General features: G+C 45.3%; 1 long non-coding RNA gene across 7 annotated transcripts; it reads right to left on the minus strand.

The window, feature by feature from the left end:
- Window positions 1-23,508: 23,508 nt before the first annotated feature.
- On the minus strand, window positions 23,509-45,011 carry LOC308571359. Of its 7 annotated transcripts, none has more exons than XR_014001326.1 (9): window positions 44,845-45,011; window positions 35,368-35,556; window positions 34,880-34,938; window positions 27,505-27,581; window positions 26,811-26,865; window positions 25,984-26,083; window positions 25,721-25,794; window positions 25,228-25,389; window positions 23,509-23,644 (listed from the first exon to the last, which is right to left on the minus strand). It is a non-coding gene; the product is annotated as an uncharacterized lncRNA (long non-coding RNA). The 7 variants fall into 7 exon arrangements; XR_014001327.1 differs by lacking the exon at window positions 44,845-45,011 and adding an exon at window positions 44,756-44,818; XR_014001329.1 differs by lacking the exon at window positions 44,845-45,011 and adding an exon at window positions 41,874-42,226.
- Window positions 45,012-71,300: the final 26,289 nt, after the last annotated feature.

Consider the following 71,300-nt stretch of genomic DNA (forward strand, 5'->3'; position numbering starts at 1 on the left):
TCTGTTTCGAGTGCCAAACCTTTCAGGAGATCATTTTCAAGATTTTGGCACCATTTTTGAGTGAAGTGCCAAAAGTCAGATTTTTGCTGAAATTGTGACCCCGGGGCTTAGGGATTTTTTCAAAAAAATATTTTCTGCCGGTTAAGTTTTTGAGGGCTGATTTCTTGTCCTGGGATAAAAAGCCTTCTGTTTCCATCGCCAAAGCTTTCAGGAGAGCATTTTCAAGCTTTTGGCACCATTTTTGAGTGAATTGCCAAAAGTCAGATTTTTGCTGAAACTGTGACCCCGGGGCTTAGGGATTTTTTCAAAAAAATGTTTTCTGCCGGTTAAGTTTTTGAGGGCTGATTTCTTGTCCTGTGATAAAAAGCCTTCTTTTTCCATCGCCAAAGCTTTCAGGGGAGCATTTTCAACCGGTTGGCACCATTTTTGAGTGAATTGCCAAAAGTCAGATTTTTGCTGAAATTGTGACCCCGGGACTTAGGGATTTTTTCAAAAAAATATTTTCTGCCGGTTAAGTTTTTGAGGGCTGATTTCTTGTCCTGGGATAAAAAGCCTTCTGTTTCGAGTGCCAAACCTTTCAGGAGAGCATTTTCAAGCTTTTGGCACCATTTTTGAGTGAATTGCCAAAAGTCAGATTTTTGCTGAAATTGTGAACGCGGGGCTTAGGGATTTTTTCAAAAAAATATTTTCTGCCGGTTAAGTTTTTGAGGGCTGATTTCTTGTCCTGGGATAAGAAGCCTTCTGTTTCCATCGCCAAAGCTTTCAGGAGAGCATTTTCAAGCTTTTGGCAACATTTTTGAGTGAATTGCCAAAAGTCAGATTTTTGCTGAAATTGTGACCCCGGGGCTTAGGGATTTTTTCAAAAAAATATTTTCTGCCGGTTAAGTTTTTGAGGGCTGATTTCTTGTCCTGTGATAAAAAGCCTTCTTTTTTCCATCGCCAAAGCTTTCAGGAGAGCATTTTCAAGCTTTTGGCACCATTTTTGAGTGAATTGCCAAAAGTCAGATTTTTGCTGAAATTGTGACCCCGGGGCTTAGGGATTTTTTCAAAAAAATATTTTCTGCCGGTTAAGTTTTTGAGGGCTGATTTCTTGTCCTGGGATAAAAAGCCTTCTGTTTCGAGTGCCAAACCTTTCAGGAGATCATTTTCAAGCTTTTGGCACCATTTTTGAGTGAATTGCCAAAAGTCAGATTTTTGCTGAAATTGTGACCCCGGGGCTTAGGGATTTTTTCAAAAAAATATTTTCTGCCGGTTAAGTTTTTGAGGGCTGATTTCTTGTCCTGTGATAAAAAGCCTTCTTTTTTCCATCGCCAAAGCTTTCAGGGGAGCATTTTCAACCGGTTGGCACCATTTTTGAGTGAATTGCCAAAAGTCAGATTTTTGCTGAAATTGTGACCCCGGGGCTTAGGGATCTTTTCAAAAAAATATTTTCTGCCGGTTAAGTTTTTGAGGGCTGATTTCTTGTCCTGCGATAAAAAGCCTTCTGTTTCCATCGCCAAAGCTTTCAGGAGAGCATTTTCAAGCTTTTGGCACCATTTTTGAGTGAATTGCCAAAAGTCAGATTTTTGCTGAAATTGTGACCCCGGGGCTTAGGGATTTTTTCAAAAAAATATTTTCTGCCGGTTAAGTTTTTGAGGGCTGATTTCTTGTCCTGGGATAAAAAGCCTTCTGTTTCCATCGCCAAAGCTTTCAGGAGAGCATTTTCAAGCTTTTGGCACCATTTTTGAGTGAATTGCCAAAAGTCAGATTTTTGCTGAAATTGTGACCCCGGGGCTTAGGGATTTTTTCAAAAAAATATTTTCTGCCGGTTAAGTTTTTGAGGGCTGATTTCTTGTCCTGGGATAAAAAGCCTTCTGTTTCGAGTGCCAAACCTTTCAGGAGATCATTTTCAAGATTTTGGCACCATTTTTGAGTGAAGTGCCAAAAGTCAGATTTTTGCTGAAATTGTGACCCCGGGGCTTAGGGATTTTTTCAAAAAAATATTTTCTGCCGGTTAAGTTTTTGAGGGCTGATTTCTTGTCCTGGGATAAAAAGCCTTCTGTTTCCATCGCCAAAGCTTTCAGGAGAGCATTTTCAAGCTTTTGGCACCATTTTTGAGTGAATTGCCAAAAGTCAGATTTTTGCTGAAATTGTGACCCCGGGGCTTAGGGATTTTTTCAAAAAAATGTTTTCTGCCGGTTAAGTTTTTGAGGGCTGATTTCTTGTCCTGGGATAAAAAGCCTTCTTTTTCCATCGCCAAAGCTTTCAGGGGAGCATTTTCAACCGGTTGGCACCATTTTTGAGTGAATTGCCAAAAGTCAGATTTTTGCTGAAATTGTGACCCCGGGACTTAGGGATTTTTTCAAAAAAATATTTTCTGCCGGTTAAGTTTTTGAGGGCTGATTTTTTGTCCTGGGATAAAAAGCCTTCTGTTTCGAGTGCCAAACCTTTCAGGAGAGCATTTTCAAGCTTTTGGCACCATTTTTGAGTGAATTGCCAAAAGTCAGATTTTTGCTGAAATTGTGAACGCGGGGCTTAGGGATTTTTTCAAAAAAATATTTTCTGCCGGTTAAGTTTTTGAGGGCTGATTTCTTGTCCTGGGATAAGAAGCCTTCTGTTTCCATCGCCAAAGCTTTCAGGAGAGCATTTTCAAGCTTTTGGCACCATTTTTGAGTGAATTGCCAAAAGTCAGATTTTTGCTGAAATTGTGACCCCGGGGCTTAGGGATTTTTTCAAAAAAATATTTTCTGCCGGTTAAGTTTTTGAGGGCTGATTTTTTTTCCTGGGATAAAAAGCCTTCTGTTTCGAGTGCCAAACCTTTCAGGAGATCATTTTCAAGCTTTTGGCACCATTTTTGAGTGAAGTGCCAAAAGTCAGATTTTTGCTGAAATTGTGACCCCGGGGCTTAGGGATTTTTTCAAAAAAATATTTTCTGCCGGTTAAGTTTTTGAGGGCTGATTTCTTGTCCTGGGATAAAAAGCCTTCTGTTTCCATCGCCAAAGCTTTCAGGAGAGCATTTTCAAGCTTTTGGCACCATTTTTGAGTGAATTGCCAAAAGTCAGATTTTTGCTGAAATTGTGACCCCGGGGCTTAGGGATTTTTTCAAAAAAATATTTTCTGCCGGTTAAGTTTTTGAGGGCTGATTTCTTGTCCTGGGATAAGAAGCCTTCTGTTTCCATCGCCAAAGCTTTCAGGAGAGCATTTTCAAGCTTTTGGCACCATTTTTGAGTGAATTGCCAAAAGTCAGATTTTTGCTGAAATTGTGACCCTGGGGCTTAGGGATTTTTTCAAAAAAATATTTTCTGCCGGTTAAGTTTTTGAGGGCTGATTTTTTTTCCTGGGATAAAAAGCCTTCTGTTTCGAGTGCCAAACCTTTCAGGAGATCATTTTCAAGCTTTTGGCACCATTTTTGAGTGAAGTGCCAAAAGTCAGATTTTTGCTGAAATTGTGACCCCGGGGCTTAGGGATTTTTTCAAAAAAATATTTTCTGCCGGTTAAGTTTTTGAGGGCTGATTTCTTGTCCTGGGATAAAAAGCCTTCTGTTTCCATCGCCAAAGCTTTCAGGAGAGCATTTTCAAGCTTTTGGCACCATTTTTGAGTGAATTGCCAAAAGTCAGATTTTTGCTGAAATTGTGACCCCGGGGCTTAGGGATTTTTTCAAAAAAATGTTTTCTGCCGGTTAAGTTTTTGAGGGCTGATTTCTTGTCCTGTGATAAAAAGCCTTCTTTTTCCATCGCCAAAGCTTTCAGGGGAGCATTTTCAACCGGTTGGCACCATTTTTGAGTGAATTGCCAAAAGTCAGATTTTTGCTGAAATTGTGACCCCGGGGCTTAGGGATCTTTTCAAAAAAATATTTTCTGCCGGTTAAGTTTTTGAGGGCTGATTTCTTGTCCTGGGATAAAAGCCTTCTGTTTCCATCGCCAAAGCTTTCAGGAGAGCATTTTCAAGCTTTTGGCACCATTTTTGAGTGAATTGCCAAAAGTCAGATTTTTGCTGAAATTGTGATCCCCCGGGGCTTAGGGATTTTTTCAAAAAAATATTTTCTGCCGGTTAAGTTTTTGAGGGCTGATTTCTTGTCCTGGGATAAAAAGCCTTCTGTTTCCATCGCCAAAGCTTTCAGGAGAGCATTTTCAAGCTTTTGGCACCATTTTTGAGTGAATTGCCAAAAGTCAGATTTTTGCTGAAATTGTGACCCCGGGGCTTAGGGATTTTTTCAAAAAAATATTTTCTGCCGGTTAAGTTTTTGAGAGCTGATTTCTTGTCCTGGGATAAAAAGCCTTCTTTTTCGAGTGCCAAACCTTTCAGGAGATCATTTTCAAGATTTTGGCACCATTTTTGAGTGAAGTGCCAAAAGTCAGATTTTTGCTGAAATTGTGACCCCGGGGCTTAGGGATTTTTTCAAAAAAATATTTTCTGCCGGTTAAGTTTTTGAGGGCTGATTTCTTGTCCTGGGATAAAAAGCCTTCTGTTTCCATCGCCAAAGCTTTCAGGAGAGCATTTTCAAGCTTTTGGCACCATTTTTGAGTGAATTGCCAAAAGTCAGATTTTTGCTGAAATTGTGACCCCGGGGCTTAGGGATTTTTTCAAAAAAATGTTTTCTGCCGGTTAAGTTTTTGAGGGCTGATTTCTTGTCCTGTGATAAAAAGCCTTCTTTTTCCATCGCCAAAGCTTTCAGGGGAGCATTTTCAACCGGTTGGCACCATTTTTGAGTGAATTGCCAAAAGTCAGATTTTTGCTGAAATTGTGACCCCGGGACTTAGGGATTTTTTCAAAAAAATATTTTCTGCCGGTTAAGTTTTTGAGGGCTGATTTCTTGTCCTGGGATAAAAAGCCTTCTGTTTCGAGTGCCAAACCTTTCAGGAGAGCATTTTCAAGCTTTTGGCACCATTTTTGAGTGAATTGCCAAAAGTCAGATTTTTGCTGAAATTGTGAACGCGGGGCTTAGGGATTTTTTCAAAAAAATATTTTCTGCCGGTTAAGTTTTTGAGGGCTGATTTCTTGTCCTGGGATAAGAAGCCTTCTGTTTCCATCGCCAAAGCTTTCAGGAGAGCATTTTCAAGCTTTTGGCACCATTTTTGAGTGAATTGCCAAAAGTCAGATTTTTGCTGAAATTGTGACCCCGGGGCTTAGGGATTTTTTCAAAAAAATATTTTCTGCCGGTTAAGTTTTTGAGGGCTGATTTCTTGTCCTGGGATAAAAAGCCTTCTTTTTCCATCGCCAAAGCTTTCAGGGGAGCATTTTCAACCGGTTGGCACCATTTTTGAGTGAATTGCCAAAAGTCAGATTTTTGCTGAAATTGTGACCCCGGGGCTTAGGGATTTTTTCAAAAAAATATTTTCTGCCGGTTAAGTTTTTGAGGGCTGATTTCTTGTCCTGGGATAAAAAGACTTCTGTTTCCATCGCCAAAGCTTTCAGGAGAGCATTTTCAAGCTTTTGGCACCATTTTTGAGTGAATTGCCAAAAGTCAGATTTTTGCTGAAATTGTGACCCCGGGGCTTAGGGATTTTTTCAAAAAAATATTTTCTGCCGTTTAAGTTTTTGAGGGCTGATTTCTTGTCCTGGGATAAAAAGCCTTCTGTTTCGAGTGCCAAACCTTCCAGGAGAGCATTGTCAAGCTTTTGGCACCATTTTTGAGTGAATTGCCAAAAGTCAGATTTTTGCTGAAATTGTGACCCCGGGGCTTAGGGATTTTTTCAAAAAAATATTTTCTGCCGGTTAAGTTTTTGAGGGCTGATTTCTTGTCCTGGGATAAAAAGCCTTCTGTTTCGAGTGCCAAACCTTTCAGGAGATCATTTTCAAGCTTTTGGCACCATTTTTTAGTGAATTGCCAAAAGTCAGATTTTTGCTGAAATTGTGACCCCGGGGCTTAGGGATTTTTTCAACAAAATATTTTCTGCCGGTTAAGTTTTTGAGGGCTGATTTCTTGTCCTGGGATAAGAAGCCTTATGTTTCCATCGCCAAAGCTTTCAGGAGAGCATTTTCAAGCTTTTGGCACCATTTTTGAGTGAATTGCCAAAAGTCAGATTTTTGCTGAAATTGTGACCCCGGGGCTTAGGGATTTTTTCAAAAAAATATTTTCTGCCGGTTAAGTTTTTGAGGGCTGATTTCTTGTCCTGGGATAAAAAGCCTTCTGTTTCCATCGCCAAAGCTTTCAGGAGAGCATTTTCAAGCTTTTGGCACCATTTTTGAGTGAATTGCCAAAAGTCAGATTTTTGCTGAAATTGTGACCCCGGGGCTTAGGGATTTTTTCAAAAAAATATTTTCTGCCGGTTAAGTTTTTGAGGGCTGATTTCTTGTCCTGGGATAAAAAGCCTTCTGTTTCGAGTGCCAAAACTTTCAGGAGATCATTTTCAAGATTTTGGCACCATTTTTGAGTGAAGTGCCAAAAGTCAGATTTTTGCTGAAATTGTGACCCCGGGGCTTAGGGATTTTTTCAAAAAAATATTTTCTGCCGGTTAAGTTTTTGAGGGCTGATTTCTTGTCCTGGGATAAAAAGCCTTCTGTTTCCATCGCCAAAGCTTTCAGGAGAGCATTTTCAAGCTTTTGGCACCATTTTTGAGTGAATTGCCAAAAGTCAGATTTTTGCTGAAACTGTGACCCCGGGGCTTAGGGATTTTTTCAAAAAAATGTTTTCTGCCGGTTAAGTTTTTGAGGGCTGATTTCTTGTCCTGTGATAAAAAGCCTTCTTTTTCCATCGCCAAAGCTTTCAGGGGAGCATTTTCAACCGGTTGGCACCATTTTTGAGTGAATTGCCAAAAGTCAGATTTTTGATGAAATTGTGACCCCGGGGCTTAGGGATTTTTTCAAAAAAATATTTTCTGCCGGTTAAGTTTTTGAGGGCTGATTTCTTGTCCTGGGATAAAAAGCCTTCTATTTCGAGTGCCAAACCTTTCAGGAGATCATTTTCAAGCTTTTGGCACCATTTTTGAGTGAATTGCCAAAAGTCAGATTTTTGCTGAAATTGTGACCCCGGGGCTTAGGGATTTTTTCAAAAAAATATTTTCTGCCGGTTAAGTTTTTGAGGGCTGATTTCTTGTCCTGTGATAAAAAGCCTTCTTTTTTCCATCGCCAAAGCTTGCAGGGGAGCATTTTCAACCGGTTGGCACCATTTTTGAGTGAATTGCCAAAAGTCAGATTTTTGCTGAAATTGTGACCCCGGGGCTTAGGGATCTTTTCAAAAAAATATTTTCTGCCGGTTAAGTTTTTGAGGGCTGATTTCTTGTCCTGCGATAAAAAGCCTTCTGTTTCCATCGCCAAAGCTTTCAGGAGAGCATTTTCAAGCTTTTGGCACCATTTTTGAGTGAATTGCCAAAAGTCAGATTTTTGCTGAAATTGTGACCCCGGGGCTTAGGGATTTTTTCAAAAAAATATTTTCTGCCGGTTAAGTTTTTGAGGGCTGATTTCTTGTCCTGGGATAAAAAGCCTTCTGTTTCCATCGCCAAAGCTTTCAGGAGAGCATTTTCAAGCTTTTGGCACCATTTTTGAGTGAATTGCCAAAAGTCAGATTTTTGCTGAAATTGTGACCCCGGGGCTTAGGGATTTTTTCAAAAAAATATTTTCTGCCGGTTAAGTTTTTGAGGGCTGATTTCTTGTCCTGGGATAAAAAGCCTTCTGTTTCGAGTGCCAAACCTTTCAGGAGATCATTTTCAAGATTTTGGCACCATTTTTGAGTGAAGTGCCAAAAGTCAGATTTTTGCTGAAATTGTGACCCCGGGGCTTAGGGATTTTTTCAAAAAATATTTTCTGCCGGTTAAGTTTTTGAGGGCTGATTTCTTGTCCTGGGATAAAAAGCCTTCTGTTTCCATCGCCAAAGCTTTCAGGAGAGCATTTTCAAGCTTTTGGCACCATTTTTGAGTGAATTGCCAAAAGTCAGATTTTTGCTGAAATTGTGACCCCGGGGCTTAGGGATTTTTTCAAAAAATGTTTTCTGCCGGTTAAGTTTTTGAGGGCTGATTTCTTGTCCTGGGATAAAAAGCCTTCTTTTTCCATCGCCAAAGCTTTCAGGGGAGCATTTTCAACCGGTTGGCACCATTTTTGAGTGAATTGCCAAAAGTCAGATTTTTGCTGAAATTGTGACCCCGGGACTTAGGGATTTTTTCAAAAAAATATTTTCTGCCGGTTAAGTTTTTGAGGGCTGATTTTTTGTCCTGGGATAAAAAGCCTTCTGTTTCGAGTGCCAAACCTTTCAGGAGAGCATTTTCAAGCTTTTGGCACCATTTTTGAGTGAATTGCCAAAAGTCAGATTTTTGCTGAAATTGTGAACGCGGGGCTTAGGGATTTTTTCAAAAAAATATTTTCTGCCGGTTAAGTTTTTGAGGGCTGATTTCTTGTCCTGGGATAAGAAGCCTTCTGTTTCCATCGCCAAAGCTTTCAGGAGAGCATTTTCAAGCTTTTGGCACCATTTTTGAGTGAATTGCCAAAAGTCAGATTTTTGCTGAAATTGTGACCCCGGGGCTTAGGGATTTTTTCAAAAAAATATTTTCTGCCGGTTAAGTTTTTGAGGGCTGATTTCTTGTCCTGGGATAAAAAGCCTTCTGTTTCCATCGCCAAAGCTTTCAGGAGAGCATTTTCAAGCTTTTGGCACCATTTTTGAGTGAATTGCCAAAAGTCAGATTTTTGCTGAAATTGTGACCCCGGGGCTTAGGGATTTTTTCAAAAAAATATTTTCTGCCGGTTAAGTTTTTGAGGGCTGATTTCTTGTCCTGGGATAAAAAGCCTTCTGTTTCGAGTGCCAAACCTTTCAGGAGATCATTTTCAAGATTTTGGCACCATTTTTGAGTGAAGTGCCAAAAGTCAGATTTTTGCTGAAATTGTGACCCCGGGGCTTAGGGATTTTTTCAAAAAAATATTTTCTGCCGGTTAAGTTTTTGAGGGCTGATTTCTTGTCCTGGGATAAAAAGCCTTCTGTTTCCATCGCCAAAGCTTTCAGGAGAGCATTTTCAAGCTTTTGGCACCATTTTTGAGTGAATTGCCAAAAGTCAGATTTTTGCTGAAACTGTGACCCCGGGGCTTAGGGATTTTTTCAAAAAAATGTTTTCTGCCGGTTAAGTTTTTGAGGGCTGATTTCTTGTCCTGTGATAAAAAGCCTTCTTTTTCCATCGCCAAAGCTTTCAGGGGAGCATTTTCAACCGGTTGGCACCATTTTTGAGTGAATTGCCAAAAGTCAGATTTTTGCTGAAATTGTGACCCCGGGGCTTAGGGATTTTTTCAAAAAAATATTTTCTGCCGGTTAAGTTTTTGAGGGCTGATTTCTTGTCCTGGGATAAAAAGCCTTCTATTTCGAGTGCCAAACCTTTCAGGAGATCATTTTCAAGCTTTTGGCACCATTTTTGAGTGAATTGCCAAAAGTCAGATTTTTGCTGAAATTGTGACCCCGGGGCTTAGGGATTTTTTCAAAAAAATATTTTCTGCCGGTTAAGTTTTTGAGGGCTGATTTCTTGTCCTGTGATAAAAAGCCTTCTTTTTTCCATCGCCAAAGCTTGCAGGGGAGCATTTTCAACCGGTTGGCACCATTTTTGAGTGAATTGCCAAAAGTCAGATTTTTGCTGAAATTGTGACCCCGGGGCTTAGGTATCTTTTCAAAAAAATATTTTCTGCCGGTTAAGTTTTTGAGGGCTGATTTCTTGTCCTGCGATAAAAAGCCTTCTGTTTCCATCGCCAAAGCTTTCAGGAGAGCATTTTCAAGCTTTTGGCACAATTTTTGAGTGAATTGCCAAAAGTCAGATTTTTGCTGAAATTGTGACCCCGGGGCTTAGGGATTTTTTCAAAAAAATATTTTCTGCCGGTTAAGTTTTTGAGGGCTGATTTCTTGTCCTGGGATAAAAAGCCTTCTGTTTCCATCGCCAAAGCTTTCAGGAGAGCATTTTCAAGCTTTTGGCACCATTTTTGAGTGAATTGCCAAAAGTCAGATTTTTGCTGAAATTGTGACCCCGGGGCTTAGGGATTTTTTCAAAAAAATATTTTCTGCCGGTTAAGTTTTTGAGGGCTGATTTCTTGTCCTGGGATAAAAAGCCTTCTTTTTCCATCGCCAAACCTTTCAGGGGAGCATTTGCAACCGGTTGGCACCATTTTTGAGTGAATTGCCAAAAGTCAGATTTTTGCTGAAATTGTGACCCCGGGGCTTAGGGATTTTTTCAAAAAAATATTTTCTGCCGGTTAAGTTTTTGAGGGCTGATTTCTTGTCCTGGGATAAAAAGCCTTCTGTTTCCATCGCCAAAGCTTTCAGGAGAGCATTTTCAAGCTTTTGGCACCATTTTTGAGTGAATTGCCAAAAGTCAGATTTTTGCTGAAATTGTGACCCCGGGGCTTAGGGATTTTTTCAAAAAAATGTTTTCTGCCGGTTAAGTTTTTGAGGGCTGATTTCTTGTCCTGGGATAAAAAGCCTTCTTTTTCCATCGCCAAAGCTTTCAGGGGAGCATTTTCAACCGGTTGGCACCATTTTTGAGTGAATTGCCAAAAGTCAGATTTTTGCTGAAATTGTGACCCCGGGACTTAGGGATTTTTTCAAAAAAATATTTTCTGCCGGTTAAGTTTTTGAGGGCTGATTTTTTGTCCTGGGATAAAAAGCCTTCTGTTTCGAGTGCCAAACCTTTCAGGAGAGCATTTTCAAGCTTTTGGCACCATTTTTGAGTGAATTGCCAAAAGTCAGATTTTTGCTGAAATTGTGAACGCGGGGCTTAGGGATTTTTTCAAAAAAATATTTTCTGCCGGTTAAGTTTTTGAGGGCTGATTTCTTGTCCTGGGATAAGAAGCCTTCTGTTTCCATCGCCAAAGCTTTCAGGAGAGCATTTTCAAGCTTTTGGCACCATTTTTGAGTGAATTGCCAAAAGTCAGATTTTTGCTGAAATTGTGACCCCGGGGCTTAGGGATTTTTTCAAAAAAATATTTTCTGCCGGTTAAGTTTTTGAGGGCTGATTTTTTGTCCTGGGATAAAAAGCCTTCTGTTTCGAGTGCCAAACCTTTCAGGAGATCATTTTCAAGCTTTTGGCACCATTTTTGAGTGAAGTGCCAAAAGTCAGATTTTTGCTGAAATTGTGACCCCGGGGCTTAGGGATTTTTTCAAAAAAATATTTTCTGCCGGTTAAGTTTTTGAGGGCTGATTTCTTGTCCTGGGATAAAAAGCCTTCTGTTTCCATCGCCAAAGCTTTCAGGAGAGCATTTTCAAGCTTTTGGCACCATTTTTGAGTGAATTGCCAAAAGTCAGATTTTTGCTGAAATTGTGACCCCGGGGCTTAGGGATTTTTTCAAAAAAATGTTTTCTGCCGGTTAAGTTTTTGAGGGCTGATTTCTTGTCCTGTGATAAAAAGCCTTCTTTTTCCATCGCCAAAGCTTTCAGGGGAGCATTTTCAACCGGTTGGCACCATTTTTGAGTGAATTGCCAAAAGTCAGATTTTTGCTGAAATTGTGACCCCGGGGCTTAGGGATCTTTTCAAAAAAATATTTTCTGCCGGTTAAGTTTTTGAGGGCTGATTTCTTGTCCTGGGATAAAAGCCTTCTGTTTCCATCGCCAAAGCTTTCAGGAGAGCATTTTCAAGCTTTTGGCACCATTTTTGAGTGAATTGCCAAAAGTCAGATTTTTGCTGAAATTGTGACCCCGGGGCTTAGGGATTTTTTCAAAAAAATATTTTCTGCCGGTTAAGTTTTTGAGGGCTGATTTCTTGTCCTGGGATAAAAAGCCTTCTGTTTCCATCGCCAAAGCTTTCAGGAGAGCATTTTCAAGCTTTTGGCACCATTTTTGAGTGAATTGCCAAAAGTCAGATTTTTGCTGAAATTGTGACCCCGGGGCTTAGGGATTTTTTCAAAAAAATATTTTCTGCCGGTTAAGTTTTTGAGAGCTGATTTCTTGTCCTGGGATAAAAAGCCTTCTGTTTCGAGTGCCAAACCTTTCAGGAGATCATTTTCAAGATTTTGGCACCATTTTTGAGTGAAGTGCCAAAAGTCAGATTTTTGCTGAAATTGTGACCCCGGGGCTTAGGGATTTTTTCAAAAAAATATTTTCTGCCGGTTAAGTTTTTGAGGGCTGATTTCTTGTCCTGGGATAAAAAGCCTTCTGTTTCCATCGCCAAAGCTTTCAGGAGAGCATTTTCAAGCTTTTGGCACCATTTTTGAGTGAATTGCCAAAAGTCAGATTTTTGCTGAAATTGTGACCCCGGGGCTTAGGGATTTTTTCAAAAAAATGTTTTCTGCCGGTTAAGTTTTTGAGGGCTGATTTCTTGTCCTGTGATAAAAAGCCTTCTTTTTCCATCGCCAAAGCTTTCAGGGGAGCATTTTCAACCGGTTGGCACCATTTTTGAGTGAATTGCCAAAAGTCAGATTTTTGCTGAAATTGTGACCCCGGGGCTTAGGGATTTTTTCAAAAAAATATTTTCTGCCGGTTAAGTTTTTGAGGGCTGATTTCTTGTCCTGGGATAAAAAGCCTTCTGTTTCGAGTGCCAAACCTTTCAGGAGAGCATTTTCAAGCTTTTGGCACCATTTTTGAGTGAATTGCCAAAAGTCAGATTTTTGCTGAAATTGTGACCCCGGGGCTTAGGGATTTTTTCAAAAAAATATTTTCTGCCGGTTAAGTTTTTGAGGGCTGATTTCTTGTCCTGGGATAAAAAGCCTTCTTTTTCCATCGCCAAAGCTTTCAGGGGAGCATTTTCAACCGGTTGGCACCATTTTTGAGTGAATTGCCAAAAGTCAGATTTTTGCTGAAATTGTGACCCCCGGGGCTTAGGGATTTTTTCAAAAAAATATTTTCTGCCGGTTAAGTTTTTGAGGGCTGATTTCTTGTCCTGGGATAAAAAGCCTTCTGTTTCCATCGCCAAAGCTTTCAGGAGAGCATTTTCAAGCTTTTGGCACCATTTTTGAGTGAATTGCCAAAAGTCAGATTTTTGCTGAAATTGTGACCCCGGGGCTTAGGGATTTTTTCAAAAAAATATTTTCTGCCGTTTAAGTTTTTGAGGGCTGATTTCTTGTCCTGGGATAAAAAGCCTTCTGTTTCGAGTGCCAAACCTTTCAGGAGATCATTTTCAAGCTTTTGGCACCATTTTTGAGTGAATTGCCAAAAGTCAGATTTTTGCTGAAATTGTGACCCCGGGGCTTAGGGATTTTTTCAAAAAAATATTTTCTGCCGGTTAAGTTTTGGAGGGCTGATTTCTTGTCCTGTGATAAAAAGCCTTCTTTTTCCATCGCCAAAGCTTTCAGGAGAGCATTTTCAAGCTTTTGGCACCATTTTTGAGTGAATTGCCAAAAGTCAGATTTTTGCTGAAATTGTGACCCCGGGGCTTAGGGATTTTTTCAAAAAAATATTTTCTGCCGGTTAAGTTTTTGAGGGCTGATTTCTTGTCCTGGGATAAGAAGCCTTATGTTTCCATCGCCAAAGCTTTCAGGAGAGCATTTTCAAGCTTTTGGCACCATTTTTGAGTGAATTGCCAAAAGTCAGATTTTTGCTGAAATTGTGACCCCGGGGCTTAGGGATTTTTTCAAAAAAATATTTTCTGCCGGTTAAGTTTTTGAGGGCTGATTTCTTGTCCTGGGATAAAAAGCCTTCTGTTTCCATCGCCAAAGCTTTCAGGAGAGCATTTTCAAGCTTTTGGCACCATTTTTGAGTGAATTGCCAAAAGTCAGATTTTTACTGAAATTGTGACCCCGGGGCTTAGGGATTTTTTCAAAAAAATATTTTCTGCCGGTTAAGTTTTTGAGGGCTTATTTCTTTTCCTGTGATAAAAAGCCTTCTGTTTCCATCGCCAAACCTTTCAGGAGAGCATTTTCAAGCTTTTGGCACCATTTTTGAGTGAATTGCCAAAAGTCAGATTTTTGCTGAAATTGTGAACGCGGGGCTTAGGGATTTTTTCAAAAAAATATTTTCTGCCGGTTAAGTTTTTGAGGGCTGATTTCTTGTCCTGGGATAAGAAGCCTTCTGTTTCCATCGCCAAAGCTTTCAGGAGAGCATTTCCAAGCTTTTGGCACCATTTTTGAGTGAATTGCCAAAAGTCAGATTTTTGCTGAAATTTTGACCCCAGGGCTTAGGGATTTTTTCAAAAAAATGTTTTCTGCCGGTTAAGTTTTTGAGGGCTGATTTCTTGTCCTGGGATAAAAAGCCTTCTGTTTCCATCACCAAAGCTTTCAGGAGAGCATTTTCAAGCTTTTGGCACCATTTTTGAGTGAATTGCCAAAAGTCAGATTTTTGCTGAAATTGTGACCCCGGGGCTTAGGGATTTTTTCAAAAAAATATTTTCTGCCGGTTAAGTTTTTGAGGGCTGATTTCTTGTCCTGGGATAAAAAGCCTTCTGTTTCCATCGCCAAAGCTTTCAGGAGAGCATTTTCAAGCTTTTGGCACCATTTTTGAGTGAATTGCCAAAAGTCAGATTTTTGCTGAAATTGTGACCCCGGGGCTTAGGGATTTTTTCAAAAAAATATTTTCTGCCGGTTAAGTTTTTGAGGGCTGATTTCTTGTCCTGGGATAAAAAGCCTTCTGTTTCCATCGCCAAAGCTTTCAGGAGAGCATTTTCAAGCTTTTGGCACCATTTTTGAGTGAATTGCCAAAAGTCAGATTTTTGCTGAAATTGTGACCCCGGGGCTTAGGGATTTTTTCAAAAAAATATTTTCTGCCGGTTAAGTTTTTGAGAGCTGATTTCTTGTCCTGGGATAAAAAGCCTTCTGTTTCGAGTGCCAAACCTTTCAGGAGATCATTTTCAAGATTTTGGCACCATTTTTGAGTGAAGTGCCAAAAGTCAGATTTTTGCTGAAATTGTGACCCCGGGGCTTAGGGATTTTTTCAAAAAAATATTTTCTGCCGGTTAAGTTTTTGAGGGCTGATTTCTTGTCCTGGGATAAAAAGCCTTCTGTTTCCATCGCCAAAGCTTTCAGGAGAGCATTTTCAAGCTTTTGGCACCATTTTTGAGTGAATTGCCAAAAGTCAGATTTTTGCTGAAATTGTGACCCCGGGGCTTAGGGATTTTTTCAAAAAAATGTTTTCTGCCGGTTAAGTTTTTGAGGGCTGATTTCTTGTCCTGTGATAAAAAGCCTTCTTTTTCCATCGCCAAAGCTTTCAGGGGAGCATTTTCAACCGGTTGGCACCATTTTTGAGTGAATTGCCAAAAGTCAGATTTTTGCTGAAATTGTGACCCCGGGGCTTAGGGATTTTTTCAAAAAAATATTTTCTGCCGGTTAAGTTTTTGAGGGCTGATTTCTTGTCCTGGGATAAAAAGCCTTCTGTTTCGAGTGCCAAACCTTTCAGGAGAGCATTTTCAAGCTTTTGGCACCATTTTTGAGTGAATTGCCAAAAGTCAGATTTTTGCTGAAATTGTGAACGCGGGGCTTAGGGATTTTTTCAAAAAAATATTTTCTGCCGGTTAAGTTTTTGAGGGCTGATTTCTTGTCCTGGGATAAGAAGCCTTCTGTTTCCATCGCCAAAGCTTTCAGGAGAGCATTTTCAAGCTTTTGGCACCATTTTTGAGTGAATTGCCAAAAGTCAGATTTTTGCTGAAATTGTGACCCCGGGGCTTAGGGATTTTTTCAAAAAAATATTTTCTGCCGGTTAAGTTTTTGAGGGCTGATTTCTTGTCCTGGGATAAAAAGCCTTCTTTTTCCATCGCCAAAGCTTTCAGGGGAGCATTTTCAACCGGTTGGCACCATTTTTGAGTGAATTGCCAAAAGTCAGATTTTTGCTGAAATTGTGACCCCGGGGCTTAGGGATTTTTTCAAAAAAATATTTTCTGCCGGTTAAGTTTTTGAGGGCTGATTTCTTGTCCTGGGATAAAAAGCCTTCTGTTTCCATCGCCAAAGCTTTCAGGAGAGCATTTTCAAGCTTTTGGCACCATTTTTGAGTGAATTGCCAAAAGTCAGATTTTTGCTGAAATTGTGACCCCGGGGCTTAGGGATTTTTTCAAAAAAATATTTTCTGCCGGTTAAGTTTTTGAGGGCTGATTTCTTGTCCTGGGATAAAAAGCCTTCTGTTTCCATCGCCAAAGCTTTCAGGAGAGCATTTTCAAGCTTTTGGCACCATTTTTGAGTGAATTGCCAAAAGTCAGATTTTTACTGAAATTGTGACCCCGGGGCTTAGGGATTTTTTCAAAAAAATATTTTCTGCCGGTTAAGTTTTTGAGGGCTTATTTCTTTTCCTGTGATAAAAAGCCTTCTGTTTCCATCGCCAAACCTTTCAGGAGAGCATTTTCAAGCTTTTGGCACCATTTTTGAGTGAATTGCCAAAAGTCAGATTTTTGCTGAAATTGTGAACGCGGGGCTTAGGGATTTTTTCAAAAAAATATTTTCTGCCGGTTAAGTTTTTGAGGGCTGATTTCTTGTCCTGGGATAAGAAGCCTTCTGTTTCCATCGCCAAAGCTTTCAGGAGAGCATTTCCAAGCTTTTGGCACCATTTTTGAGTGAATTGCCAAAAGTCAGATTTTTGCTGAAATTTTGACCCCAGGGCTTAGGGATTTTTTCAAAAAAATATTTTCTGCCGGTTAAGTTTTTGAGGGCTGATTTCTTGTCCTGGGATAAGAAGCCTTCTGTTTCCATCGCCAAAGCTTTCAGGAGAGCATTTCCAAGCTTTTGGCACCATTTTTGAGTGAATTGCCAAAAGTCAGATTTTTGCTGAAATTTTGACCCCAGGGCTTAGGGATTTTTTCAAAAAAATATTTTCTGCCGGTTAAGTTTTTGAGGGCTGATTTCTTGTCCTGGGATAAAAAGCCTTCTGTTTCCATCACCAAAGCTTTCAGGAGAGCATTTTCAAGCTTTTGGCACCATTTTTGAGTGAATTGCCAAAAGTCAGATTTTTGCTGAAATTGTGACCCCGGGGCTTAGGGATTTTTTCAAAAAAATATTTTCTGCCGGTTAAGTTTTTGAGGGCTGATTTCTTGTCCTGGGATAAAAAGCCTTCTGTTTCCATCACCAAAGCTTTCAGGAGAGCATTTTCAAGCTTTTGGCACCATTTTTGAGTGAATTGCCAAAAGTCAGATTTTTGCTGAAATTGTGACCCCGGGGCTTAGGGATTTTTTCAAAAAAATATTTTCTGCCGGTTAAGTTTTTGAGGGCTGATTTCTTTTCCTGTGATAAAAAGCCTTCTGTTTCCATCGCCAAAGCTTTCAGGAGAGCATTTTCAAGCTTTTGGCACCATTTTTGAGTGAATTGCCAAAAGTCAGATTTTTGCTGAAATTGTGACCCCGGGGCTTAGGGATTTTTTCAAAAAAATATTTTCTGCCGGTTAAGTTTTTGAGGGCTGATTTCTTGTCCTGGGATAAAAAGCCTTCTGTTTCGAGTGCCAAAGCTTTCAGGAGAGCATTTTCAAGCTTTTGGCACCATTTTTGAGTGAATTGCCAAAAGTCAGATTTTTGCTGAAATTGTGACCCCGGGGCTTAGGGATTTTTTCAAAAAAATATTTTCTGCCGGTTAAGTTGTTGAGGGCTTATTTCTTGTCCTGTGATAAAAAGCCTTCCGTTTCGACTGCCAAACCTTTCAGAAGAGCAGTTTCAAGCTTTTGGCACCATTTTTGCGTGAATTGTCAAAAGTCAGAATTTTGCTGAAATTGTGACCCCAGGGCTTAGGGATTTTTTCAAAAAAATGTTTTCTGCCGGTTAAGTTTTTGAGGGCTGATTTCTTGTCCTGTGATAAAAAGCCTTCTTTTTCCATCGCCAAAGCTTTCAGGGGAGCATTTTAAACCGGTTGGCACCATTTTTGAGTGAATTGCCAAAAGTCAGATTTTTGCTGAAATTGTGACCCCGGGGCTTAGGGATCTTTTCAAAAAAATGTTTTCTGTTTTTTTCACAAAAATCTCCCCCCCCCCCCCGGTTAAGTTGTTGAGGGCTGATTTCTTGTCCTGTGAAAGAAAGCCTTCTGTTTCCATCGTTGGTAAAATCAAAGACGTCTCAGGAGATAATCTGCTAGGTCCCCTCAAGATTTTGATTGCCTAGGGGCCTCCACAGGTTTTAATCTGGAACTCTGCCCAACCAAGGACTAACTTTGGGTTCTCAAATCTCAATGGCGCCGTGTGCAATGCTAAAATCCGGCACCCTTCCCTTCAGCATGGTTTTGGCACCCTCTGCAGCATGGTATCCAGTGTGAGTGCACTGGTCGTGCCATCCTAAAACTGCCCTGACCCAACCTTGGGATGTGCTTTTGGCATGGGAGAGAATATCACACCCCTTGTCCTGCCCAGGTGGACCGAAGAGAAACCCTCCCCATAAAACTATTGTTGTTGTTGTTGTTTAGTCGTTTAGTCGTGTCCGACTCTTCGTGACCCCCTGGACCAGAGCACGCCAGGCACTCCTGTCTTCCACTGCCTCCCGCAGTTTGGTCAAACTCATGCTGGAGGGATAAATTTCAACTAATGTATACTCTCCTACCTATTAAAACCCACCCCACACAGTGGCAGGATCTTGAAACTTTGGGAAATTCTCTTGAAAATGATCTAGAACATGTTTAGGAACAGTGAGTCTGTAGGTTGACATTTTAATGGAATGATCCCGTGACTTCAGGGTGTGATGTGTATGCAGCCTTAGAGTTCAGAAAATAGAGGCATGGAAAGGCCATATGGTTCAACCTGGAAACCAGCCAGATATTCACAACACAAAATATAATCTGGGGACCACAGCTGAAGACCTGCCAAGCTATCAATAGCTGTGGACAAGTCAAGCCAGGGAGCCCAGCCACATGTACCACTGACGCTACTACTACTACTACTACTACTACTACTACTACTACTACTAATAATTCTATGCCACTCATCTCCTCTGAGCCTCAGGCTCCTCCTACCGTCACAGTTCCCTCTCATCATCGCTGATGGGCACAACTGTCTTGCCAAGTCTCTCACCATCATCTGCCAGGCATCCCTCCTGCAGGGCAATATAAGGCTTGCTTGCAAAGTGGCACTTTGTGACATCAGATGACAAACAGGGGCCAGGCTGCTGGGTTGTCAGGCAGCTCAGTTAAGAAGAATAAAATAAGGAGGGTCAAAGTGTGTTGGGATGAGGCCACCGTGGGTCAGGCCAGAGGGGGCTGTTGGGGTGTGTGGTTGTGTCTCCCCGTGTTGGGCATCTTGCTCCCCTGCCCGTTCCGTTAGCTGCTTGATAGAATCATAGCATGGCAGAGTTGGAAGGGATCCCAAGGGTCATCTAGTCCAACCCCAGGTAATGCCAGGATCCTGCCCACAGCCAGCCCTAGCTGGGCTCCAAACTCTGACCATCTTCTTACCATCCAGATGCACTGACCCCTTGCAATTCTGGTTCGATAGATACCTCTTCATCTCTTTTTGATCTATTTGGGGTTTTTAAAAAATAATTTCATCTTGTTTCTGCATCTTCACTTTGACTTCCTGGACTTTTGTTTCTAAGTCTTTTGTGTTTAATTGTCATTTGGTTAACTTGGTTAGAAAGTTCCATTATTAAATTCGAATTTTTTGCCAATCTTACTTCCCATATTTTCCACTTTCCCATCTAATATCCTGATATTTCCATCCAATATTGTCATTTTTTTCACCTAGATTTTTCCCCATTCTTTCCATTGCTGCTATAAGTTCTTTCAAGTCCATGTTGCTTTCACTTTCTATAATTGAGATTCTTCGTTGGTGAATCAAGGATGTCGCAAAACCGCTTGTTGGTTGGGCTTTCTTTGATCCCATTCGATTTCTGTCTCCTCCGTTCTTCCTTTTCAGTTGTCTCCCGGTATTTTATAATTTCTAGGGAACTCCCCTAAAATAAATAATTATAAGTCCATTCCCTTCTGGATTATTTGATATTTTGAACCCCTTCTTTCTAGGGTGGTATTAGAAAGGAGCTGAAGGAAAAAAGAGGAGGGAAACTCCTATTTCTGTGTTATATGTTCTCCCCTCTGTATTTTAAAATTTCCTTAATATTATTCCTGTAGTTATATTTTTGCTGTTCTTCGAGATGTTTATTTTCCTGTCACTGTCTATTCCAGTACTGGCCACATGGGGTCACTGTTTATTTTCCTGTCAATGTCTATTCCAGTAACCTCTTTTTAAAGGGTCACACACGGTGATGGTGCAAACCAATAATACAAAATTAATCTCACTACACTCCTGCCCTGTGTGAGATAAAGCCTGCTAGAGACCTTTCCCTTGAAGCCATAGGCTGTGTACCCACCATACATTTGGGGCTCATCCCCAGTTCCCCTTGAGTTGTGTGCATAGCTGTCAACTTACAGATTTGAAAATAAGGGACCAGCAGCCTCGAAAATAAGGGATCAGCAGCCAAAATAAGGGATTTTTCTGAGCACAGGTATGTTCAACTTCTGAGCCCCTCCAAGCCAAAGGCAGAAAGCCCAGCCAGCAGTCAAACGAAGCCTCAAGCGGTGGTTTCCACAGCGCAGCAACCTGGCAAAGGGGATGCAGCAAGGAAAACCACCGTCACCTCTCCGCTGGGAAGCGCTGAGCAAAGGTGAGTCCCCAGGCAACGCGGCCGATTTGATTGGTACAAGGCATGCAAGCTCCACCCCCCGGTCGTTCTTAGACTCCTTATTGGGTGAGCAACGCAGCCAAGCAACACAGTTGGAGCCTCCCTCCTCCCTGGCCGGCAGGGAGGGAGGGAGAGGAGCTGCTTCCTTTGAAACCCGGGAAATTTAAGGGACATCATCAATAAGGGACAGCAGCTGGACATGGCTCTGGGATAAGGGATTTTCCCGCCAAATAAGGGACGGTTGACAGCTATGGTTGTGTGCCCAGCAAGCTCAGGTGTGTTAACAGATTTGCTCTTTCCTAGACCGGCCAGCCTGGTTTGCAAAAGTCAGCCCAGGGATTCCTTGTCCAGCACAGTCCTGTAGCTTCTCCTTTCATTGATATCCAAATTAATCAAAATCCTACCACTGATCAATTTCTAGTGTTTAGGGTCTCCTGCAAATGTACAACAGTATTTTTCCTGCATAGTTTTTAATACTACTATTGTTATGAGCAATGAAAAACCTAGGCAGCATCTTAAAAAGCAGAGACGTCACCTTGCCAATAAAGGTCCGTCTAGTTAAAGCTATGGTTTTCCCAGTAGTGATGTATGGCAGGGAGAGCTGGACCATAAAGAAGGTTGATCGCCGAAGAATGGATGCTTTTGACTTATGGTGCTGGAGGAGACTCTTGAGAGTCCCATGGACTGCAAGAAGATCAAACCTATCCATTCTGAAGGAAATCAGCCCTGGGTGCTCACTGGAAGGACAGATCCTGAAGCTGAGGCTCCAATACTTTGGCCACCTCATGAGAAGAGAAGACTCCCTGGAAAAGACCCTGATGTTGGGAAAGATGGAGGGCACAAGGAGAAGGGGACGACAGAGGAAGAGATGGTTGGCCAGTGTTCTTGAAGCTACCAGCATGAGTTTGACCAAACTGCGGGAGGCAGTGGAAGACAGGAGTGCCTGGTGTGCTCTGGTCCATGGGGTCACGAAGAGTCGGACACGACTAAACAACTAAACAACAACAAATTGTTGTGAACTGGTGCATGCTTATAAAGTAAGTAAAGTTTGTTTTTAAAGTTCCCCAGTTGATGCCTGATTCTTTCTTAAGTGGGACAAAGGGAGGGAAGGCAGCTAGCTTCATAGCTGGACTTGCTCAAAACAAGGTTTTCACAGCCTAATTCCTGTCCTCTTAAGTTTGCTGTCAAGGATGGGGTTTTAAAACTCTGTTTTTTAAGGACCAGGTGGCAATCCTACTTCAGGTATACAGGACTCACACTTTGAATGGTGTTCGCAAACTGTAGATCCTTTAGGTTTTATATGGTCTCAGCAGCTGCTCCCAGTTCCTGGTCCAGCTGTTGCTACATCTGCTAGCTCCTCTCAGATATGCATGAGCCAATCTGATCTAAGAGGAATCCCTTCCTGTCCTCCAATATATGGGACAACCTGTGCGAGCAGCTTAACCCTTTGGTTGAGAGGAAAACTCCCTTGGGCCCTTGGGCCCTAATGGTAGCTTTCTAATCCCAATGCCAATAGTAGTTTCAAAGTAGTTTCCTTGCGACTGAAACAGGGGAGACTTCCTTCCCATCTGCTGTGAGCCTGATAATTTTCTTGCATTTTTTGAAGCTACATTTTGCATTTAACATCATGTCTGCTTTGTTCCTGTATGTGATCTCTAAGCATTTCCCAACACCAATCTCTCCATCTTTTCCAAGTACAGCCGTACCAATGACAGGAAAAGATGGCTTGAGATGCAACGGAGCCCATCTGCATTAGTAGTAGTAGTAGTAGTAGTAGTAGTAGTAGTAGTAGTAATATTTATACCCTGCCCATCTGGCTGGGTTTCCCCAGCCACTCTGGGCAGCTTCCAACAAAACACTAAAATACAATAACCTATTAAACATTAAAAGCTTCGCTAAACAGGGCTGCCTTCAGATGTCTTCTAAAAGTTTGGTAATTATTTTTCTCTTTGACACCTGGTGGGAGGGCGTTCCACAGGGCGGGTGCCACTACCAAGAAGGCCCTCTGCCTGGTTCCCTGTAACTTGGCTTCTCACAGTGAGGGAACCGCCAGAAGGCCCTCGGCGCTGGACCTCAGTGTCCGGGCAGAACGATGGAGGTGGAGACGCTCCTTCAGGTATACTGGACCGAGGCCGTTTAGGGCTTTAAAGGTCAGCACCAACACTTTGAATTGTGCTCGGAAACATAGCCCCCCTTTTGCATAACTGTCAGAGCTGCCCAAGGTCCCAGCTCACAAAGGACCAACCCCAGTTCGTTGTTATATACAACAGTCTTTATTGAAGTTCAGTTTGTCTTTCACATCAGCAGCGTGCAGCTCTACGTCTGAGACTCTAGACCGCCGAAGCTCCGTCTGAGTCTCCTCCCCCCTGACACCAGTTTAAGATCCTAGCCTTGCTCCACCTCTTCCTCTGCTCTTTCCTCCTCTGGGTCCGCCTGTCCGCTGGGGTTTCGCCCTTCCTAGACTCTTCTGACGCTGAGTCCCCTGATTCTTCTCCCTGCCTCCGGCGGGCTTTAGGACCTGGTTCCCAATCCGGGCTTTCTGCTGTCCCGCGCGCCTGTACATTTGAACTTGGCGTGCGCACCCAGCCACCAACCTTTCTCCGGACCGTTACACTGCTCTGGTCACTGCTTCCCCCTTCGGGGAGGCTAGCTGGACTTGACCTCCCTTCCGTTCCCCCACTCTCCGATGGAGGCGTGGTCAGTCTCGACTCATATTCTCTCCCTGCTGGAGGCGATGCTGGCCCTGACACCTGGGACCCTTCCCCCCCACTATGCTCTGGTGGGGAAGCTGGTCCTGATCTCCAGCTGCTGCTTTGGGAGTCCCCGCTGGCCCCCCTTGCCCTGACCATCGGCGCCTCCTTCTGGGAATCTTCTGATTCACTGGAGAGGCTCATGGAATCTCTCGGGTCACTGCTATATCCCCCTACACTGCCCTCCGATTCTTCCCCTTCGCTCTCCATTTCCTCTCTCCCCTGTGCCTCTGTTCCTGAGGCCCTGACAATAACATTCTAATTCTGTTGAGATACATTGCAATTTTGTTCAGTCTGTGCGTGCCGAGGATGAAAGGCCCCACGCACAAACGCAGAACATCGATTTGTAGAAAACACGACCTGAAATAAAGAGACAATGAACATACTTTCGTAAACCAAGAAAACCTTTATTGAAAATGATTTCAAACAAAGAAACAAACAAAAGAAACTGGTTCTAAGACTAAGCTTTGGTTTTGAAAGTGCCAGAACTTCAGCCTGCAGCGTGGCCACCTGGTTGTTTGGCTGAAAAGCAGGAGAAAAAGGACAATGGTCAAGGACAATGGGAGTTGTAGCCGAACATCGCCTGTAGGAGGGCCCCAAGTTCCCAAAGCCGTGCTTGGGTGTAACCTTCGACGCCTCCCTTTCCACGGAGGCACAGGTTGCAGCCACAGCAAAGGTAGCATTTTTCCATCTCCGCCGTATTAAGCAGTTGGTCCCTTACCTTTCTCGCCCTTATCTGGCCACAGTGATCCATGAGTCAGTCACATCCAAGCTTGATTATTGTAACTTGCTCTATGTGGGGCTGCCCTTGAAGCTGACCCAGAAGCTCCAGCGGGTGCAGAAAGCCGCGGCGAGGCTCTTTACGGGGTCCTTGTCACGGGATCACATTCATCCAGTGCTTTACCAACTGCACTGGCCCCCGGTGGAGTACAGGGTCAGGTTTAAGGTGCTGGTTTTGACCTTTAAAGCCCTATGCGGCCTAGGACTCACGTACCTACGGAACCGCCTCTCCTGGTATGCCCCGCGGAGGACCTTAAGGTCCACAAATGACAACATTTTGGAGGTCCCAGGTTGCAAGGTGGTTAGATTGGTCTCAACTAGGGTCAGGGCCTTTTCAGTACTGGCCCCAACTTGGTGGAATGCTCTGTCACAAGAGACTAGGGCCCTGCGGGACTTGACATCTTTCCGCAGGGCCTGCAAGACAGAACTGTTCCGCCTGGCCTTTGGTTTGGACTCAGTCTGACCCTTATGTTTCCCTCCCCTTATGGTTTTGATCTATGGGCTACTTTTAAAACGAGGCTGCATTTTAAATTGCATTTTAACCTGTATTTTAAATTGGTCCCCCCTCATTATGTTTTTACTGTAATGTTACTGGTGTTAGCCACCCTGAGTCCGGCTCTGGCCAGGGAAGGTGGGGTATAAATAAATTATTATTATTATTATTATTATTATTATTATTGTTGTTGTTGTTGTTGTTGTTGTTGTTGTTGTTGTTGTTGTTGTTGTTGTCAGCCTTTTTCAGAAATGCCTCCATGGAATGAACACGTACGCTCAACTTGTAGGGTATTCTCCTCGCCCCATGCAAATTTTCTATTCCTCTTCGGGTCCGTAGCCCTCCCAGTCCAGCAGGGAATGAGGTGGCGCGGATGTTATGGCCCTTTTCTTGGCGACAGCATAACTTCTATGGTGGATGTGTTGGAAATAATTCTCCCCGCCCCATGCAAATCCTCCTCTTAAAGGTAAAGGTAAATGGACCCCTGACCATTAGGTCCAGTCGTGGCCGACTCTGGGGTTGCGGCGCTCATCTCGCTTTATTGGCCGAGGGAGCCGACGTACAGCTTCTGGGTCATGTGGCCAGCATGACTAAGCCACTTCTGGCGAACCGGAGCAGCGCACGGAAACGCCGTTCACCTTCCCGCCGGAGCGGTACCTATTTATCTACTTGCACTTTGAGGTGCTTTCGAACTGCTAGGTTGGCAGGAGCAGGGACCGAGCAACGGGAGCTCACCCCGTCGCGGGGATTCGAACCGCCAACCTTCTGATTGGCAAGACCTAGGCTCTGTGGTTTAGACCACAGCGCCATCCATGTCGCTTCCTCCTCTTACCTGTTCTTTTTACATGAGTGGCTTCAGCAGGAGGCTCCGGCACACATCTCGGCCCTCTTCCCTTTGCGACGAAAACCGGAAGTCCGCCTTGGTCTTCTGTATGTGCCTGACTCAGGGCCTTTTTTCTTTTGGCAGCAGCCACAGTGGTGCATATAGGAGATCCTGGAAGAAAGAAGGTATTCTTGAAGCATAGGAGAACTCTAAACTAGGGCCGGTTCGAGGGAAGAATCCCTGACCATGTGAATGGGCTGCCACAGACCGAACGCCAGGGACAGAACATCACCTGGGACACGTTCAGCTGTCACACCCACCCCAGGAACTTAAAGCAGATCCCGCTGCGGAGCTCACAAGAGCCGCCTTTTTGTAGGAATAATCTCAAAGGCATCTGGGTGACCCCTGGGAGAAGAGAATGCTGGAGAAGTTAGGCCCTTGGTCTGATCCAGCAGGGCGTTCTTAGGCGTTTCATAACACCTCCTTCCCCCTGCCCCTGTACCTGCGACTCATCTGTCCTTTTCCTGGGCTCCATTCCCTTCCGGGAGGTGGTTCCCAGGCTGCTGCTTTCTCTCACTGCAAAGCAAATGAAGATATCAGCAAGCATGAGGGCAAGGGACATGGAAGCAAGGCTACACATAAGTGTGCATGCACACAAAAGCTTATACCAAGAACAAACTTCGTTGGTCTCTAAGGTGCTACTGGACAATTTTTGAATTTTTTAAAAATATATTTTGACTGCATCAGACCAACACAATGACCTACCTGAATCGCACCTATATATCCAAAGGAGAGGGAAAACACCCCAAATCCTGTCTTCATTTCCTCTCTTATCGATCCGCCCCAGGCATCACTCAAAGCCTTCCTGCAAATTAGAAAACAAACAATACATAGCCATCAGTAAACATAGGAAAAAACAGGAATCTGCCTCAGTCCTTTTGTATACACTGCCTACAACATGACAATCTAAGTTTCGTCAAATGCACTTTGTACGGTGTTCCATTTCTCTAAAGGAACCAGACTATATTAAAGGGAATTTCCACTTTTAACACCACCCACCTGGGAGTCTGGCTGAAAAGCAGGAGAAAAAGGACAATGGTCAAGGACCATGGGAGTTGTAGTTCAGCATCACCTGTAGGAGGGCCCCAGTTACCAAACCCGTCCTATTAGTGTCCAACTTTTCCCAGAAACGCATCCACAGCATGAACACGTACGCTCAACTTCATGGGTAGGCAAACTAAGGCCCGGGGGCCGGATCCGGCCCAATTGCCTTCTCAATCCGGCCCACGGACGGTCCAGGAATGAGCGTGTTTTTACATGAGTAGAATGTGTGCTTTTATTTAAAATGCATCTCTAGGTTATTTGTGGGGCCTGCCTGGTGTTTTTACATGAGTAGAATGTGTGCTTTTATTTAAAATGCATCTCTGGGTTATTGGTGGGACATAGGAATTTGTTCATTTTTATTTTTTTTCAAAATCTAGTCCAGCCCCCCACAAGGTCTGAGGGACAGTGGACTGGCACCCTGCTGAAAAAGTTTGCTGACCCCTGTAGGGTGTTCTCCCCACCCCATGCAAAGCTTCCCTTCCTCTTACCTGTTCTTTTTGAGGGAGACTTCGGCAGCAGCCACAGCAGTGCACAAAGGAGATCCTGCAAGAAAGAAGGGATCTTTGAAGCAAGGGAGAACTCGATGCTAAGCGCTATTTTGAGGGGAAAATCCCTGAACGTGTGAAAGGTCTGTCACAGACTGAACGCCAGGGATAGAACGTCCCCTCAGCCCCCCATCCAGCTCTCACACCCACCCCAGGGACTGAAAGCAGATCCTACAGAGGAGCTCACAAGAGGCGCCTTTTGGCAGGAACCATCAGGTGACCAGGAGATGCAGCAGAAAAGCATCTCTGACCGCATGGCTTTAAAAGAGGATTAGGCGGTTGAACGGAGGAGGGGGCGGTCAAAGGCTACTAGTCCTGATGGAGGAAAGAATGCTTCAGAAAAACTGTTGCAGGACGTCCCAGGTGGGCAGAGGGCTCTTGGGCTCAGATCCTGTTTGTGGCTTTCCCAGTGGCATCTGGGTGGCCCCTGGCAAAAGAGGAGGCAGGGCCAGGTGAGCCCTTGGCCTGATCCTGCAGGCCTTCTTGTGGGTTTCCTAAGCCCCCCTTCCACTTGTCCCATTACCTCTGAGGTGAGAGGCCACCCATGCACCGCTGGGCAGTTTGCCCCACCCTCCCCAACACCAGGTGCCCGTTAGCCTTCCTTCGCCCCTGCCCCCTCCTTCCCCCATTCCATTACCTCTGAGGCAACAGTCCTTCATCTGGGCTCCAGTCCCTCCCAGGATGCAATGGCTTCCAGTCTGAATCTTTCCCTCACTGCAAAACAAACAGCAGGTGTCTGGCTCCCAGCCACGCTAGCCCCAGTCTGGGGCAGGAGGGTGGGGGACCTGGGAAGGGGACATTTCCTCCTACCTGATCTTACCAGCTCTTCCCACTTGGCCTCTGTAAGGGTGTCTCGCCTCTGTCCCGGCCGGCCTAGCTCAGAAGCAGCAGCCAAAGTCTCCTCTTTCTCAGAAATGAGCAGAGATGCTGTTCCCAGCATGAGAAGAAACTTTGGCTGCTGCTTCCGCGCCAAACAGGGCCGAGACTGAGCCATGCCCACACAGAGGAGGGGCAGTGGGGAAGAGGTGCGAGGGATGGCAACCAGAAACCACAGAGATGTCCTCTGGTCCTTTATCTCGGGAGCTGGAGTTGGAGCCTCATCCCTGGAGTCATGACTCTGTGAAGGAAACAGGATATTGTATGGGCTCTCATGTGAATGGGCTCTCACTGTCAGCAGATTCCCCAATTATCGTCCTGTCACACCATGCACCAAGGGACGCGGGTGGCGCTGTGGGTTAAACCACAGAGCCTAGGACTTGCCAATCAGAAGGTCGGCGGTTCAAATCCCCGTGACGGGGTGAGCTCCTGTTGCTCGGTCCCTGCTCCTGCCAACCTAGCAGTTTGAAAGCACTTCAAAGTGCAAGTAGATAAATAGGTACCACTCCCACACAGAGAAGGGGTGCTGGAGAAGAGGCATGAGGAGCAAGCTGTTTCTGCATGCCTTCCATCAGTGCCTTGGATGGGCTGCACTGGGATGCAGAAACAGCAGCCAGAAACCGCGCAGAGTGTTTCCTTCTGCTTTGTCCATCAACTTGGGAGATGGAAACCGAGAAGCGTCCCTGGAAGCGTGGCCCTGTGAAGGAAGGGGCAAGTTCGATGCACCAAAGTTGTTGACTTTCTGCAGTTGTCAAGTAATTGGGAACCAGATAGAACTTTGTAAGGTGAGAGACAGCTGATCTCACAAGAGCATCTTGGATGGGGTGGCTTTCAAAGAGGGTGAGACAATTGCATGGTGGAGAGGCCTATCCAAGGCAACCAGCAATGATGGCTATGCGCAGCATCCCTGGTTGGAGGGAGCAATAATAATAATAATAACAATAACAATAACAATTATACATATATATATATATATATATATATATATATATATATATATATATATTTGCTTTCGTAGATTTTCACGGGTACAGGAATGCAGGTTTTGGTGTCTTCGGGTGTCTTCCCGTGTAAGAGTTGGGGTGTCTAGGCGACGTTTCGACGAGGTCTCACTCGTCATCTTCAGGCTGGTGCTTTCGGCTTCTTGTTACTGGAACAGAGCAGGATCTCAGTGTTTGAGTTCCTATAAATACTGTTGAGGGGGTGTGGTGTATAGCCTCCAACGTTCTGGGCAGAGAGGAAGTTCCCAGGTTAGTGTGTCTTTTCTTCTTTTGTTCATTAATTACTTGAGGGATATCTTGAGTGATTTCTTGAGTGATATTCTGAGTACCACTTAGGAGGGTCATTAGGTGTGGATTAGTTGCTAAAGCTTTCGTGTCTTGACCTCTTGAGCTTGTGAAGAGTTTTTTCTGAGAAGATGGCTGTACTGCACTTAGTTGTGCTCTGGCTTGGCTTCGTGTATAGGGGCGAGCTGTGGTTTTGTGCCCTGTGCCAGCCAGATCTGTGTAGGGATTGCAGGGGGGGGTGCAGCATCCGGAGGTGCCACTATGGTTTGGCTACTGGATGGTGTCTGTAATTTATCTGTGGAGAGGGTCTGGGTTTGGGTCTGGTGTGGTTGATTGGAGATGGCGTTCTGTGTGCCTCTGGTTCTGGTGTCGGTTTTTGTGGGGAGGGCTATTTTCCAGATGTCTGGCAGGCGGGACGTATCGTCACGCTTGTTCATGTTGTGAGGGTGTTTCTCTATCTCGATGGCTTCCATGATTATTCTCTTGTGGTGGTGTTCCATGTTAAAGAGCAATTTGGAATCTGAAAAATTAATTTCGTGTCCTGTTTCTTTCATGTGTTGGTAAAGAGAGGAAGTTTTTTCTTCTTTTTTGACGGCATTCTTGTGTTCTGCGATACGTGCATTTATTCGTCTGTTTGTTTGTCCAATGTACGTGGCTGGGCAGACTTTGCAGGGTATTTCATAGACCCCTTGGTTTTCTAACTGGATTTTATCTTTGGGGTTTCTGAGGATATTGGCTATTTTTTGGTTGGTGCAAAAGGCTGTTTTGATATTGTGTTTATGGAGGATTTTGCTAATTTTATCTGTAGTGCCCTTGATATAAGGAAGGAGGGCCATGCCATTGTTTTCTTCTGTGTCTTGGTTTTTGGGGGGTGTTTCTTTTTGGATTAGCTTCGTAACCCTGTTTTGCTGGTATCCGTTGGCGATTAACACATTTGAAAGATTCTGTAACTCAGTTGTCAAGTGGTCTTTGTCAGCCAGGCGTTTGGTTCTGGAGATGAGAGTCTTGGCTACGGAGTTTATTTGTGCAGGGTGGTGGTGTGATTGTGCATGTAAGTAGCGGTTGGTGTGTGTTTTTTTCCGGTAGATAGTGTGTCCTAGGGAGCCATCAGGTTTTTTGTAGATTAGGACGTCAAGGAAGGGAAGTTGGTTGTTGGCTTCTATTTCCATAGTGAATTGTATTTTGGGGTGTAGGCTGTTGAGATGTGTGAGGAAGCTATCTAGTTTTTTCTTCCCGTGTGGCCAAATTACAAAGGTGTCGTCAACATACCTGAGCCAAAGTTTGGGTTTGTGTTCTGACTTGTCTAAAGCATTGGTTTCAAAGTGTTCCATGTACAGATTTGCGATGACCGGTGAGAGGGGTGATCCCATAGGTGCTCCTTCTATCTGTTTGTATCTTTGTCCATTGTGGATGAAGTACGTGTTGGTTAGGCAGTGGTTGGTCAGGTCCAGGATGTATTCGGGGGGATTGTATTTGTTTTGAATGGCTGTCAAGGCTTCATTAATGGGCACTTGTGTGAAGAGAGATACAACATCGAAGCTCACAAGTAGGTCGTCGGGATGTAGGTTTTGCTTCTTTATTGTTTCTATGAACTGGAAGGAGTTTGTAACGTGTGAAGCGATAGATTCTGCATAGGGCTGAAGTTGCTTAGCGAGAAATTTAGCGAGATTTTGTAGAGGTGAGCCTATGGAGCTGACTATTGGTCTGAGTGGTGTTCCTTCTTTGTGTATCTTGGGGAGACCGTAGAGTTTGGGGCATCTGGATGATTTTTCTCTGGGGATGATTCTTAGCTGGATTTCTTCACTGATAGGAGAGGCTTTTATCCACAAACTAGAGAAACGCCAGAAGCCCAGCCACCCTCCACAACAACCCATGAAACAAACAGTACATAACATATCAGACAGGATCCTCACCTCAACTGAAACCAAAGTACTCTCCAAAGGTTTCAACTTTGCAGTCGCCCCGAGACGCATCCCCACGGAAAACATCATATGCGGAGTCGAAGCTAGCCTAACCAAAATCAACCCAGATGAAGCCAATAAAATCAGACTTGAAGTCACCAACATCCTCTGCTCCAGCAAACCACCCAGAAGCAACTTACACAAAGAAGAACAGAAAGCACTCACCAACCTGAGGAAAGACAACAACATAATCATTCTCCCAGCAGACAAAGGTAATGCCACTGTTGTGATGAACACATCGGACTACCAAGCAAAACTATCAAATCTACTCCAAGACCCTACCTACCAACCTATAAAAACAGATCCCACCACCTATCTGGAAAAAACCACCAAATCCAAAATAAAAGCCTCTCCTATCAGTGAAGAAATCCAGCTAAGAATCATCCCCAGAGAAAAATCATCCAGATGCCCCAAACTCTACGGTCTCCCCAAGATACACAAAGAAGGAACACCACTCAGACCAATAGTCAGCTCCATAGGCTCACCTCTACAAAATCTCGCTAAATTTCTCGCTAAGCAACTTCAGCCCTATGCAGAATCTATCGCTTCACACGTTACAAACTCCTTCCAGTTCATAGAAACAATAAAGAAGCAAAACCTACATCCCGACGACCTACTTGTGAGCTTCGATGTTGTATCTCTCTTCACACAAGTGCCCATTAATGAAGCCTTGACAGCCATTCAAAACAAATACAATCCCCCCGAATACATCCTGGACCTGACCAACCACTGCCTAACCAACACGTACTTCATCCACAATGGACAAAGATACAAACAGATAGAAGGAGCACCTATGGGATCACCCCTCTCACCGGTCATCGCAAATCTGTACATGGAACACTTTGAAACCAATGCTTTAGACAAGTCAGAACACAAACCCAAACTTTGGCTCAGGTATGTTGACGACACCTTTGTAATTTGGCCACACGGGAAGAAAAAACTAGATAGCTTCCTCACACATCTCAACAGCCTACACCCCAAAATACAATTCACTATGGAAATAGAAGCCAACAACCAACTTCCCTTCCTTGACGTCCTAATCTACAAAAAACCTGATGGCTCCCTAGGACACACTATCTACCGGAAAAAAACACACACCAACCGCTACTTACATGCACAATCACACCACCACCCTGCACAAATAAACTCCGTAGCCAAGACTCTCATCTCCAGAACCAAACGCCTGGCTGACAAAGACCACTTGACAACTGAGTTACAGAATCTTTCAAATGTGTTAATCGCCAACGGATACCAGCAAAACAGGGTTACGAAGCTAATCCAAAAAGAAACACCCCCCAAAAACCAAGACACAGAAGAAAACAATGGCATGGCCCTCCTTCCTTATATCAAGGGCACTACAGATAAAATTAGCAAAATCCTCCATAAACACAATATCAAAACAGCCTTTTGCACCAACCAAAAAATAGCCAATATCCTCAGAAACCCCAAAGATAAAATCCAGTTAGAAAACCAAGGGGTCTATGAAATACCCTGCAAAGTCTGCCCAGCCACGTACATTGGACAAACAAACAGACGAATAAATGCACGTATCGCAGAACACAAGAATGCCGTCAAAAAAGAAGAAAAAACTTCCTCTCTTTACCAACACATGAAAGAAACAGGACACGAAATTAATTTTTCAGATTCCAAATTGCTCTTTAACATGGAACACCACCACAAGAGAATAATCATGGAAGCCATCGAGATAGAGAAACACCCTCACAACATGAACAAGCGTGACGATACGTCCCGCCTGCCAGACATCTGGAAAATAGCCCTCCCCACAAAAACCGACACCAGAACCAGAGGCACACAGAACGCCATCTCCAATCAACCACACCAGACCCAAACCCAGACCCTCTCCACAGATAAATTACAGACACCATCCAGTAGCCAAACCATAGTGGCACCTCCGGATGCTGCACCCCCCCCCTGCAATCCCTACACAGATCTGGCTGGCACAGGGCACAAAACCACAGCTCGCCCCTATACACGAAGCCAAGCCAGAGCACAACTAAGTGCAGTACAGCCATCTTCTCAGAAAAAACTCTTCACAAGCTCAAGAGGTCAAGACACGAAAGCTTTAGCAACTAATCCACACCTAATGACCCTCCTAAGTGGTACTCAGAATATCACTCAAGAAATCACTCAAGATATCCCTCAAGTAATTAATGAACAAAAGAAGAAAAGACACACTAACCTGGGAACTTCCTCTCTGCCCAGAACGTTGGAGGCTATACACCACACCCCCTCAACAGTATTTATAGGAACTCAAACACTGAGATCCTGCTCTGTTCCAGTAACAAGAAGCCGAAAGCACCAGCCTGAAGATGACGAGTGAGACCTCGTCGAAACGTCGCCTAGACACCCCAACTCTTACACGGGAAGACACCCGAAGACACCAAAACCTGCATATATATATATATATATATACACACACACACACACACACACACATATATATATAATTCATTTATATATATATATATTATATATATATATATATATATATATATATATATATATATATATATATATATATATATATATATATATATATATATATATATTATATATATATATACATATATATATATATATATATATATATATATATATATATATATATATATAAAATTTATATCCCGCCCATCTGGCTGGGCTTCCCCAGCCACTCTGGGCAGCTTCCAACAAAACACTAAAATACAATAACCTATTAAACATTAAAAGCTTCCCTAAACAGGGCTGCCTTCAGATGTCTTCTAAAAGTTTGGTAGTTATTTTCTCTTTGACATCTGGTGGGAGGGCGTTCCACAGGGTGGGTGCCACTACCGAGAAGGCCCTCTGCCTGGTTCCCTGTAACTTGGTTTCTCGTAGTGAGGGAACCGCCAGAAGGCCCTCGGCGCTGGACCTCAGTGTCCGGGTAGAACAATGGAGGTGGAGACGCTCCTTCAGGTATACTGGGCCGAGGCCGTTTAGGGCTTTAAAGGTCAGCACCAACACTTTGAATTGTGCTCAGAAACGTACTGGGAGCCAGTGTAGGTCTTTCAAGACCAGTGTTATATGGTTTCGGCGGCTGCTCCAAGTCACCAGTCTAGCTGCTACATTCCGGACTAGTTGTAGTTTCTGGGTCACCTTCAAAGGTAGCCCCACATAGAGCGCGTTACAGTAGTCCAAGCGAGAGATAACCAGAGCATGCACCACTCTGGTGAGACAGTCTGCGGGCAGGTAGGGTCTCAGCCTGCATACCAGATGGAGCTGGTAAACAGCTGCCCTGGACACAGAATTGACCTGTGCCTCCATGGACAGCTGTCAGTCCAGAATGACTCCCAGGCTGCGCACCTGGTCCTTCAGGGGCACAGTTACCCCATTCAGGACCAGGGAGTCCTCCACACATGCTCCGGTCCCCCCAAAACAGTACTTCTGTTTTGTCAGGATTCAACCTCAATCTGTTAGCCGCCATCCATCCTCCAACTGCCTCTAGACACTCACACAGGACCTTCATCACCTTCACTGGTTCCGATTTGAAAGAGAGGTAGAGCTGGGTATCATCCGCATACTGATGAACACCCAGCCCAAACCCCCTGATGATCTATCCTAGCGGTTGCATGTAGATGTTGAAAAGCATGGGGGAGAGGACAGAACCCTGAGGCACCCCACAAGTGAGAACCCAGGGGTCTGAACACTCATCCCCCAACACCACTTTCTGGACACGGCCCAGGAGGAAGGAGCGGAACCACTGTATAACAGTGCCCCCAGCTCCCAGCCCCTCTAGACAGCCGAGAATGCTTCTGAAAAGCACTTCCTGGAAGCCACAGGTAGGGAAAGTGTTCCTATGAACCCCAAAAGGTATTTCACAAGGACCCCTTCCTTCCCTCTGCCCCAGTACCTGAGGGTCCTCACATCTCTCCAGAGATTTCACCAGAACAAAGGGGAAAGGTTCCCTCACTGCAAAGAAAATGAATAATAATAATAATAATAATAATAATAATAATAATAATAATAATAAATTTTATTTATATCCCGCCCTCCCCAGCCAAAGCCGGGCTCAGAGCGGCTAACATCAAATGTATAATACATTAACATAAAATCAGACAATCAATTAAAATACATCCTCAAATCATATCAGGATCAGAATAAAATCCAATCAGATGGCAACCCGCAGATTAGGGTTGGGGACCTTAAACGCTCACCAGGCCCAACTGTTTGTGCTGAACTTATATGGGCCTATGAGAAAAATTGGGTGGCCATTTTCATGAAGACATTAGCAGGTGCCTGGCTCCCAGCCATGCTACCAGCAGTCCGGCGCATGAGGGTGGGGACACGGGAAGGAAGCATTCCTCTAATATGGGGCACTCAATTGGCATTTCCACCTACCTGAACTGTGAGCCTTTCCCCCCTTGTTCTGGCCTGCCTCTCTCAAGGAAGATGCAAGCTCCTGGAAGCCACTGGTGGGGAGAGTGTTCCTACGACTCTCAAATGTTTCAGAAGGACGCCTTGCTTGCAAAACAACACTTTGTGACATCAGCTTGGAAACAGGGGCCAGGCTGCTGGGCTGTCAGGCAGCTGCATTAGGAAAAATAAAATCAGAGGGGTCAAAGTGTGCTGGGATGTGGCAGATGAAGGTGATGGACTACATGAAACTGGCGGAAATGACTGGCAGGATCCGAGACCAGGGAGAAGAGTCGGTGGAAGAAGACTGGAAGAAATTTAAAGATTATCTACAGAAATACTGCAAAATTAATGAATGTTAGAATGATGTTGGATTGAAGTTAAGTGGTTTTTAGCAGCATTATTATAAAGGAATATGTAAAAATGGACTGTTAACAGGTGATAACCTAAAGTTATAATATATTAAGATAAAAGATCAAGATAAAATCAAAGAGGGAAAGGATTTGCTGAATTAACTAATTGAACTGGAATACAAAAAAGGGAGGTGTGAGGAGGTCAGGGAAACAAGCAAATGAAAGATAAGATATGGAAAGACTGATTTGTTTTTAACTGTTTTTACTTTGTATTTTCATTTTTGTTTTTTTCCCTTTCCTTTTACTTTTTTCTCTTATTTTTGTAATATGTTGAAACTTTAATAAATATCTTTAAGAAAACAAAACAAAACAAAGTGTGCTGGGATGCGGCCACGGTGGGTCAGGCCAGAGGGTGCTGTTGGGGTGTGTGGTTGTGCCTTCCCTGGTTCTGCGTATCGCTCCTCTGCCCGTTCCTTTAGCTGCTTGATAGAATCATAGTAGGGTGGAGTTGGAAGGCACCCCAAGGGTCATCTAGTCCAACCCCGGGCAATGCCAATGAAGGAGGTGAGGACAGGTGCCCCACCTAGGCCCAAAGTCACCCTAGGCCTCAAAACCAAGTCTCCCCTTTCTCTCTTCTAAAAAACCACAGCTTTAGCTTTTCTCTGCTCTTCTCTGTTTTTTTTAAAAGAATATTTATTGAGATTATACAAAAAATTACACATAAAGAAAAAACAAACAAAAACTAACAAACACAAGCTAACAAGAAAGTTGACAAAAAGGCAACCTAGAAAGAAAGAAAAAAGGAAATAGAAAAAAGAAGAAAAAAAGATATTTTAAAAAAGGATAAATCCATTTTTCAGCATCTTTGATCTCATTTGCTTATTGCCTTGACCTCCTCACACCTCCCCTTTTGTATTCCCGTTTTCCAAGTCTTTTCAGCAAATCCTTACCCTCTTTCATTTGACTTTGCTCTATACTTAACCTAGTATAACTATACATTTTCATCCGTATAACTATCACTTCTTTTCAGTCCAACATCATTTTAACATTCATTAATTTTACAGTATTTCTGCTCTGCTCTGCTCTTCTCTGCTTTCTCACAAGATGCCGCTGCATAGGCAAAATGTGACTTTTATCAGTACGAGAGAGCTTCGAAAAGGCTAATGCCTCTATCAATGCCAAGAATAAGCAGGCCTGGGAACTGACTCTTATCTCATTCGGTTGCAACACATCTTGGACGCGCGGAAACACAAGGCTCCTCAACCCCCTTGGCTTCTCATCCCCCTTTCCTGGGAAGAGTCCCAAAGACAGGAGCTTTCTGTTCGTGCTCAGGAAACTCATCATGGGGCAGGGCTCCTGAGGAGGGAAAGGGGGGAGGGAACTGGAGGGGAATATATGCTCTGTGCAAATGGCTGTGCTTGTTTGTGAAATTGTCACACTAGCTCCTTCTACCAAGCCCGGATGGTAGAAATAAAGCTCTTTCTCTGAAATTATCCCTTGAGTGTCTGTTTGACTCCCATTTCCCTCTCCCCGGGTGCAATGCTCTTCCCACCCGAGGGCAAAGCCTGAAAAGGCTACACCAGGATCTTGCCCACAGCCAGCCCTGTCTGGGCTCCAAACCCCAACCATCTTCTTCCCAGCCAGATGCACTGACCCCTTGCAATTCTGCATGGGGTGGAGAAAGGGGAGAGAAAAACGTTTTGCTCTCTCTCTCTCAGGGCATGGATATGAGAGCCACACCATGAAGCCCTGTCAATATCTCAAGGGCTGTGACAGGGAGGAGGGAGCAAGGCTTTGAATAAACGGTTTGGATTCTTAGATCACGGACTGCAGTTTCTTGAAGAAGGACTTCTGGCAAGCGATGGGCTGCACCTCACAACGGTTGGGAGAAATGTTTTTGCCAAAAATCTCAGAAACCTCATCAGGAGGGCTTTAAACTGACTAATGTGGGGGAGGGAGACAGTGCTCCTGAAGGTAGGAGTCTATCAATTGATGAAGATGATCATCCAAATGTCATAGACCAAATGGAGCAAACAGCACGCAGACCTAGTGGTGGGAGGAAAAAATCCTTAAATAAGAGACATGGGGGAATGATTAATGGACTTCAATGTCTGTACACTAATGCGCAAAGCATGGGAAATAAACAAGATGAGCTTGAGCTCTTGGTACAGCAAACTAAATATTGTGGGAGTTTACTATAGATCCCCAAGCCAAACGGAGGACATAGATGATGCCTTCCTGGAACAGATGGACAAGCATGCAAAAGGAAGGGAGATAGTAGTAATGGGGGACTTCAATTACCCGGATATTTGTTGGATGTCAAACTCAGCCAAGAGCATAAGGTCAAACAGATTCCTCACTGGCCTTGCAGACAACTTCATTGTCCAGAAAGTGGGAGAAGCAACAAGAGGAACAGCCATTTTAGATCTGGTCCTAACCAATGTTGATGAGCTGGTTAGTGGGGTAGAAGTGGAAGGATCATTAGGTGCGAGTGATCATGCTCTTCTGAAGTTTACTATACAGCGGAAAGGAGCAGCCAAGCATACTAGGACTCAATTTCTTGACTTTAAGAAAGCTGACTTCATAAAACTTAGGGAAGTGCTGGGTGAGATCCCATGGACAGTAATACTAAAAGGAAAGGGAGTTCATGATGGCTGGGAGTTTGTTAAGAGGGAGATAGTAAAAGCACAACGTCAGGCAATACCAATGAGACGGAAACATGGAAGGTGCCTAAAGAAGCCAGGGTGGCTATCTAAAGAACTTTTAACTGAGTTAAGATTAAAAAAGGATGTGTACAAAAAAATGGAAAAGGGGGGAAACCACCAAAGAGGAATTCAAACAAATAGCCAGCACGTGTAGACACAAAGTCAGAAAAGCTAAAGCACAGAATGAACTCAGGCTTGCTAGAGAGGTTAAAAGCAACAAAAAAGGCTTTTATGGGTATGTTCGTAGCAAAAGGAAGAACAAAGAAACAGTGGGGTCACTCAGAGGAGAAGATGGTGAAATGCAAACAGGGGACACAGAAAGGGCTGAACTCCTCAATGCCTTCTTTGCCTCAGTCTTCTCTGATAAAGAAAACAATGCCCGACCTGAAGAATTTGGAGCAAATGATTCAGCAAAGGAAACACAGCCCAGAATAACTAAGGAGATAGTACAAGAATACTTGGCTAGTTTAGATGTATTCAAGTCTCCAGGGCCAGATGAACTGCATCCAAGAGTATTAAAAGAACTGGCAGATGTGATCTCAGAACCACTGGCAGTCATCTTTGAGAATTCCTGGAGAACAGGCGAAGTCCCGGCAGACTGGAGGAGGGCAAATGTTGTCCCTATTTTCAAAAAGGGGAAAAGAGAGGACCCAAATAATTACCGCCCAGTCAGTCTGACATCAATACCAGGGAAGATTCTGGAGCAGATCATTAAGAAAACAGTCTGTGAGCACCTAGAAAGGAATGCTGTGATCACCAATAGTCAGCATGGATTTCTGAAAAATAAGTCATGTCAGACTAACCTGATCTCGTTTTTTGACAGAATTACAAGCCTGGTAGATGAAGGGAACTCAGTGGATATAGCCTACCTTGATTTCAGTAAGGCATTTGACAAGGTGCCCCATGATATTCTTGTAAAGAAGCTGGTAAAATGCGGTCTTGACTATGCTACCACTCAGTGGATTTGTAACTGGCTGACTGACCGAACCCAAAGGGTGCTCATCAATGGTTCCTCTTCATCCTGGAGAAGAGTGACTAGTGGGGTGCCACAGGGTTCTGTCTTGGGCCCGGTCTTATTCAACATCTTTATCAACGACTTGGATGATGGACTCAAGGGCATCCTGATCAAATTTGCAGATGACACCAAACTGGGAGGGGTGGCTAACACCCCAGAGGACAGGATCACACTTCAAAACGACCTTGACAGATTAGAAAACTGGGCCAAAACAAACAAGATGAATTTTAACAGGGAGAAATGTAAAGTATTGCACTTGGGCAAAAAAAATGAGAGGCACAAATACAAGATGGGTGACACCTGGATTGAGAGCAGTACATGTGAAAAGGATCTAGGAGTCTTGGTTGACCACAAACTTGACATGAGCCAACAGTGTGACGCGGCAGCTAAAAAAGCCAATGCAATTCTGGGCCTCATCAATAGGAGTATAGCATCTAGATCAAGGGAAGTAATAGTGCCACTGTATTCTGCTCTGGTCAGACCTCACCTGGAGTACTGTGTCCAGTTCTGGGCACCACAGTTCAAGAAGGACACTGACAAACTGGAACATGTCCAGAGGAGGGCAACCAAAATGGTCAAAGGCCTGGAAACGATGCCTTATGAGGAATGGCTAAGGGAGCTGGGCATGTTTAGCCTGGAGAAGAGGAGGTTAAGGGGCGATATGATAGCCATGTTCAAATATATAAAAGGATGTCACATAGAGGAGGGAGAAAGGTTGTTTTCTGCTGCTCCAGAGAAGCGGACACGGAGCAATGGATCCAAACTACAAGAAAGAAGATTCCACCTAAACATTAGGAAGAACTTCCTGACAGTAAGAGCTGTTCGACAGTGGAATTTGCTGCCAAGGAGTGTGGTGGAGTCTCCTACTTTGGAGGTCTTTAAGCAGAGGCTTGACAACCATATGTCAGGAGTGCTCTGATGGTGTTTCCTGCTTGGCAGGGGGTTGGACTCGATGGCCCTTGTGGTCTCTTCCAACTCTATGATTCTATGATTCTATGATTCATTCACCAACGTTTTATTGATAATAATCAGCTAAATAGTTTGAGGGGCTATACCATTTTGTAACATGCAGAAAACAGCAGTCTCAGAGAAACCAAAGACTGGAACTGAGGGAAGTCGGGGAGGCTTTGTGGGGGGAGGAAGGAAAGATGGGGGGGAAACAAGGATGATATGTTTTGGGATAATATGTTTTGTTTTAATTTTGAATAAAAAAACTTATATAAAAAAGAATGTAATAGGGTTATTAAGGTAAGAGTATGAGAATTACTATGGGAATGTTAAGGAGGGAGGGGGGAAGAGAGAGTGTGGCATTCTGGTGGTGAGTGATGATTGGATGAGGATTTGAAAGGGCGTTTGAATGTAAGACAGTTGAGAGTCAGTTGAGAGCAGTGGGTTCTGGAGGGGGTGGTTGGGCAAATAACTATTCAGTTTAAGGATCAGAGGTCTAGTCATGATTTTTGTAATAAAGCAGCATATAAGATTAATAATAATAATAATAATAATAATAATAATAATAATAATTTTTATTTATACCCTGCCCTCCCCAGCCAAGGCCGGGCTCAGGGCGGCTAACATCAAATGTATAACACATTAACATAAAATCAGACAATCAATTAAAATACATCTTCAAATCAGATCAGGATCAGAATAAAATCCAATCAGATGGCAACCCGCAGATTAGGGTTGGGGACCTTAAATGCTCACCAGGCCCAACTGTTTGTGCTGAACTTATAACAAGCAATAATAAAAACAAGTTGAATGAATACAACTTAAAAACAACATTAAAATATTGAAACATTAAAATATTAAAATGCAGCCTCATCACAGGAGGAGAAAAGGAAAAAGGAAGAGGGGGAGGGCATCAAATTGGCTCCAAGCCAAAGGCCAGGCGGAACAACTCTGTCTTACAGAGAAAGAGAATTTGAGGCCATAAGCTCAGGTACACATGTCATCCAACAATCATTTAGTGAATCATCCATACAATCTCCTTTAGTACCTAGGTTCTGTACCAACCATTGATATTTTTGGCTTTTTTCTAGGAAGGATGTGGGTGGGGAGAATTCTGGGATTCAACTCCACAGAAGTATTCCCAACCAGGGTGGACATTGGGCTCTAAAATGTCAATGGCGTCCTGTGCAACGCTATAATCCCTCCCTCTTGTTCTTCAGCATGGTTTTGGCCCCCTCTGCAGCGGGGTGCCCAGTGTGAGCGCACGGGTCATGCCATTCTAAAACTGCCCTAACCCAACCTTGGGATGTGCTTTTGGCATGGGAGAGAATCAAACCCCTTGTCCTGCCCAGGGGGACCGAAGAGAAACCCTCCCCATAAAACTATAGGAAGATCTAAATCAGGCCTTCCTCCTCCAGCCGGCGAGAGGACTGGGAAACCCTTCCCCTGCCTCAGAAGGTCACAGCATACCTGCACATTTTGGTTTTCATCATGGCACCGCTGGGCTGCTGCTTGGCCAGAGCCTTTCCCAAACCATGGCCCTGCGAAGGAAGAAATATCTCAAAATCGTCGGGGTAGCCAGCCGCTCTAGGGGATTGGGCCCTGAGGATATTTTTTGTTCTTTTCTAGGTTGACAGGTTTATGTTCTGGTTCTAATGATGTAATAGGGGTGGAGCTCTTTAAATATATGGGGCTGCCACACACTCCTTTTCTTTTTTAAAATAAAATAATAATTTCCCCTCGTTTTCAAAAGCATAGGCATTGTCTCTGTCTTCAAGTTCTTCAGTTACATTTGTTGTAAGACACTGGTGTTATATGCCGTATAGCATTGGGAAGAAGGGGGGGGAAGGGGGATATAAAATTGGGGGGTCAAAGTGTGCTGGGATGAGGCCACGGTGGGTCAGGCCAGAGGGTGCTGTTGGGGTGTGTGGTTGTGCCTTCCCTGGTTCTGCGTATCGCTCCTCTGCCCGTTCCTTTAGCTGCTTGATAGAATCATAGTATGGTGGAGTTGGAAGGGATCCCAAGGGTGATCTAGTCCAACCCCCGGCAATGCAGGGATCCTGCCAACAGCCAAGCTTGGCTGGGCTCCAAACTCTCGCCTTCTGGTAACCATTGCGATTCTGCATGGGGTGAAGAAAGGGGAGAGGGAAATGTGTTGATTTCACTCTCATAACACTGATATGAGATCCGCACCATGCAACCCTTTGAATACCTTACTGGGCTGTCCCAGGGAGGAGGGAGCAACCTTAATATTTTCCAGCCCAGATAGATGCTAACCAAAGGAGCTCACAATAGTCATCTCCTTGCAGGAACAGGCATAGGAGACTTAGATACACCACAAGAGTGTCTTGGATGGGGTGGCTTTCAAAGAGGACTAGACAATTGCATGGATGAGAAGCCTATCAAAGGCAACCAGCCGTCTTGGAAGGAGCAATGCTTCTGGAAAGCACTTGTTGGAAGCCACAGGCTCCCCAAATGTGTTTCACAATGACCCCTTCCTTCCCTCTGCCCCAGTACCTGAGGGTCCTCACGTCTCTCCAGGGATTTGGCCAGAACAATGTAAACATTGGGGAAAGGCTCGCTCCATGCAAAGAAAACGGAGACACCAGCAGGCGCCTGTCTCCCAGCCATGTTAGCACCAGTCTGGTGCATGAGGGTGGGGGACACGGAAAAGACGCATTCCTATAATATCGGGCAGTCAAGTGGCATTTCCACCTACCTGAACTGTGAGCCTTTCCCTCCTTGTTCTGGCCTGCCTCTCTCCTAAAGAGGATGCAATCTCTTGCTGGAAGCCACTGGTGGGGAGAGTGTTCCTACGACTCCCAAATGGTGTTTTGGAAGGACCCCTTCCTTCCCTCTGCCCCAGCCATGCTAGCACCAAACTGGGGCCTGATGGTGGGGTGACATGGGAAGGCTACACCTGCTTGCTCCTCTCAGATATACATGAGCCAATCCGATTTGAGGAGAATCCGTTCTTGTCCTCCAAATGGCATAACCAGTTTGGCCATGTTAGTGCTTGAGCAAGAGCAAAGCCCATCTCCCAGGCGTTCCCCTTGACGGCAAGGCACAATCCTGGGACACTCGATGACTGCCTGGCTTCCCATTTCCCTCCCCAACTCTAGGTCCTGGCACCTGAACAGCTCCTACCTTCCTGGTCCCTCTTTATGGCTGAATTCCTAGGTCTGGAGGGGTCTCTGCTATTGGAAGCTATTTGGCAAGTCTCTGACAGGCATCCCTCTTGCAGGGCAATATAATGCTTGCTTGCAAGCCTGCACATTCACAACAGAAAAGATAATCTGGGGACCACAGCTGAGGACCTGCCAAGCTATCAACAGCTGTGGACCAGTCAAGCAAGGGAGCCAAGCCACATGCACCAGTGACAGGTGACGCTAACAACAACAAGAACAATAATAATAATGTTATTTCGATGCCACTCATCTCCTCTGCGCCTACCTTCACAGTTCCGTCTCATCATCGCTGATGGGCACACTTGTCTTGGCAAGTCTCTCACTATCATCTGACAGGCATCCCTCTTGCAGGGCATTATAGGGCTTGCTTGCAAAGCGGCACTTTGTGACATTAGCTGGCAAACAGGGGCCAGGCTGCTTGCTTTTTCAGGTAGCTGAATTAAGAAATATATAATCAGGGGGTCAAAGTGTGCTGGGATGCGGCCACGGTGGGTCAGGCCAGAGGGTGCTGTTGGGGTGTGTGCTTGTGCCTCCCCTGGTTCTGCGTATCGCTCCTCTGCCCGTTCCTTTAGCTGCTTGATAGAATCATAGTAGGGTGGAGTTGGAAGGGATCCCAAGGGTCATCTAGTCCAACCCCCAGAAATGAAAGGATCCTGCCAACAGCCAAGCTTGCTGGCCTTCAAACTCCAGCCTTCTGGCTACCATTGTATATGCATGTTTAAGCATGCTAACAGATCTGCCCCAGTACCTGAGGGTCATCACGTTTCTCTAGGGATTTCGCCAGAACGAAGTAAACGTTGGGGAAAGGCTTGCTCCATGCAAAGAAAGCGGAGACATCAGCAGGCGCCTGTCTCCCAGCCATGCTAGCACCAGTCTGGCGCATGAGGGCGGGGGACACGGAAAGGACGCATTCCTATAATATCGGGCAGTCAAGTGGCATTTCCACCTACCTGAACTTTGAGCCTTTCCCCCCTTGTTCTGGCCTGCCTCTCTCCTAAGGAGGATGCAATCTCTTGCTGGAAGCCACTGGTGGGGAGAGTGTTCAGGTGGACCGAAGAGAAACCCTCCCCATGAAACAATAGGAAGATCTAAATCAGGCCTTCCTCCTCCAGCCGGCAAGAGGACTGGGAAACCCTTCCCCTGCCTCAGAAGGTCACAGCATACCTGCACATTTTGGTTTTTATCATGGCACCGCTGGGCTGCTGCTTGGCCAGAGCCTTTCCCAAACCATGGCCCTGCGAAGGAAGAAATACCTCAAAATCGTCAGGGTAGCCAGCCGCTCTAGGGGATTGGGCCCTGAGGATATTTTTTGTTCTTTTCTAGGTTCACAGGTTTATGTTCTGGTTCTAATGATGTAATAGGGGTGGAGCTCCTTAAATATATGGGGCTGCCACACACTCCTTTTCTTTTTTAAAATAAAATAATAATTTCCCCTCGTTTTCAAAAGCACAGGCATTGTCTGTCTTCAAGTTCTTCAGTTACATTTGTTGTGAGACACTGGTGTTATATGCCGTATAGCATTGGGAAGAAGGGGGGGGAAGGGGAATAGCCAGCCGCTCTAGGGGATGGGGCCCTGAGGACCCTCCCTGGTGATTTTCTTCTGGGGCACAGCCCCCTCAATATCCCCCCCCCGTCTTCCTTCCCAACTCCGTCACATCCTCAGTCTGCTGCCGCTGCCCCCCAGCCACATCCCTCCTTTTTCTGCCCGACACAGAGCAGCCCAGCAGCAGTACAGGGGAAGGCAAGCCAGCGGAGGCAGGGCCCTCCTGCGGTGGGGACATAGGGCCAGCCCCAAATCTACGGCAGGGACATGGCCTGAGCACTAGAACAAGCACCCCTGCCATGCTGCCCATGCCCACGTCACCACTGGCTGCCAACGCTCGCTGCTCCTGCCTGGGCACATGACGGCCCGACCCCTGGCTCGTAAGGAGCGGGGCAAGGGGATGGGGGGAGACGGGCTGTTGCCCCCCAACCCAGCCCTGTTACATTCAGGTTGGCGCCAAGACCTCCTGGCACATGTGGAGAATGGATTCCCCATGGAAACTCGGAGACCCTGGCTTATGTCTTACAGCTGGGCAGGATCCACCCTGGACCTCAAGCTTTCCCTGTTTCCTCTCTGTGTCAAATTAAAGATTGTAAGCCCCTCGGGGCAGGGACCTCTTTTTCTTTTTTCTTTTATTTTAAAATGATATTTATTGAAACAAAAGAATTTTTTTTAAAGTACACAAAAAAAGACAAGATTACAAAAAAGGGAAAAAAAGAAAAACATGAGAAGAAAAATAAAAAACAAAACCATCCTTATCAAATTCTCCAATTTCCATTACCTTCTTTCCATGACCTCCTCCTCCCATCTCTTGTATCTTGATTAATAATTGTCACAGCAAATCCTTTTCATAATTCATATTTTATCATTACGTTACCTTACTCTATTCTCATTTTATCTTATCGAAATGACCTTAGAGCTTAAAACTTAAATCTTTTTTACCAGCTTCTCATAACCATTACCTTTTTGCCTAATTCTTTAAACAGGCCTGATTTAGATCTCTTTTTCAAGGGTCACACGCAGCGATGGTGCAAAGAAAGGATAGAAAAAGAAATCTCACTATGCTCCTACCCCATGCAAGCTGAAGCCCGCTAGAGGCCTTTCCCTTAAAACCAATGTCCCGTCTGCCTTCTCAACTCCCTGCCGTCCTCAGTCTGCTGCCACCCTCCAGCCACCCCCCTCCTTCTCCTGCGTGGCACAGAGCAGCCCAGCAGCAGCGTAGGGGAAGGCAAGTCAGTGGAGGCAGGGCCCTCCTGCAGTGGGGACATAGGGCCCCTGGGGGGCCAGCCCCAAAACTACTGCAGGGACATGGGCTGAGCACTGGCGAGGGTGCCTGGCCAGCTGTCCCAGGGAAGGAGGGAGGCAAAACAAGCATCCCTGCCATGCTGCCCATGCCCACGTCACCACTGGCTGCCAAGGCTCACTGTGGCGATCACACAGGGCCCCCGGACGTTTCACGGTCTATAGACCCTGCGCCACCACTGCGTTAGCTTTTTTCGCTGCCACCACCCCGCTTCTCTCAGGGACACACGGAGTCCAGACAGTTGTTAACATAAACAAATAATCAAGTTTATGTTTAAATGCAGGAACAAGCGTATGGTTTCCGTTTGTTTCTCTTGACAGTTTCTTAAATCTTCGTTCCTAACAACTTCAACCTGAATTATTCCCAACTATCTATCTGACTCAACCTAACAATTCCTCTCACTCTCTCACAATACAACTGTCAGGGGTTCAGGGACAGAGGCACAGGTGAGGGGGGAGACGGAGAGCGATGGGGAAGAATCCCAGGACTGTGAGGAAGAGGATGACAATGACTTGAGGTCTTCCATGAGTCTCTCAAGTGAATCGGAGGATTCCCAGAAGGGGGCGCCCCTAGTCAGGCCAAGGGGGGTCACAGGGGGGACCTGCCAGGAGCAGGGAAGCAGCAGGGAAACCCCGAGTGGGAGTGGGAGATCGGGGCCGGCTTCCCAGCAGGAACGAAGTGAAGAGAGTGGAGTTCCCAGTGTGACACACGGAGCGGAGCAGGCAGGAGACAGGGGAAGGAGATCGGGGCAGGACGTCCTGCCGGAAGAGGCGGAGAGTAGTACAGGGAGTAGTGTAAGTGTCAAGAGGAAGGTCAGGGGTAGTGAACGCGCGCCAAGTTCAAATGTGGAGGCGCGCGGAAATGGAGAGAGCTCGGAGGAGGAGCCTGGCCCCAAAGCACGAAGGAGGGGGGAACAGGCATCTGAGGAATCCGCTTCAGGAGAGAGCAGGAGGGAAGGAACCCAGGGGGGCAGAAAGACCCTGCGGAAAAGGAAAGACAGGAAGAGGTGGACTAGCACAAGCCTCTTAAGCTGGTGTAGGGGCGGGACCGATTCAGAGGGGACTTAAAACGTCTAGGCTAAGAGACGCGGGGCTGCGCGCCTCGGTTGTGGAACCAATAATGAACTCCAATAAACAGCCTTGTATATAAGAAGAACCTGGCGTTGGTCTTTTGTGAGCTGAGACCTGAGGCAGCCCTGACAACAACTCTTCCAACCCACTCCTAATCCACCCTCTTCCTTCTCCAACACCCAAGCCTCAACTCCCAACTCCCAAACCTCAACTGACTTTCAAAACCTCCCACTCTATCTTTCACTCCCCTCTTGCATTCTCACTGGCCAATCACATCACACCCATTTTAACCCTTTCCTTGACCCATCCTAGGAGGCAAATGCCACACTCACTGATCCTGCCTGGGCACATGTTGGCCCAACCCCTGGCTTGGAAGGAGTGGGGGAAGGGGCTGGGGAAAGAAGGGCTGTTGCCCCCCACCCCAGCCCTGTTACGCTCACGTTCGCGCCAAGACCTGGCACATGTGGGGAATGGATTCCCAACGTGATGAATGTCCCATATTTTCAAGGTCTGCATCACATTCCTTCCGGAGCCACAGCAGCCTCTGTGTGCGACCAGGCTTTGGACCTGGGAGACAGAAAGGAAAATAAAAACAGAGAAAGAGGTTACAGATGGGAATCCCAAAGTCTAAACTCAGAGACCCTGGCTTATGTCTCACAGCTGGACATGATCCACCCTGGACCTCAAGCTTTCACTGTTCTCTCTCTGGGTCAGATTAAAGATTGTAAGCCCCTCGGGACAGGAACCTCTTTCTCAAGGGTCACACGGAGTGATGGTGCAAAGAAAGAATACAAAAAAATCTCACTACGCTCCTACCCCATGCAAGCTGAAGCCCGCTAGAGGCCTTTCCCTTAAAAACACAATCTATTGGGGGCTCCTGCAGCGTGAAAAAGAGGCTACCTCCTGGCATATGTGGGGAATGGATTCCCCATGGAATTAACATACACAATTTCCAAGATGTCATTTTTATGGATGGCAGCCTCTCCTCTCCTTCTTTCATGTATTCTTGGCGCCTCAGCAGCTTCTTATGACCTAGGAGACAGAAAGGAAAATAAAAATAGAGAAAGAGGTTACAGATGGGAAATGTCTGGGAATCCCAAAGTCTAAACTCAGAGACCCTGCCTTATTTCTCACAGCAGGACTCAGGATCCACCCTGAACCTCAAGCTTTCCCTGTTCCCTCCCTGGGTCAAATTAAAGATTGTAAGCCCTTCGGGGCAGGGACCTCTTTCTCATGGGTCACACGCAGGCTTATTTTTAAACTTCTCGGTTTGCTTCCTGATTCTTTCTGAGGGAAGGCAGTTTACTTCATAGCTGGGATTGCTCAAAAGAAGGTTTCGCAGGTTAATTCCCAAATTTTTAGTTTGGCTGCCAAGAAGGGTTTTTAAAAACTCTGTTCATCTCACATCTGTGGGTATCTGGAGGGATCAATTTCAATTAACGTATACTCCCTGTTAAAACCCATCCCACACAGTGGCAAGATTGTGAAACTTTGGGAAATTCTCTTGAAAATGATCTAGAACATGTTTAGGAACAATGAGTCTGTAGGTTGACATGGTGCAAAGAAAGAATACAAAAGAAATCTTACTAGCCTGCTGCCCCGTGCAAGATGAAGCCCGCCAGACGCATTTCCCTTAAAACCAAAGGATGTGTACACATGATCCATTGTGGGCTCTTGCAGCATAAAAGGGGGCTTAGTCCGCACAACTGCATTGCTGAGAGGCAGGGGCTCGGACCTTAGAAATACAACTGGCAGAGAGGGCTATGTGTGAGGCCCTTTTCCCTGCTCTCCTGGAGAGAAAGGAGCATATTGCACTTCGCGTTCACCCATTTGCACTTTCCGTCTGCGTGGATGGAGCAGGGTCCTGTCAAGAAGGGCTTGTCCCCCACAGCAGGGCAGTCGAAGGTGTTATGTACTGAAGTTCTCACCCTGGGCCAGCAGGGGGACACTGTAGATAGTTTTCACTCAGGTCCACATATGCAAATAAGGAATTGAAAGTGACGTTCAGTGATTGGATAGTTACAGAAAGTTGTTACAGTTGCTTTGTAGTTGAGCTCTATATAAGCAGGTTGGCTGAACCCTTCAATCCAGTTCTGTTCTGGGCCTGTGAATAAACAAGAGCTGTCTGAAGAATCGCTGTGTCGTCTGATATGTTCACCCACAACTTAACAGAAGGCATCTCTCCCTGGCTCCCCGATGGACCACCAACCCCTTTGGGCATGTTCCTGTCTCTATCCCAGGTGAAGCCCTGGCTTGGAAAGAAATCTGAGCCTGTACTTTTCCACTGACTCCCAATCTTCCTTTCAATACTCCAAATCATCAAAATCCTACCATTTACAGTGGTACCTCGGGTTAAGTACAGTGGTGCCCCGCAAGACGAATGCCTCGCAAGACGGAAAACCCGCTAGACGAAAGGGTTTTCCATTTTTGAGCTGCTTCGCAAGACGATTTTCCCTATGGGCTTGCTTTGCAAGACGAAAACGTCTTGCAAGTGTTCCGATTTTTTTTCCGCTTTCCCCCCTTTTTCTAAGCCGCTAATAGCCTTTTAGCCGCTAATCCGCTAAGCCTTTAATAGCCGCTAAGCCTTTAATAGCCGCTAAACCGCTAATAGCGCTAATCCGCTAATAGGGTTGCTTCGCAAGACGAAAAAACCGCTAGACGAAGAGACTCGCGGAACGGATTAATTTCGTCTTGCGAGGCACCACTGTACTTAATTTGTTCCGGAGGTCCGTTCTTAACCTGAAACTGTTCTTAACCTGAAGCACCACTTTAGCTAATGGAGCCTCCTGCTGCCACCGGAGCCTGATTTCTGTTCTCATCCTGAAGCAAAATTCTTAACCTGAAGCACTATTTCTGGATTAGAGAAGTCTGTAACCTGAAGCGTATGTAACCTGAGGTACCACTGTATTAATCTCTAGGGTTTAGGGGTGTCCTCTGCAAATCAATAACGGTATTTTGCCTGCATAGTTTTTACTGCTACTGTTGCTACAAACCAATGTATGAGAATAAAGTATTTTTAAACTTCTCAGCTTGCTGCCTGATTATTTCTGAAGTGAGCATTTTCCTTCATAGCTGGGCTTGCTCAAAACAAGGTTTCGCAGCCTAACTCCTAAGGTTTCAGTTTACTGTCAAGGAGGGGATTTTAAAACTCTGTTTGTCTCACATTTGTGGGTATCTGGAGGGATAAATTTCAATTAACGTACATATACTGTCCTACCTATTAAAACCCGGATGGCACAGTGGCAAGATCGTGAAACTTTGGGAATTCTCTTGAAAATGATCTAGAACATGTTTAGGAAAGATGGGTCTGTAGGTTGACATTTAATGGAATGATCCCGTGACTTCAAGGTGTGATGTGTACGCAGCCTTAGAGATAAGAGAATAGAGGCATGGAAAGGCCATATGGTTCAACCTGGTAACCAGCCAAATATTCACAACAGAAAATATCATCTGGGGACCACAGCTGAAGACCTGCCAAGCTATCAACAGCTGTGGACAAGTCAAGCCAGGGAGCCCAGCCACATGCACCAGTGACGGGTGACGCTAATATTAATAATAACAACAACAATAATCATTGTTACTTTATTACTAAGTCTCTCCTCTCCTCTGGGCCTCAGGCTCCTCCTACCTTCACAGTTCCTTTTCATGATCAGTGATGGGCAAGGATCTTGCCAAGTCTCTCACCATCATCTGACAGGCATCCCTCTTGCAGGACAATATAAGGCTTGCTTGTGACATCAGATGACAAACGGGCCAGGCTGCTAGGTTGGCAGGCAGCTGAATTAAGAAGAATAAAACCAGGGGGGTCAAAGTGGGCTGGGATGAGGCCACGGTGGGTCAGTCCAGAGGGTGCGGTTGTTATTTTGTGCCTCCCCTGGTTCTGCATCTTGCTTCCCTGTCCTTCCTTTAGCTGCTTGATGGTAGAGTTGGAAGGGATCCCAAGGGTCATCTAGTCCAACCCCCGGCAATGCCAGGATCCTGCCCACAGCCAGCTCTGTCTGGCCTCCAAACTCTGACCATCTTCTTCCCAGCCAGATGCACTGCTCCCTTGCAATTCTGCATGGGGTGGAGAAAGGGGAGAGAGAAACGTTTTGCTCTCTCTCTCAGGACATTAATATGAGAGCCACAAAATGCAGCCCTTTCAATATCTCAAGGGCCGTCACAGGGAGAAGGGGGAAAGCTTGTTTTCTCCTGCTCCAGAGGCCCTCAAGACCTGAAACTGTGACTTCAAGCTACAGGAAAGAAGATTCTGATTCAATCTCAGGAAGAACTTTCAGGAAGAGTTGCTTGACAGTGGACGGAATCCCTCAGAAGGCGGTAGATTCCCGTTCCTTGGAGGTTTTCCCCACAGAGGTCGGATGACCATCAGCCATGGATGCTGTGATAGGAATTTTATGGTCTTAGATATATGGTAATGTTCATAACTGCACATACATAGATCAACACAGGAAGACCAACCTGGAACCATTTTGATTCCTAAACTGACCAAATCCTTTCTCTGCAAGGTAAAACTGGAAAAGCCTCCCTATTGTCTCTTTCCTCACAAATCCTGTCTCAAGGATATGTCTGTTTGGATAAGGTGTGAGCCTGTGACCTGGCCCAGGAAATAAATATTTTACCACTACAAAAGAATGGCCAGGCTTCCCAGGAAATCCAATCAAGTAACCTGCTAGACAGGAGATAAACAACAACAACAGGAGAAAAACAACATTTAAATTTCTGTGATGTATGCATAATGTTTCTGGGGGTGGTCTTGATCTAGAGGATGGGAATTTCAAAAGTCTTTATAAGCCATTGCACAGCATTTTTGTGGGTCCTCTTCCTCTCCTGCGTGTGAGGGGAGCACCCTGTTGCAACAGATTAATAAAGATCAAGCTTACCAGCTGCTTTGCTTCTCAATATTCTCTGGTTGGCCTCTGTTATTTTCTCCTACCAATAGGGAACCTATGTAAGGACTCTATATGGGCTCTTGGATACTCCATAAGGGAAAAGGGCATATTTTTATTTACAACAATGCTTTAGCTGAGATTCCTGCCTTGCAGGGGGTTGGACTAGATGACCCTCAGGGTCCCTCCCAACTCTGCAATTCTATGATCCTATGATCAAAAGTGTATCCAATGGCCCTTTAAAGCACATGACGTCCCCCCAATGATCTGGGGCATTACAGCTTCCCTCTCACAGAACTACAGTTCCCAGAACCCCTAACAAACTACAATTCCCAGGATCATTTGGGAGAAGCCACCTGCTTTTTCGAATAGGGATGAGGAACCCAGTGGCGTAGCGTGGGTTGTCAGCACCCGGGGCAAGGCAAGTAATTTGCGCCCCCTAACCAGTGGATTTGCGCCCCTAACCCTAACCCCCAGATGTTGCGGCCGGTGCGGCCGGGCCCCCCTGCACCCCCACGCTACGCCACTCTGCAGCAGTAGCTTCAAAACCCACCTTGCCAGTTCCCAAAGGGCACCATGCACAGCAAAATCCAACGCCTTTCGTTTTTCTCATTTATTTTTATTATTACTATGTATCTTTAAAAGATAAACATTCAGCGTAACAAAGAACTTAAACCGGAAGCCTTTCTTTAGCGCGCACACACACACACCCTTAGGGGGATGATCCACCACTCATTTACTCGTGAGCAAGCCCGCCAAACTTGCTGATGAAACCGAAAGCCTCTTAACCCGCTGGCGAGAGGCTTAGCCGGGCCTCGCCCGCCCACCGGCTTCCTCTCGGAGGTTTTTGGGGAGCGCAGGGCGCGGCGAGGCCCGGTGGCGCGTCGGGGTGCGGAGGCTGCCCGTGCTGGCCAGGCGTCGGTGGCGGCATTGGCGCTGCTGCAGCGGCTGCTCCTCCTGCGAGCAGTGAGTGGAGCGCAGCGGCGGCGGGGGCGCGCGCGCGCTAGGGCGCAAGGCTGGCGGTGGCTGCGGGGAGCCCGGCGGAGGAAGGAACTTGTCCCTTCCCTCTGGACTCGCGCCCCCCCAGATGTTGCGGCCGGTGCGGCCGGCACCCTTGGCACCCCCCACGCTACGCCACTGGAGGAACCTGCAGTTTGCTTTCCCTAATTTCCTAGGAACCAGGAATGGGAAGCTGAAGTGCTTTTAACAGGATGATTTCAGCAAATAGGGTGTATAAAATACTGCTCCAGGTTTCCGGCTACATCACAAGTCAATGGTGGTTGACAGGAGAAAGCCAGGTTTTATGAGGAAAGCAACCAAGATGATCAAAGGTCTGGAAACTAAGCCTTATGAGGAACAGTTGAAGGAGTTGGGTATGTTTAGCTTGGATAGGAGGAGACTGAGAGGAGATATGATAACAACCTTCCAGTATCTAAAAGGCTGTCACGTGGAAACTTGTTTTCTCCTCCTTGGAGGGGCAGGACCCAAACCAGTGGATTCAAATTATAAAAAAGAAGATTCCGACTAAACATCGGGAAGTGCTTTCTGTCAGTAAGAGCTGTTTGACAGTGGAGCAGATTCCCACAAGACGTTGTGGACTCTCCTTCCTTGGAAGTTTCTAAGCAGAGGTTGGCTAGCCATCTGTCATGGATACTTGAGATGAGATTTCTGCATCGCAGGGGGGTAGACTACCCTTGGGGACTCTTCCGATTCTACAACTCTATGATCCTATGATGGTACCAAAATAATAATAATAATTAAAAAAAATCTGTGCATACACAACTCTTTCCCACAAGGTGGAGTCGCAGACTGACTTATTACCAAGGTTCAGTCTTCACTGCAAAAAGGAGGGATGCTCTCCCAGCCAGTTGGATTAACTCCCTTCATCCCTGGCCCTTGATTGTGCTACCTGGGGCTGATGGGTGTTGGAGACCAAAGCATCTTGAGGGCACCATTTGGGGGGTAAAAGGTAAAGGTAAAGGGACCCCTGACCATTAGGTCCAGTCGTGGCCGACTGGGGTTGCGGTGCTCATCTCGCTTTACTGCCCGGGGGGGCGGTATACAGCTTCCGGGTCATGTGGCCAGCATGACTAAGCTGCTTCTGGCAAACCAGAGCAGCACACGGAAATGCCGTTTACCTTCCCGCCGGAGCGGTACCTATTTATCTACTTGCACTTTGACGTCCCTTTGAACTGCTAGGTGGGCAGGAGCTGGGACTGAACAACGGGAGCTCACCCCATTGCGGGGATTCGAACCGCCGACCTTCTGATCGGCAAGCCCTAGGCTCTGTGGTTTAACCCAAAGCGCCACCCGCATCTGTTCTTTGATCCTATGATCATAGGGAAAAAAACCCACTCTGTGCATACACAACTCTTTTCCACAAGGTGGAGTCACAGACTGACTTATTACCAAATTTCAGTCTTCACTGCAAGAGGAGGGATGCTCTCCAGGTCAGCTCTCCCAACCGATTGGATTAACTCCCTTCATCCCTGGTTCTTGGTTGTGCTAACTGGGGCTGATGGGAGTTGGAGACCAAAGCATCTAGAGGGCACCATGGGGGGGGGGGGAGCCTGCCCTAAATAAGCACTTCGTACATCCAGCTGGTTTCAGTTGCATCAGTAATCCAGAATCTGCAAACATTCTCAATGTACTTGCAGGTGGCATAATCTTACAATGCAATTAAGTCTTATATCTTTTAGCTGTCCCCCAATTACCCATGCACCCATCCTGGATTTTTTAAAGGCTTTTAACTTTTCTTTAGAAGTGATGTTAAAATGCATGCTACTTTGATAAAATTTGCTGTTTTTAGTATCTTTTAATGCACATAGGGCGTTATATAATATTTTATGGGAAGCCATCCTGACCATGAATTTGAAAGGCAGAGAATAAATAGATAAAGTCCTGAGAACTGGGAGATAGGATCTCGAGGAGAGTTCTCGACACCCAGAGAATTACCATATTTACTCGAATCTAAAGCACACCTTTTTTGGTCAAATTATGTTACGAAAATTAAGGTGCACATTAGATTCGATGGTACCTTTACATTCGCCAGCAAATACTCTTTTTGGTTTCAAGGTTCTGAAAACTGAGGTGTGCATTAGATTCGATGGTGCATTAGGCTCAAGTAAACACTGTGCTAGGGACGCGGGTGGCGCTGTGAGTTAAACCACAGAGCCTAGGACTTGCCGATCAGAAGGTTGGTGGTTCGAATCCCCGCGACGGGGTGAGCTCCCATTGCTCGGTCCCTGCTCCTGCCAACCTAGCAGTTTGAAAGCACGTCAAAATGCAAGTAAATAAATAGGTACCACTCTGGTGGGAAGGTAAACAGCGTTTCCGTGCGCTGCTCTGGTTTGCCAGAAGTGGCTTAGTCATGCTGGCCACATAACCTGGAAGCTGTACGCCGGCTCCCTTGGCCAATAAAGCGAGATGAGCGCTGCAACCCCAGAGTCGGCCACGACTGGACCTAATGGTCAGGGGTCCCTTTACCCTTTAAACACTGTGCTAAATATGGCTCAGGTTCAGGCTATCTGAAAGACCCTATTCGCTCCTACAAACCTGCCCTGGTTTTGAGATCTTTGGGGCAGGCCCTTCTCTCGGTCCCACCACCTTTGCCGGCATGTTTGTTAGGAAAGCAGAAGAGGGTCTTCTCAGTGGCTGCTCCCAGATTTTGGCACTCCCTAGAGAAGCTAGACTCGGTCTCGCCTTCTTGTCCTTCTGCTGGCAGGTGAAGACCTCCTTGTTCCAAAGGCGGGATATAGATAAATATATAATAATAGGTAAAGGTAGGTAAAGGTAAATGTGACGCCAGTAGTGGTTGGCCTCACCAGATGCAACATTAAAGGTAAAAAGGTAAAGGAGCCCTAGACAGTTGTTGTTGTCGTTTAGTCGTGTCCGACTCTTCGTGACCCCCTGGACCAGAGCACGCCAGGCACTCCTGTCTTCCACTGCCTCCTGCAGTTTGGTCAAACTCATGCTGGTAGCTTCGAGAACACTGTCCAACTATCTCGTCCTCTGTCATCCCCTTCTCCTTGTGCCCTCCATCTTTCCAAACATCAGGGTCTTTTCCAGGGAGTCTTCTCTTCTCATGAGGTGGCCAAAGTACTGGAGCCTCAGCTTCACGATCTGTCCTTCCAGTGAGCACTCAGGGCTGATTTCCTGCAGAATGGATAGGTTAAGTCCAGTCAAAGGCGACTATGGGGTGTGGCACTCATCTCACTTTCAGGCTGAAGGAGCCGGCGTTTGTCCACAGACAGCTTCCCGGGCCAGCAGGACTAAACCGCTTCTGGCGCAACAGGACACCGTGACGGAAGCCACAGCGCACAGAAACGCTGTTAACCTTCCCGCTGCAGCAGTACCCATTTATCTACTTGCACTGGTGTGCTTTCAGACTGCTAGGTTTGCAGGAGCTGGGACAGAGCAACGGGAACTCACTCTGTCATGGGGATTCAAACCACCGACCTTCCAATTGGCAAGCTCAAGAGGCTCAGTGGTTTAGACCACAGCGCCACTGGCTTCCCCTTTCCAGAAGAAGAATGGTGTTTGACCAAGTTCCTTGCCTGGGGTCATCTCACGTTAAAGAGCGCTGTGCAAAAGCAACGGTTTATGGCTGAGTAAAATTCTTGTAGTTCTTAAAGGGGACGGTCACCAGGATTTAGCTCAGCCGGTGTAGCATGAGGCTCTTCATCTCAGGGTTGTGAGTTCAAGCCCCACGTTGGGCAAAAGATTCCTTCATTGCAGGGGGTTGGACTAGATGACCCTCGGGGTCCCTTCCAACTCTACAATTCTATGTTCTGTGAGATATGGGGGTAACAGCTCGTTTTGCAGCGGAAGGCAGAGAAACCTCACTTCCTTATTGAAGCATCTGACATTCGGCTCCGTTTTTGAGCTCCCCTGAGAATAAGGGGAAAGGCAACAACATTAACCTCATAGAGTAAGCATGCTATTCAAAACAACCACAACCACCACCATTGATTCGTCTCATGGATTCGAACTGCCAACCTTCTGATCAGCAAGCCCAAGAAGCGCAGTGGTTTAGATCACAGCACCACCCGCATCCCTATATATAATAATAATAATACAGTGGTACCTCTGGTTACGTACTTAATTCGTTCTGGAGGTCTGTTCTTAACCTGAAACTGTTCTTAACCTGAAGCGCCACTTTAGCTAATGGGGCCTCCCACTGCTCCTGCGCCGCCAGAGCACGATTTCTGTTCTCATCCTGAAGCAGAGTTCTTAACCCGAGGTACTATTTCTGGGGTAGCAGAGTTTGTAACCTGAAGCGTATGTAACCTAAAGCGTATGTAACCCGAGGTGCCACTGTAGTAATAAGGCAGTGGGGGGGCGGGGGAGAGAAAGAGAATGAATTTTTATTGCAATACTCCCCCAAGGCCCAGCAGGTGTCACTAGCGAACAAAAGGTAGGAGGGGAAGGGGAAGAGAAGTAGCGATGCTAAATTCACCAAATATAAGCCTCGGTGACCACACCAGTGACCTCAGCCTCACGTTATGATGACAAGGTTTCAGTATTCCGTTCTTATGCAAACTTTGGTGGCCCGAACAGTGATTCACTGAGCGAGTTCATGCAAGGCAGTGTAGAAGCTTTTCAGGCAAGAGGAGTGAGGAAACATACAGTGGTACCTCAGGTTACATACGCTTCAGGTTACAGATGCTTCAGGTTACAGACTCTGCTAACCCAAAAATAGAACCTCGGGTTAAGAACTTTGCATCAGGATGAGAACAGAAATCGTGCTCTGGTGGTGCCACGGCAGCAGAAGGCCCCATTAGCTAAAGTGGTGCTTCAGGTTAAGAACAGTTTCAGGTTAAGAACGGACCTCCGGAACAAATTAAGTACCTAACCCGAGGTACCACTGTACTTGCCCTGTAATATTCGAACACACAGCAATGCTGCTCTGCCCAGTGCGGCAGAAAGAAAATGAGCCAACGGCTCCAAGTTACATATGTGGTGGACCTGTAAAAAAAAAAAAAGAATTTTGGGATGTAATTTATAATGAGCTAAAAATGCGAGAGAAATATTCTTTATGCCATGGCAGCTGCAAGAATATTAATCGCTATTAATTGGAAAGGAGGGAAGGCAGGGCTGATTTCCTTCAGAATGGATAGGTTTGATCTTCTTGCAGTCCATGGGACTCTCAAGAGTCTCCTCCAGAACCATAATTCAAAAGCATCCATTCTTCAGCAACCAGCCTTCTTTATGGTCCAGCTCTCACTTCCATACATGACTACTGGGAAAACCATGGCTTTAACTATACGGACCTTTGTTGGCAAGGTGATGTCTCTACTTTTTAAGATGCTGTCTAGGTTTGTCATTGCTTTCCTCCCAAGAAGCAGGCGTCTTAATTTTGTGACTGGTGTCACCATCTGCAGTGATCATGGAGCCCAAGAAAGTAAAATCTCTCACTGCCTCCATTTCTACCCCTTTGCCAGGCTATTACTTAATTTTCTCAAATGCTAAATGCCATTAAAAAAAAAAAGTTTCAAAAGAGGAGTCATTTGTGGCATTAATCAACCTTTCCCCTACTATCATGTGAAGCAATTAATATGTTGAATTGTTACAAGCAAGTGTCACAGAATGACTAAGGGTTTTTTTTTTAAATAAAAAAAGATGCATAATCATCAGAGCAACGCTAAGTCATCTTTTCACAAAGAGAATTAGGAAGCAGTGACAGAGGAAGTTGCTTGTCCGTTCTTTCCCAAACTTGAATCAAAATTCTGGTGTATAATAACTTCCATGGGTGACATCATACGTAAAAAAAATAAATCATACAGCATTGCGGCTTTCAAACTGTGTCCCTTAATTCACATCAAGAATGTTACACATTTGGGTGCTTTCCCAGCCACCTCGAAAACCTCATAGCTTAAAGTAGAACCATCCTATCTGTAATGCAAGTTTAAAGGGCTGCTTTGAATTCAAATACCTAAGAGTTTTGTATAACTACAAAGTGACAGTAGCATTTATCTCCTCTTTTGTTCATGCTTTTGTTTCAGTTCTGAATCATGTGCTCAGTAAATTTTTCGTTTTCAAATCCAGCTGATGTTGCTTCTTATTTGCGTTGCTGCAATGCTACATAAAGCAGGAATGGGGATATGTGGACCCTCCAGGTGTTGTTGAACTACACTTCCCATCATCCCTGCCTGTTGATCATGCTGGCTTGGGTTGATGGGTGTCCAACATCATCTTAAGGGGCATAGGTTCCCCATCCCTGACATGAAGGAACAGAGTACAGTGGTACCTCGGGTTAAGAACTTAATTCGTTCCAGAGGTCCGTTCTTAACCTGAAACTGTTCTTAACCTGAAGCACCACTTTAGCTAATGGGGCCTCCTGCTGCCACCATGCCACTGCCACCGCGCGATTTCTGTTCTCATCCTGAAGCAAAGTTCTTAACCCGAGGTACTATTTCTGGGTTAGCGGAGTCTGTAACCTGAAGTGTATGTAACCTGAAGCATATGTAACCCGAGGTACCACTGTAGAGAGAAGGAAAAGCCATATTTGTAACTGCTGTAGCCAAAAGGGTTCCTAGGATTTGGATCTGTGTGTAAGTAGGGCTTCTTCTTCTTCTTCTTCTTCTTCTTCTTCTTCTTCTTCTTCTTCTTCTTCTTCCTTTTCTTCTATCGCTCGTACCCGAGTAAGATTGTCTTCCATGAACACAGTCTTAACAGTGAGTCCGTAAGTGACTGTGGAGGCCAATTCTGGATCCACATGTCCTTCCGCAGTGGGGACATAGGTTTCCAGGCAGGAGTTGATCACAGTGAGGGTTTGGCAAACATGCCTTCCTCTTAACACGTTTCTCCCTTTCGTCCTGAGTTCAAGCCTCTTCAAAGCCCACGACACCTTTGGTAAAGGTTGATTTGCAATTGGAGCCCTGGCAGGCAAGTGTTTCCCAGTTGTCTGTGTTTATACTACATTTTTAAAGATTTGCCTTGAGAGAGTTTTGAACCTCTTTTGTTGACCACCAACATTACGCTTTCCATTTTCATGTTCGGAATAGAGTACAGTGGTACCTCGGGTTACATATGCTTCAGGTTACAGACTCCGCTAACCCAGAAATAGTACCTTGGGTTAAGAACTTTGCTTCAGGATGAGAACAGAAATTGTGCTCCGGCGGCATGGCGGCAGCTGGAGGCCCCATTAGCTAAAGTGGTACCTCAGGTTAAGAACGGTTTCAGGTTAAGAATGGACCTCCGGAACGAATTAAGTACGTAACCCGAGGTACCACTGTAGTTGCTTTGGAAGACAATAATCAGGCATCCGCACAACATGACCAGAGCAACGAAGTTGATGGTGAAGAATCATTGCTTCAACACTGGTGATCTTTGCTTCTTACACTGGTATTAGTTCGCCTGTCTTCCCAAGCGATGTGTAAAATTTTTCGGAGACACCGTTGATGGAATCTTTCGAGGAGTTGGAGATGGCCCTTCATCTGACGATCACAGGGCGGTTTACAACATAAATAAGAACACAAAATACAAAATAGAAAAAAACCAAAAACCAACCAATGACCTCCACCCCACAAACACATTTAAATGGCCATAGAATGTTAATCAGCCAAAGGAATGGTTTTGCTTGGCGCTTGCAGATAGCCTAAATGGTATATTGAATGAAGGTGCTAGGCGAGTTTCTCTGGAGAGAGCATTCCACAAATGGGGAGCCACCACAGAAAAGACCTGTTCTTGTGTTGCCACCCTCCAGATCTCTCACTGGTGAGGCACGTGAAGAAGGGCCTTAGATGATGATCACAGGGTTTGCTTCAGTTCATATGGGGAGAGTGGGTGCTTGAGGTATTGTGGTCCAATGGTCAGGAAAGATGAGCATCATAGTCCAACAATATCTGGAGGGCCAAAAGTTCAGCTCTCCTGATATAAACCTTCACTTATTCTAGCACAACCAGTTACCAAGAACATCCAATTTACTTGTCAGATTCCTCCCTCAGAATTTTATTTTCCCCTACTACTCTCAGTGACCATATTACTTTCACTGGTTTTATCCATGTTCTGCTGAGAATTATTTTAAAACCTTGCTAATTTTGTCCATGTTTTACGGATAATTACCAGGCTTGTAACCAGTGTTGTTAGGGAATTCTAAGAAACTTTAAAAGATCCGTGAAATCAGTCGTGAGAATCAGTGCTGTCTTGAAGGTTCGGCCTGCCATCTTAACTGAAAATGATGTCCAATTGTGACCAAACATAGACAAAACCTGCTCCTTGATCTCAGGAACCGTCATACAAAACTTGGTTACGGTATCTTAAGAGGTGTCTAAAAGTGTAGCGAACAAACAGCTTTCTAGAAGGTATAATAGGTCATTTTGTGTATGTGTATATGTATATACCAATTTTATCTGCATTGTTAACTATCTTATGGTGTCCACCTCCTAGAGGTTTTTCTGATTGACTGGTCTATAAATTTTCCTAAATAAACAAACAAACTACAGTGGTACCTCAGGTTAAGTACTTAATTCGTTCCGGAGGTCCGTTCTTAACCTGAAACTGTTCTTAACCTGAGGTACCACTTTAGCTAATGGAGCCTCCTGCCGCTGCCGCGCCGCCAGAGCACGATTTCTGTTCTCATCCTGAAGCAAAGTTCTTAACCTGAGGTAATATTTATGGGTTAGCGGAGTTTGTAACCTGAAGCGTATGTAACCTGAAGTGTATGTAACCCGAGGTACCACTGTACAAGCTTCCTCTGCCATTCCTCTTTTATAAATTCCACCAGTCATTTCTTTTATAGGGTTCAACTAAGCCACAATCTCTGGTTCTAAGCCTTCGCTGAATCCTTTTATCTGCAGCAATCTCTCATCTAGTGCCTCTGAGGGAACAGTCATGGTTACAGGCTCCACAAAACATGCACAACCCACCTTTCATCAGGCTTTATCTTTCTCTTGCTGGAATTTTAAGAATTCCTTCCCTGAAATTAGCTAAGCATCTGCGATGTTGAGTCTTCTGGCTTTCAGCGTTGGCCTTTGTGGACTCTGAGATACTTCTCATTTTCACAGCCGTTATGCCGAGGGTGGTGGAACAGTTCTTGGTCTAAGCTTCCATGAGGACATCATTTTCCTTCCGCAATGATTTCCTCTCATGCTGTCTTTCCCCCTCTCTTCCATCCCAGCAGAGAATGAGAAGAAGAGAAGAGGGATGATATAAATAGAAGTGATTGTAAGCTGTTTCTCTATGCAATGACGGCAGCAAGAATATTATTGGCACAAAGATGGAAGCAAGAAGAACTACTGACGAAAGAAGGATGAAACTGATGGACTATGCAGAACTAGACAAACTAACGTGAAGAATTCGAAACCGGTGGGACCAGAGGCTCACAGAAGATTGGCGTAAATTTACGGACCATTTGAAAAGTAGTTGTGATGACCAGATTACATTTGTAGGTTTGCAGGAAGTTTTGTAAGGGAAATAATCGGAACTATTGCTTTTTTGAACGAAAAAGATGAGGTTAGTTATGATAATTAAAGCAATATGAATTTAAGAAATGCAGAATAAATTATAAAAATGGCAGATCACCAGAGGTGCTGATGGAAGTCCAAAAAGATTGCATAAGAGATGAAATTTTGTGGAATGTATGACAATTATGTTTGAAAATTAATAAAAAATATTTTTTAAAAAAAAAAGAGAGAGAGAATGAGAAGAAGAGAAGAATCTCCATCCAAGCCAAGGAAATCCTGGGTTGAGCAGGCGTGGCCGGCATGACGTACAAAAAGGGAGCATCTGTACATAATGTGGGTTCAAATCCATTGCATCCAAGCTTGCTTCCACAGAAGCTAGGGAAGAGTGATGTTTCCTTCACTCAGTTTTCATAGGGTATCTGCACAACCTTCGCAACATCCATGGCTTCCACACACACCAGGGCTTAGTCATTTCAATCTCCTGGTCCTCGGACTGCTTCTGCCATTGTGGCTGTTAGGTAGCCTCTTTGCTGAGTCAGCTTGGCTGGCTTTCCTAGAGCTCATTCTCAGTTCCTCATTGCATCTGGTGAGCTCAGCCTGCTTCTGTAAGAACCTGCTCTCTGACCGTCTGTGCCCTTGGGAAGATCCTTATTCTGTGAATAGCTTTGACTCCTGACTAGGATATTATTATTATTAATACACCACCCTATACCTGGGCGTCTCAGGGCAGTCCACAGAATAAAATCAAGATATAAAACCACAAAATACATAATAAAAATTAAAACAACAACCCAGTAGCCCTACCACACCACCCACACAAAAAAAGCATTTTATAAGGGCATAGGATAGAAATCAGATCAACCAAAGGCCTGGTTAAAAAGGAACATTTTGCCTGGCGCCTAAAGGTGTATAATGAAGGCACCAGGAGAACTTCCCTGGGGAGAACATTCCACAGACGAGGAGCCACTGCAGAGAAGGCCCCGTTCTCATGTTGCCACCCTCCGGACCTCTCTAGTCTAGTCCTTCCTTTAATGTCTTTGCAACCACAATTACACCAGTGGTGCCATGATTTTATTTGGAGCCAAGGTTCCTTCCAGATGGGGACCTTTGATCACAAATGAGTTGTTCAGATCCAGTTTTCCCACGTGCGTGTTTTGCGCATTAGCTTACAGCCTTCCCTAATTTTTTTTTAGTCACGATTTCCTGCCGTTTGCCATCCCCAACAGTGAAACAACCTTCACTGAATGTATCTGGAGGGTCTATATTATACATGTCCTCGGCATAGCTGTCAACCGTCCCTTATTTGGCGGGAAACTCCCTTATCCCTTATCCGTGTCCCGCTGCTGTCCCTTATTGATGATGTCCCTTAAATTTCCCGGGTTTCATGCTCGCCCGGCTCGGGAGGGAAGCAACGACTCGGGGTCCTCTGCCATGAGAGAGAGCACGCACACGAGCTGCCGTGTCTCTGTCTCTCCCTTTTCCCCCTCAGGGGCGCGTTGTGAGGAGATGGATGGCGGGCGGGCGGGCGGGCAGGCAGCCCCTCTCTTGCGAGACTTCCGCCACACTGCCAGCGGAAGCCAGAGGCGGCAGCGGCGGCTGAGGAGGCTGCCTGAGGGAGGAGGAAGAGGAGGGGATGGGGAGGGATGCAGAAGGGCGGTGCTTCAGCGGCCGCCGCAGCGCCGCAACTACCTCATGCCAGGCTCGCAGGCGGCATGGGCGAGAGTCTCCCTCCCCCCTCTTTCTCAGGCGGGGAAGGGCCGATGGAACTCCTCACGCCAGGACGACGGCAGCCCCGACGTGCTGCTTAGCATACCCTCCAACCGGTGCAGCATCTTAATGTAGTGATTTCCCCCTCTGCATCCCTTTCATAACTCTATTTTTATAAATCATTTGCCCATCCATAGTTCACATTTTTACTACAAGTTTTCTGTCAGTCCTACCAATGTATGTAACTCTTTACAATAGCTTCTCAACTAAATTGTAAACTTTCCCCATTCTTTATTAAAGAGGTCCTCTTCCTGGTTTCTAATTCTGCCTGTAAGCTTTGCCATCTTGACGTCGTTCATCAGTTTTGTCTGCCCCTCTTTTTTGGTCGGAGTTCTAGACCCTTAGGATCATTTAGTCCAACCCCCTGCAAAAAACAGTCAGTCACAGCAAAAGCAGCATGGTTCCATCAGTGGTGGATTGATGTATAAGCTAAGCCAAAATCCCTTATTTTGGCTGCTGATCCCTTAACTATACGGACCTTTGTGGGCAAGGTGATGTCTCTGCTTTTTAAGATGCTGTCTAGGTTTGTCATTGCTTTTCTCCCAAGAAGCAGGCATCTTTTAATTTCGTGACTGCTGTCACCATCTGCAGTGATCATGGAGCTCAAGAAAGTAAAATCTCTCACTGCCTCCATCTCTTCCCCTTCTATTTGCCAGGAGGTGATGGGCCCAGTGGCCATGATCTTAGGTTTTTTGATGTTGAGCTTCACTGCCTTGCCGTGGCGAAGGGGCTTGAATAACTCAGAGAAGCTATGAGCTATGCCGTGCAGGGCCACCCAAGATGGACAGGTCATAGTGGAGAGTTTTGACCAAACGTGATCCACCTGGAGCAGGAACCGGCAAGCCACTCCAGTATCCCTGCCAAGAAAACTCCATGGACAAAGACAACAGGCATTGCCAATGTAGAGCCTTCCAAATGTCTCTGGGTACAGCGTCCATCATTGCTGACCACGGGCCATGGTGGCTGGGCCTGGTGGGAACTGAGTTCAACAACATCAATATGGAACCACGTTAGCTACCCCCAGCCCTAGACAACCTTGCCCAGGGCAAAAGACCAACAGGCTTTCATCACCCGCCTTTCAGATGTGTGAGATTAGCACAAGGCTGTGGGATAGGGCTCAAACTGGTAGGCCTACCTGAAACAACAACAGCTTTTTGAGTCAGCTTCCTGGGGTTGTTGAAATAATGCCAAAAAGCTTCTGAATGGGGAAGTTCACAAGGACAGGTTTTGCAATAACCTGGCTGAAGAGCTATCAATCAACCAAACAGTAGTCAGTTATATCTGGGTTGTTCATCTTTCGCTGTGAACTGGCTGCATCCCTTCAGTGTTGTCATGAACAGTTCAGTTTACATAAGTTATGCAGGACTAGCCAAGATATTTTTGCAGGATGTTGTTCTGAGAGTCAACCATCAAAGGTATCTATCTGCCTCTTACTCTTCTGTTCTTGATAATAATAATAATAATAATAATAATAATAATAATAATAATAATAATAATAATAATTTATTTATATCCCGCCAGTGGCGTAGCGTGGGTTGTCGGCACCCGGGGCAAGGCAAGTAATTTGCGCCCCCAACCCGTGGATTTGCGCCCCCCTAACCCGTGGATTTGCACTCCCTAACCCTAACCCCCAGATGTTGCGCCCGGTGCGGCCGGCCCCCCCTGCACCGCCCACGCTACGCCACTGTATCCCGCCCTCCCCAGCCAAAGCCGGGCTCAGAGCGGCTAACAACAGTAAAATAATACAGCATTCTAAAATCAATTCATTATAAAATCAGTTCAAATCAAATTAATGGCAACCATTGGGCTATAGTTCTGTGAAGATTACAGAAGGAAGGGGTCAGGCTGTGCCTTGGCCAAAGGCCTGGTGGAACAGCTCTGTCTTGCAGGCCCTGCGGAAAGATGTCAGGTCCCGCAGGGCCCTAGTCTCTTGTGACAGAGCATTCCACTAGATCGGAGCCACAGCTGAAAAAGCCCTGGCTCTGGTTGAGGCCAGCCTAACCTCCCTGTGGCCTGGGGCCTCCAAGATGTTTTTGTTTGAAGACCGTAAGGTCCTCCGTGGGACAAAGCAGGAGAGGCAGTCCCATAGGTACAAGGGTCCTAGGCTGTATAGGGCTTTAAAGGTCAAAACCAGCACCTTAAATCTGACCCTGTACTCCACCGGGAGCCAGTGCAGCTGGTATAGCACTGGGTGAATGTGATCCCACAGCAAGGACCCCGTAAGGAGTCTCGCTGCGGCATTCTGCACCCGCTGGAGTTTCTGGGTCAGTCTCAATGGCAGCCCCACGTAGAGTGAGTTACAATAAACCAGTCTGGAGGTGACCGTTGCGTGGATCACAGTGGCTAGGTCAGGGCGAGAGAGGTAAGGAGCCAACTGCTTAGTTTGGCGGAGATGAAAAAATGCTGCCTTGATTATAGCTGCAATCTGCGCCTCCATGGAAAGGGAGGTGTTGAAGATTACACCCAAACACTTAATGGACAGTGCTGGCACTAATTGCGCCCCCGCAAGAGATGGGAGTTGCCCCCCCCCCATCTCATATTGTCCCGACCCAGCCAAAGGACCTCTGTCTTCGAAGGATTTAACTTCAACCGGCTCCCATCTGATCAGTGTGTCTGGGGCTGAGTCAGGATGGCCATCCATCAACAGATAGAGTTGGGTGTCATCAGCATACTGATGGCCGCCCAACCCAAAACTCCGGACAAGCTGGGCGAGGGGGCGCATAAAAATGCTGAAAAGCATCGGGGAGAGTATCGCACCCTGTGGCAATCCACACACCAAGGAGTGGCGCAACAACATTTCCCTCCCTAGTGCCACAAATACTTTGCTGTTTCTCCCCCCCCCCATCGTAACATATTAATTTATGTATTCCTTAATGCTCATAAGCGGTTTGCAAAGCATAAAAGTTAGTTTCACCAAGTTTAAATATAAACGTCCATAATTGAAATGCGAGACAAAATGACCCGATTAAAATAGAAATATCTAATGCCGTAAAACAATCACATCAAAAGAACACATCACTTAAAACAATAGTAGGAATGCCGCCGACATTTTGGCTGCTTTGACTCACTCTCTGTGGGAAACCATTTCTGTTCAGTGATCTGTGGTAGAACAAACAACGTTCCTCCAGGCTACTGGAGATGTCGATTCTTAACAGTTCTGGTGGTGAGAGAGAACAAGGACAGGGGCAGAAAGAGGGCAGAAAAGTCACAGGATAGCTGTTGCTCTTGTCTGTAGTGTGTTTATAAGCTGGGAAACAAGTTCACCTCTTGCCAAAACCAAGGTTCTAGATTGTCATTCTTATGACACATAATAGGAGCTCAAGAGGCAGGATTATTTCTTTGTAAACACTGAAATCAAATACTGCCCAATGATGATTAAGCAAGAACAATAGCATTCAGCAACTGTTCTCGTTTATATAAATAGAGGGATGGGTTGGATGTCAAATAAACAGACCGAAACAGAATTATGACAAGGAAAACAAACAATGTTCTTATTTCCGCTTTTTAAAGCTCTTTTGCACAGTGTTAAGACAGATATCGTGCAGTGGTTAATGCTTACTTTATCTTCCTTCCTTCCTTAAGTATTTTTATTGAATTCTACCCATATAAACCAAATAGCAAAATAGAACTTCATGAAAGAAACATGTAAGAACTAAACTAAACCAAACCAAGACTGGCATGGGCGGTTACATTCACAAGAAGAAATAATAAACCAGGCTATCTGGATTTTTACGATGAAATACAAGATGTTTCTTTTGTTCTTTTACACAGAAACACACACTTCACATGGATGGCCATATTGGTATGCATGCATGCTTGGAATTCTACATGTATTTATCTGAATGTACACTTTTGATATACAATTTTAATGTAATGCTCCCTTGAGACTGGGAAATTTGGCATCAAGGTGACATCTGATGATTGTGGCCAACAACATGCAAAACTCTAGCTTGCAGATTCACTTCCTTGCTTCCGATGGTCTATGAATGTGCAAGCACTATGCTTTAAAGCATGGGTAGGCAAACTAAGGCCTGGGGGCTGGATCTGGCCCAATTGCCTTCTAAATCTGGCCCACGGACGGTCTGGGAATCAGTGTGTTTTTACATAAGTAGAATGTGTCCTTTTATTTAAAATGCATCTCTGGATTATTTGTGGGGCATAGAAATTCGTTCGTTTTGTCTCCCCCCAAATACAGTCCAGCCCCCCACAAGGTCTGAGGGGTGGTAGACCAGCCCCCTGCTGAAAAAGTTTGCTGAGCCCTGCTTTAAAGCATTTCTGAAGCCTGCTTTCCCCATCAACGGATTCTGGGCACTGTAGTTACAATGCCCCTCACAGCCGCAATTGCGTGGCAAGTCCCTTCCCCCATGTGAAATGAAGACACTGGACACATTATTAAGGTTAATGGGCATAAAAGGCCACAACTTTATTGATTACAGAATTGAAAGGTATTGGCCTTAGGCATTGGCTCCTTTCGACTACCCGGCATGGGGACCGGGAAGGGTTGTCCACAAGCCATGGGAGTCCTGTTGAAGTACGCCAACTAGGATCCCACGGGTGTCACCGCTCGGGGGCGTGCCGGAGGCCCTTACCTCCCTAGGTTTCGGACAAGGCAACGCCCCCCGGAGTCCTCTACCAGACTACCCTTTCCTTGGGGGAAGGTGATGGCGCTTCCTTCCCCCCATTCATTTGCATAACAATGAACCCCTGCCAATGCCTAACCACCAATACCGCGGACGTTGTGACGTTTGCTACGAGGTAGGCGAAAAAACCAAAAGGCTGACAGTGTGCCAAATTGGAAAAATTCCTACCAGGCCCCTTGCAGCGACCAACCAGAGTCCATAGCAAGGTCATAGCTAGCTAAGCCTAAGGGTGGGTGGGATGGGAAAACCGCTCAGCTGGAAAAGGAGAAAGAGGGCGGTCCCCGGGCGTACCTGGCCTTAAGTATGCTAGGCCACGCCTCCCCAGCCCACCGATTGGCTGGCCGGGTCGCAGGCACGCCTGAGGATTCCCTGGATCTCGCGGGGGCAAAAGGCCAGCCCCCGCGTGTGTGGGAGGGGGTAACCCGCAACCCCCTCTCCTCCCAAGGTCGGAAATGGCTTTCTCAGCAACCTTTAACACCCTACAGTGCCCAGAATTCTTTGAGCAAGTGGGTGTGCTATAAGAGGGGTTTACTGAGCTAGGCTCATCCTAGAAACTGCATACAGCAGCCAGTTTCTGATGGGGAAAAGGAAGCTGGTTAAATAAAAGGAGCTAAAACCTGAGCTTAGTTCAAGACAATTAACGATCGCTGCAAATATACTCCGAGCGCTTCAATTGCAAATATGAAACTTCACTGTGTCAAATCAGTGGTTGGGCTAAATCCAGGGACTTTTTGCAGTATCAACATACATGATTTATGGGTCGGTGAGGACTGAGGAAGGGGGAGATTGAGGGTTGAGTGGTTGGGGATGGAATGTCTAGGGTAGGTGTCGGGGAAAGTCCACAGTAGTTTTTTTTTTATACTTTACGTCTCAGGTGACTTTTGTTTTTCATACTCAGCTTGGATGACAAATCCTTTCTTTAGGTGAGGAACAGTCAGACGTGTTTGGTGTTCATCAGTAACTAATTGCTCATATAAATTGGGATATTAGTTTCTGCCATGTTCTGAAACCATTCTCCTCGGTGGTAGCATTTGAGAAAATAAATTAACAAAGCATAGCCATCTTAATTGCAGCAATTGTTCCCTGCTTTCTTTTTTGCTTTCAAAGAGCCAAAGATAAACGTTCCTGTTTTTCAACTTGTGGATGTAGCTTTGAGAATATTTTCTACACAGTTATTCTTGTAAATACCTTTCCCATTTTTAGTAAAAAAAAAATGCCTGCACCATTAAGCGGTTCATCTGTACACTGAAAATCCAGCAGGCAGGGTCATAGCTGTCAACGTTTTCCATTTTTTAAGGTAAATCCCCTTATTCCGAATAGGATTCCTCGCAAGAAAAGGGAAAAGTTGACAGCTATGGGCAGGGTTTCAGATAAGTGGAGTTTGCTCTGCCACAAAATCTTAGGACTTGGTTAACTTACCTATCATTCTAGATAATAGTCCAATATGCATTTCACTTGGGATTTTAACAAATGTAAACATTTGAAACTAAAAGAGAGAGAGAGAGAGGAGAGAAAACACACCCACCCAATAAAATACAAAGAGGACCAATCTAATTTGTCTTTTCATTACCTCTCCTTCCTGACTTGGGTCTTTTTGGCTTTCTTGATTTACAAAGTCAACAATTGACTCCCCTTCCTCCTCCGATGGATGAATATAGCCTTTTTATAATAATTACAACCAGAGCTGTTGGCAAACTCCAAAAGTATTTAATTATCAATTATTGAAGCCACGTGGTTCTCATATTAAATGGTTTCCTCTCAGCTAACATTCACGCCAGACCTGATAATAGCCTGAATTTAACTCCATGAATCTTTAACCCTGAAAGGGAATTTGTGGATGAGTCATCATCTTATACCCTTCTTCATGAGAGGATGGCAACACAAGAACGGGCCTTTTCTGTGGTGGCTCCCCATTTGCGGAATGCTCTCCCCAGAGAGACTCGCCTGGTGCCTTCATTACATATCTTTAGGTACCAGGTGAAGACGTTCCTCTTCAACCAGGCCTTTGGCTGATTAACATCATGGCCTTTTAAATGTGTTTGTAGGGTGGAGGTTGCTGGTTTGTTCCTGTTGTTCTATTATGTATTTTGTGTT

Source organism: Podarcis bocagei (assembly GCF_964188305.1).
Source record: "Podarcis bocagei genome assembly, chromosome: 13".
NCBI lineage: Eukaryota > Metazoa > Chordata > Lepidosauria > Squamata > Lacertidae > Podarcis > Podarcis bocagei.